The sequence below is a fragment of the Corvus kubaryi genome, unplaced genomic scaffold (assembly GCF_017639235.1).
Source record: "Corvus kubaryi isolate FWS band 111438036 unplaced genomic scaffold, C.kubaryi_AGA036_p1.0 split3-37344, whole genome shotgun sequence".
Taxonomy (NCBI): Eukaryota; Metazoa; Chordata; class Aves; order Passeriformes; family Corvidae; genus Corvus; species Corvus kubaryi.
Genome location: NW_024582088.1, coordinates 710,561 through 781,211, shown reverse-complemented (window position 1 = coordinate 781,211; position 70,651 = coordinate 710,561). Strand labels below are relative to the sequence as shown.

Genomic DNA, 70,651 nt, shown 5'->3' with positions numbered 1-70,651 from the left:
TCAAAAAGCGTGGGAAATTGGGTAAAACACAGTTTTGGTAGGATAAGAGAAAGAAACACCACTAGAGGAGAGGGAAAAAGTTCAGCTGGGCAGTGGTTAGAAAGGATTTTGCTCCTTGGACTCATGAGCACAAGGTAGCTGTGCTGTGCATGGAATCATGGAATTGCTGAGGTTGGAAAAGACCTCTCAGATCACCGAGTCCAACCATTAATGCAGCACCACTGAGAGAACAGAGGAACAAGCGATCACGAAACAAGCAGGAGATGAAACCAGTGACAGCAGTATGGCCCTCGGTGCTGAAATGGCATTTTTGTGTGGTACTTTGGGCAGGCACAAACTCACTCGCCAGCCTGGGCCGGCTTGAGTTGGAGTAGAGAAGATCAAATCAATCTATTCTGCTTCCCAGAAAAGTGACTTAGCTCAGGGTCTCTGTCTTGCTCAGCGCGTTCTGGAGATTTTTGCTCTGCTTCATGCACAGGGAGCTCCTGTCTGCAAGTGCACATCGAGGGAACTGGTGTGGAGAGACACCAGGAGGCGGAAGAACCCCTTCCATTCCTGAGGAGATGGCTTGAAAATGAAAGGGAATAGGGTTATATTGGATATTGGGAAGAAATTGTTCCCTGGGAGGGTGCTGAGGCCTTGGCACAGGGTGCCCAGAGAAGCTGTGGCTGCCCCTGGATCCCTGGAAGTGTCCAAGGCCAGGCTGGACGGGGCTTGGAGCAACCTGGGACAGTGAAAGGTGTCCCTGCCCATGGCAGGGGTGGGACTGGATGGGTTTTAGGATCCCTTCCAGCCCAAACTGTTCTGGGATTCCATGACCCCTGCACTCTCTAGGGATACAAATGTCATCTGATCCAGGGACAACTGATGAACAAACCCATGAAGCAAGGAGATATTTCTACTGATCTGTTGACTGATGACACTGTGGGCCAGATAGAAGATGAAAGCTTTAGAGTAAGCAAGGCTGAGGAAACATCCAAGCCTGCTGATTTTTAAAGAAACATAACTAGGAAATGATGTCAGCAAGGTGGTGCAGCCCTGGGATATATTAACGGAGCAGAGGTGAACTGGTGGGCTTGGAATTTTTCCAAGATGGGCCAAGGCAAAACTATGATTTTCCTTGTCCAGTGTTGCCCATCGTCCTCCCCCAAGTGCGAGGCTGGACCTGAGACTTCAGAGGTCCCTTCCTATGAGTGGCAGCAATTCTGCAAAAGGATTCAAGAAACAGCTCATCATCCTGGAACAGAGAAGGCCAAGGGGTCTGGGAAAGAGGCAGGAAAAGTGCTGAGCAGTTTGGGAAGGTTGATGGGATGTGATGTCTCAATGTCACTTCTAACACAAGAACGGGAGAGCACCACCCAGAACTATGGGGTTGCAGGTTCAGAACACACCAAAGAATTTGTCTCTTCCCACAATGGACAATTGGCTGTGGATCTGTCGTGTGCAGGGTCAGATGGCAGATATTTACAGGGGTTTAAAAAAGGAATGCAAAAGCTCATGGAAGAACAGTCCATAGAAGGCCACTGAGGAAAATGCACATTCCATGGTCAGAACAATCACAGGATCAACTCCATACATTTGTCCTGTTCTTTATCTTTTCTTGATGCATCAGATGGTTTTCCAAATGTCCTGACTAAACCCAGCCCCACCTCAATAATGTTTTTCAACATTATTGGACCCTCACAAACCATATTTCTACCAGCTGAGACATCGGCCACCATCATTCCAAAGGCACTGGGTGGGGACTGATACCAGGGAGTAGGGCACAGCAAAGCAGAATCAGAAAAATAGCTCATCCTGCAGAGTGCAGGGCCCAAGGATGGGAGTTTCTGCCCATAAATGAAGAGGTTGAGAGGAAGTTACAAGAGAATAACTTTATAAACATATATATACACACATACACATATTTTTTATATATTTATGAGTACACTGAAAGCAAAGCAAAAGTTTTAGATCCATAAGTGATTCAGGCACATAAAAACCCCTTCCACAAAACAAAACCTGCAACAACAATAAAAAACCAAAACCAAAACCCCAAACCAAAAAGTTCCAACCCCCAAAAACCCTAAAAGGGCAAAAAAGACAAAACCCCCACACTAAAAGCTCACCCACACAACCAAAAACACCCTAGGGACTAAACTGATACCCAAAAATCACCATCTAATGACCTAGATCAGAAGACTTCCCCCTGGAGTTTTGCGCAGAGTAAACTAAACCCACAAGGGCCGAGGATGAACCAACTTCTAAGAAGAATCTTTTAAAATATTTTGAAAATATTTTAGTCTTAACTGGGTGTTGGGGTTTTAAGAGTTCTCCTGTTTTTTTTTCTGTTAAAGGAATTTTCCCCATACGTGCTGCTAGGGGGACAAATTGCTGGGTATTTAAGAAAAACAAAAGAGTAGCCATTGGGGGTGGGGTGCATGAGGCTACTCTTTTGTTTCACCTGGGTGTGTGGGCAGTCAGTTCCCGGCGTTTGGATGGAGAGGGAGGCTGCTTCTTCAGCTGTTTTTCCTTCTACTGGAGAAGCCCCGGGATCCCAAGCCCATCTTTCCTGCCCTGCTGGGAGCTGGGCCATGGCTGCCCTGCCCCGCTTTTGCTTCGAGCCTTCGCTGCATTGTAGCTGTGCTCGCCCTGCCTGGCTAGACCTCCGGGGGTTCCCACTGCAGCTCCGCAGTTTGGATACATCTCGTCTGCCACCCGGGATTTGTGCTCGTCCCTGCCGTTCCAGCCTGCCGTTCCAGCCTGCTGTTCCAGCCTGCTGTTCCTGAGAGTCCGGGATCGGCTGCCCAGGGGTTTGTGAAGCCTTTGTCCCATCCCTTCCCGGGATCCCAGGGCACCGGTGCCGCGTGCTCCCCGAGCTCGCTCCGGAGCGCCCCCTGCAGCCGCGGGGGAACCATCGCACCTGCCCTGCTCACCGGGAGCCGCCAGCGCCCCTGCTGGCTGCGAGCAGAACTGCACCCGAGGGGAAAGGGCCCGACAGCCGAGAAGGCTGGGACTGGGTTTGTGATTGTTTGCTGTTACTGCCAGAGTTATTGTTGTTGTTTGACTGGTTATATACATATATATATATATATATATATATATATAGTAAAGAACTGTTATTCCTATTTCCCACATCTTTGCCTGAAAGCCCCCTTGATTTCAAAATTATAATAACTCGAAGGGGGGGTCTCATCTGCCATTCCAAGGGAGGATCCTGCCTTCCTTAGCAGACACCTGTCTTTCAAACCAAGACACTGGGCAAAGACTAAAGAGCAGAACACCCCCCTGTAAATACCTGACAGTTTTCCTGACAAGTCAGGGAAGAAGCCTCAGGAGCAAAGGTGTGTGGTGGGAGTAGGGCTTCACAGTGCTCTGTCCATGCTGGAGAATGCTTTGTGTCCAAGGAATGTCTCTTTATATGCCTGAATATCTTAGGAAAAGTTCCTGTTTCAATTCAAGAGATGGCTGAGTCAGTACAAACCCAAGGACGTCGCACAACGTTGTGGGAAAGGGAACAGAAGCTGCCGTGGGTGTTGGGAAACACAAACCTTATGCTATAAGGTTTTTTTAACTCCACCAGGATTTTCCCTTGTGAGAGCAGGGAATGTTGTAAAAATCTTCCTCTAAACTGGGCTGCTCTGACAGGTATTTGTTCGACCCATTGTCTTTCTCTCATTTGGCTGGAAGGAAACTATTGATAGAAAAAGCCCTTTGGGATGATCAGCTGTGTACTGAAGTCATCAATATTTCCCAATCCCTTCAGATGACATCTCTGGAGTGCCAGGCTGACTTCCCTGCAGGCAGAGGACGTGTTTTAGCAGGGCAGGGCTCCGCCTGTGCCATGTCAGGGCCATCTGGGCTGCACCAGCTTCACTGGGATTCGCTCCTTTTCTGCTCGAGCTGAGCCAGCTCCAGTTGCTGCCTTTCCACCGGGAGTCCCAGAAGAGCTGCCTGAGATCCTTCAGCTGGGGACGTTTTTGCTGTCACGGCAAGGGAACAGGGGACAATCACTACAGCTGAGTTCCAGCTTCTCACACTCTGCCCTGATTTCAGCTGGGCTAGCGTTTCAATCCTCTCCCAAGCAGCTGGTACAGGGCAGTGTTCTGGGATTGGGAGCAGTGTCCCTGCATTTGGCAGGGGGTTAGACCAGGAGATCTTTAAGGTTCCTTCAGACCCAGTCTGGGACTCTCTAATAATGTTGGTCACACCCAGATGTGTCAGTGGATGCTGAGTTGTGCTCCCTAAAATCAAGGATTTTTCAGTGTCCCGTGCTCTGAACAAGAAGCTGAGAGGGGGCATGGCCAGGACAGCTGACCTGAACAGCCAAAGGGATATTCCAGACCCCAGAATGTCATGTCCAGTATATAAACTGGGAAGAGTTGAGTGGAATCCCCTGATTGTTGCTTGGGGACGAGCTGGGCAATGGTGGGTGGTGAGCAACTTTATTGGGCTGAGATTACATTTAATTTGGGGTTTATTTATCTGTCTCTTTTTGTTGTTGCTGTTATTATTATTATTATTATTACTATTATTATTATTATTTCTTCCAGTTATTAAACTGCTCTCATCTCAACCCATGATACTTACCCTTCTTTTTCCTGATTCTCCTCCCCATCTCACCAGGGAGAGGAGTGAGTGAATGTCTGTGTGGTGCTTGGCTGTCACCTGGGGTTATTCCACGCCCCTTCAGCTGTCACTCTACAGCCATCTGAGTGTGATGGGTGCAGGGGTGGCGTGGCCAGGGTTTTGTACCAGGGGGGTTACAGGGGTGGCTGCTGTAAGCAGCTGCCAGAAGCTCCCCCGAGTCCGGCAGAGCCAATTCCAGGTGTCTCCAGGACGGAGCCACCACTGGCCGAGGCTGAGGCCAGCACAGATGGTGGGGACACCTCTGGGATAACAGAGTGAAGAAGAAAAAACCTCAGGTTATTGCACAGAGTGGGGTAAGACCATGGGAGAGGAACAGCTCTGCAGACACCCAGGGCAGGGCAGGAGGGGCAGGAGCTTCTCCAGGTGCTGGAGCAGAGACTGCCCTGAGATTCTGTGGCAAAGCCCATGGGGAGGCAGCTGTGCCCCTGCAGCCCATGGAGGGCCCGGGAGGGCAGAGATGCACCTGCAGCCCCTGGAGGAGCCCAGACCTGAGCAGGGGGATGCTGGAGAGGGGCTGTGAGCCTGTGGGAAGGCTGTGCTGGAGCTGGGTCCTGGCAGGAACCTGCAGACCCATGGAGAGAGGAACCCACACTGGAGCAGGGTCCTGGTAGTACTTGTGACCCCATGGGGGACTCACAATGGAGCAGTTCCTGAAGGAGTGGCCCTGTGGAGGAGTGATCCACGCTGCAGCAGTTTGTGGAGAGCTGTTGCCCATGGGATTGATCAGGTTGGAGAAGTTCATGGAGAGCTGTCTCCCGTGGGAGGGACCCTGCGGTGGAGCAGCAGCAGGAATAACGTGTGATGAACTGAATATAACCTCCACTCCCATCCCCCTGTGCTGACAGAGGGAGGAGACAGAACTGGGAAGGAGGAAGGGTGGGAGAAAGGTGTTTTTAAGGTCTGCTTTTGCTTCTCATTATCCTGCTCTGATTTTGTTAGATATACAATTATTATCTCTAATTCCAGCCTGGTTTGCCTGTGAGGGTGTTTGTTGAGGGATCTCTCCCAGCCCGTATCTCAACCTATGAATCCTCAGCCCTATATTCTCCCCTCTGTCCAGCTGTGGAGAGCAGTGATGGAGAGGCTTTGGTGGGTGCCTGGAATGCAGCTGGAGTCACCCCACTACAGCTGGGCACAGAGAAATAACATTAATTTAACTCTTTTTGTCCTACCTGAGGAGAAGGTTCCCATTCCACCCAGCCACTCTTGTCATGGGGACACTGGGGGAGCTGGGGAGCTGGACAATGGTGTCCACTCTGCTTACCCAGTCCAGAACTGCCGGTTCTGGAGGCAGAGCTTGTTGTTATTCACATGATAAAATAATTTTAAACATCTCTTGTTGCTCACTGTTTTTTGACTTCCATGACATCATTATCATCCCCAGTAGACTCTTCTTCTTTAAAAAAAAAAAAAAAAAAAAGACATCTGTGTACATTTTCAGAAATGCTGAGAACTCAGAATCTGTTCTCACCTTCAGGGACCTTGACAAATGGTTTGTCATAAAATCAGTGGGTTGAATATGCACAACCTGGCGATGGGCTGCTGATGAACCCATTACCAGGGCTCGGAGTAACTCTTAATTTGGGGGGAGCTGCCACTCCAAACTGTCAGGTTACACTTACGTGGAGCAGATGTGCTGCACATTGATTTATTCATGTGCCCAGAGTGGAGCATCTTTCTAAATAAAAGTGAAATGTAATTTTAGCCCAAGGTCATTATTAGTATTCCTTATCTTGTGCTTGTTATAAAAAGCCCATCAACTGCATCTCAGTGATCCCAAAACCTGCTTTGGGATTGTCTAACCTCGTCCACACCTTAAATTTCTTTGCCTTATGCCAATTGTTAAATTTCTATTTTTTTTTCCTTCTGTTTCATGAAATGAAGAATTTTTTTAGGGTTCATAGCACAGTGATCCATCCTGTTACAGAGGATTTTAATATTCTGACTGGATATCCTTTTCTTTCCCCTGGCTTGTGAGGGTAATGGGCACCTCAGTGGATTTTTGTTGACATGTCCCTCAAAGGATTTCTGTAAACTTTCAGTGTAAACTGAGGTTTGGACTGAGCAAACTTAAACCCAGGCATCTCCCTCATCCTTTGGGATGAGGAGTTGGGGTTAGGGTTAGGAGTAGAGTTAGGGTTAGGGTTGGGCTTAGGATCAAGGTCAGGGTCAGGGTTAGGGTTAAGGGTAGGATTAGGGTCAGTGTTGGGGTTGTGCTCAGGCTGAGGTCTGTGTTAATTTTAGGATGAGGTTCATGGTTCGTGTTGCGTTAAGGTTTGGTTTCTGGTTAGGGTCAAGATTATGTTTAGATTTAGGGTTTCTTTAGCGTTAATGTTAGGGTGACGGAAAGCTCAGAGTTTTCTGCAGGTGCATTCATGTTGATCTCCATCTACCTAGGTGATTTGGCATCTCAAATCCCTACAAAGCTCTCTCATTCTTGTTCATCTCTGGGGTCAGTTTTCACATTTAGCCGGGATTCTTGAATTTGCCTTTTATTTTTTTACATTTAGGTGAGTCTTTCCTAGGTCTCCTCCAGCCTGATTTCTTCCCCAAGCTGCTGCCTCACATTCAAAGCTTTTCTGTTCCTTTTCAGCATTTGGGATCAGCTCCCCTGCATTTCAATAAACTCTTGGCGGAGCGTTTGAACCTTCTATGTATCCTGTCGAGTTCTGGCTGCCTTGGAAGAACGGGAGAGACACCTTTCCCTTCCCCTCACCAGTGGTGGGACCTTTGTGCCCTGGTGGGCTGCAGCAATTACAGTTACTCTCCCAGAGGGTTTGAGCTCCCTGCTATGGCACTTCCTTGTCTTCTCTTCGCTTTTGCAGTGGCCTTTTCCTTGCTGGGCGCATTTGTCCTCTCCAGCCATGTCCTGGACGTTCTGTGCAGCCTGTCCAGAGGAGTGGCCCTTGCCATGGACAACCACTGCCATCCAGTCACTTGACTGATGATGGACAGGGAGCGGCCAGGGCAGGATGGCATCCTTCCTGCCTTGGGGATGAAGGATGGTGAGGAGGAGCAAGTCCATGGCTGTAGCTGGCAAAGAAGAACTGTGGCACTGGGGGTGGAGGAGCCGTGCCTGGAGAGATGGCTCCCAGGACAGGGGATGCTGCTGGGAATATGGCAAACAAAAGCTGATGGCTGGGCTGGGCCTGCGGGGGATGATCCATGTGGCTTCCCTGGGCATGGGGATGGGCCAGCAGCAGGTCCATGCCAGAGCCAGGCAGTGTTTCTATCTCTGGGAAGAGAAAGGTGGGGAATTCACCTTCCGTTGTTTGTACCCTCTCACCAACCAGGTTAAACCACAGAAGTGTGCTTATCACAGAAGCATGGAATCATTTAGGTTGGAAAACCTCTCAGACCATGAAGTGCAACCATCAACCAGCACCACCATGTTCACCCTAACCCATGTCCCCAGGTGCCACATCCACATGTTTTATGAACATCCCCAGGGATGGGGACTCCACTGCTGCCCTGGGCAGCCTGTGCCAGTGCCTGACCAGCCGTTCTGTGAAGGAATCTTCCCAATACCCAACCTAAACCTCCCCTGCCACAGCTTGAGGCTGTTCCCTCTCATCCCCCTTGTTTCCTGCGAGCAGAGCCTGTCATCGAGTTGTGGAGTTATTATTTAATAAACCATTAAAACATCTTATCTGGGCCCAGGGTAAAGATTTCCTATCACAACGCAAATGAATGCCAAACAACCCCTGAAATGTTATTTTAGCCCATTTTTAACAACATTCCCCAGACAGCCCCGTGGCTGTGCCAGAATGGGGTCCTGTGACCTTGTTCAGAGCTTTCCAGATGCTGCCTTGAGCTCTGGATTAATCATTTCCCTTTCCCCCACTAATTTGACTCGATTTTTCTGCTTCTGTTCAATGCAACTGTAGCATCCAGGAGTGGGACTTGATCCATGTGGGCCCCTTCAACTCAGGATATTCCATGAATCTGTGATTCCATAAATGGGTGCTCACACCTGACTCCTCCCCTGCAAGCTCAGCTGCCCCAGAATTCCTTCGGAGACCCTCTGGCATTCAATAATATTTAGCAATGGATCATATAGAAGGTGTTTAATGATTAATGGTATTTGGAAAAATATCATATACCCCGAGAAGTTTTACACTCTCTCTATTCCCATGCCAGCAAGTGAAGATTTGCAGAGTGAGGTAATTTTATTAAACCAACTGATAAAACTGGAAAAAAGAAGAGAAATGCTTTGGAAATTCAACATCTTCTTTGAGTCTTAACCAGAAACTGCAAATTTCTTGCCAAGTTCTGGCCGAAAATAGCTGTGCTGAGTTTCACTTAATTTTTTAAATCAGTTTGGAACTAAAGGATGGTTGGTGAAAATGTGGAGTGTGATAATTATTGTGGAATAAAAGATATTGCTGGAGCCAGGAGCAAATAGTGGGAATCCAGAGCTGGTCTCTGAATTAGCTCCAGGCTGACCTTGGGGATCCAATGCCCATCAGCAGCTTCCACGCTTCCTTTCACTTCCATCCCAAGGGAATTTTCCATGCTTTGAAAGGAGCATCTCTGCTGCATCTATCCTGGGCTCCAGAGGATTTTCTGGAGCTTGGAGAAGCACTGGGAGTGCTACATGATGGTTCACTGCCTGTGAATCCATGAACAAACTCCCTTTCCACACGTTAATTAGAGGTTTTGCTGAAGAAAGTCTAAGGAAAGACAGAAGCAGATGGGAAGAGATATTTAGACATTTTAACGATCTCTTCCTGTGCCTAATGGAAGAGGGTTAAATGTTGAATTCCATAACTCTTCAAAACCTTTGGGTAAGCACTGACCGGGGCAGTTACAAGTTGCTGCATTAACTGTGAAATTGTCCAGTCCCTGCTGGAAAGTCCTGACTTTGCCAGGGTTGGAAATTCCCAGGGTGATGCTCCTTTGGCAATGTGCAGGTGGTTGAAACACCTCTGGATAATGACACCCCCTGGCCAAGCCGGTTTTTATCTGTGGGATCCACAGAGAGCACAGTCACCCCAGATGGATATGAGGGTACAGCTGGGCAGAAGTCAGATTAATAAAGCAAATACAATTTACAGCTGTTAAAAGTTAACAGCGCTGTGCTCAGGATGTCCCGGACATTCCCGATATGTGTCCCTGCTATCTTAGGAATATTTGCACCTCTGTTTGCATATGGGATTGTCTGAAGTTTGGGGACTAGGTATGATGGAGTTTTCTTTGCTGTGGCAGCCCCTGAGCTCACAAACTCCCAGACTGGGATGCCTCTGATCAAAGCCGTTTGGCTTAAATAAACTCCACTTCCATCAGCCTTTTTGTTTCCCTTCTGCACTTTATAGACATGGAAACACATCCCAAAATCCTTGGTGTGCAAGTGCTGCTCTGCCATGATCAGCACATCTTTATCCTGTGGACTGCAGATACGTGGATATATAGTCCCTGTTTGGAAAACAGGGAAGGGGCCAATCAGATGGACACCAAGCCAAGGAAGTCCTGGGAATGCAGAGTCATCCCTGGAGAATACCCTAGCTGAGCAGGACCTGCCTTTAACTTGCTGGATCAGGCATCTTTTCATCACCTTTCCTTGCCTGAAGTAGGAGATGGGAAGTGAGGCATCTGTTCCTGCAGGAAGATACTTTTGGGCATCACAGAGCTAATGAAGGTCCAGGAAAAGAGGTGTCAGTTGCTGATCTTCACCTGGCATCACTGAATGGTTTGGGTTGGGAGGGACCCTAAAGATCAGCAGGTGGGGTTTGCTCACTGCTGCGTTGGCCAGAAAGGCAGAAGCAACAAAGGATTTATGACTGGAAGTGTCCAAGGCCAGGTTGGACGGGCTTGGAGCAACCTGATCTAGTGGAAGGTGTCCCTGCCCATGGCAGGGAGTGGGATGGGATGGGCTTTAAGGTCCCTCCCAACCCAAACTGCTCTATAATTCTCTGATGTGATTCTACAGCACGAGTGTGAATTTCCATCTCAGCAACAAATTTCTCAAAGTGCCTGAGCAAGAACTGGAGGAGCTGCCTAGGAACAAACACTTATTTCTGTTTAATAGCTTTGCAAACCTTCCTCCTCATTGGGCCGGGCTGGGAGAGGCCAGGCTGGGAACCTGGAGGTGAGAGCCCAAATAATCCCTGTGATTGCAGACGAGATTGATTCAAATGTAAGAAACTCACTCATTCGTAAGAAATTCACTCATTTTCTTAAAGACATCCTGGCAGTCATTGCACCAGTGATGGGCAGTTTGTTACCACAGGGCTGGGGTAAAGAAAAACCACAATATTTCCTGCATATTTTACTTCCTTGTCATGCTGAGTGGCTCACACGTTTGGACTGGGCTTGATGCACATTAATAATTGAGCATTAATTTTGGTTTAAAAGTAACATAACCTAACGAACTCCTTGAGCCCAAGAAGCACAAATAAATAATTTAAGTATTAGAACCCCGTTGAAGAGAGACTGAGGAGCACTTTACCTGTTTTGTTGTTGTCGGTTTTGTAGGTCTATTTATGTATTTATTTTAAGAAAAGGGCAGAAATAAACATTCAAATTCCCTTCTGTAACTTCGGGCTCACTAATGTAAAAATCCAGCTCTCCCAGGAGATGGCAGAAGAGTCCCAATGATGGTCACTGCTGGGTGATGGATGTTTAAGCACTGGGAAAAGTCTGGGAGCTGTTGAGCTCCGATCCAAATGATCAAAATCTTACAGATTTACAGCCAAGGCCTTTCCTGCTGTCTGTAAATTCTCCTGCTCTGCACACAGGGATGTGTCAGGGCTGGGTTTCGTGTCACAACGTCCCTGTGGCTGGAGCAAAGGGAAAAAGCATCTGGGAGCAGAGGAGGGTGGAAAGGGCTGCATTATCTGCTGGGAAGATGTTGGGTGAGGAGTGATGGGATCATAGTGTCAGGTTTGAGGTTAGGACTTGGACTGGAGGATTGAGTTCCTCAAAATGAGATCACCATAATCACATTTTTCAAGTCTGTGGGTGGGAGAGGGTGGAAACGGCGACTGAGGGAGCCGCAAAGCTCCTGCACCTGGCTGTGTGTAGAGCGGGGCTGTGGAACAGGGGTTTTAGGAGCAGCACGGGCACGGAGTGTGTTAGACTGGCTGAGGGCGAGTTGGATCTGCTCCAGCTCAGGACTGACACCTGGAATGTGGTGTGGAGGTACCTTGCAGGCATCAGGCTGCCTGGTCATAGAATCCCAGAATGTTTGTGTTGGAAGAGACCTTAAAGCTCATCCCAATCCACCCCCTGCCATGGGCAGGGGCTCCTTCCACTGTTCCAGGGTGCTCCAAGCCCCATCCAACCTGGCCTTGGGCACTGCCAGGGATCCAGGGGCAGCCATGGCTTCTCTGGGCACCCTGTGCCAGGGCCTCCCCACCCTCCCAGGGAACAAACAATTCCTTCCCAAGATCCCATCTAGCCCTGCCCTCTTTCATCCACCAAGGAACTGTGGCAGCGCACTGTGCCCAGCTCATGGAGCTGTGGGGGTAGCAGACGTGACACAGCCAACAACCCAACGGGGTTTTAGATGGCCAACACCAAGGGCAGGGACATCCCCCTTTTCTGGGGTGCTTTTTTGCAGCTTTTCTGCTGCAAGAGACTCGTTCAATCCCCTCTGTGTCCTCAGCCAGCTGTCCCACCTCCTGCTCACACACACTCTGCAACTTAAAGGCTGTTTTCCAGCAAGTTGCTCTTGATCTACCAGCCTGAGCAGTCTTTAGCTCCATGAATATTTAACTACTTCATAGGAAGCTGAATATCTTTAAGAGGCAGGAGAGGAAAAGCCTCATGGTAAGAGGTCTTAGATCTGCTGTTCAAGGGGTTTCGTGCAGGGGAGCAAAGACTGAATCTGAACAACTTAATTGTCTTCTGCAGTTTCCAAAGCGAGTTCAGACCGCTATTACAGATCTTACAGATATTTCAGATGTCCCCAACAAAAATAAGGAACCTAAATACCAAGGCAAGTGCAGAGTTCATCAGGCACCAGTGACCTTAACCCTGTCCTCCAATGGGGCTGCGATGGAGGAAGAGCCAGCCCAACCTTCTTTATCCCAAACTATAAAATCTGCACTCACAGAAGTTGCTCTGTGGTTTCTTTGTTGAAAAAGTCAATGTTTAACCAGGTTACCTTATCGGCTGCATTATATATTTTTTAAAGGGTTTCTTTTGTTTTATCCCTGAGGTCTTTGCACACCTTACTCTGCTTGGAGTCTAAATTTAATGAAGTCAAGAGTTTTCCAGAGCATCGGAGGCAAAAGGCACATACTGAATGATACAAAAATCTTCTTTTCTTTCAAGGTATATAAACAGCTGCCCTTTCATTTTAACAAAGACCTTCCATCTCATTTGTCATAGAGAAGTACACCACCATTGCAAATAAAGATCATGTGTGGAAAAAGATCTCATTTGCCAGATCAAGAATCTGAACTATGTAACTGTTTCCAAGATTACCGTGGAAACCAAATTACTACTAAAAGGACATTAATCTGTCTCTGACCCTGAAATGCTGTAGTGAAGGATTTTTGTTGTTACCCATTCGCTCTGCCCAGGAATTTCTTCAAGCATTTAGGAATTCAACATTAATTGCCTGTGAGGGTGAATAAGCCATGAAGTTACCTCCACAAACCCTCTCCCAGATCAAAGCAACACCCGAAACTAACAGAAGAAAGAGATTTTCGGTATTTTCAAGCTGCAATTTGCATGATTCAGGTGCAATTGAGTGTGGCTTTTTCGTGGGAATATTTCTGCCAGAACATGATTGGCATCCACAGGCACCACGTCCAGAATTTAGCAATGACTGGATCGATCTCTGCTAAAAAAGTCCTTAATTTTAAAGAAATTTAAAATAAAATTGTGTTCATCTGGCTCAGCCTCCCCACTGAGAAATAATCAACCAAGGAGCTCAGTGAAGAGCATCTTTGAGTGGGGAACAAGGACAACTGAAATATAAACTGCTTGATATATAAAAAATAATAGTTTTCTCTTAAACCTGAAAACCCCCTTTCTGTATGTACTTATAGACCCTTTAAAAACATGTTTTGATTAATTTTTTCTATTTTTTTCCTGGCTGCTGTCCCAGTCAGGGGAGATTTTCCCTGGAAACAGCTCAGTGGGGAGCAGAAAGGGTAGTTCAGAAACCAGAATCGAAGTATTTTGTCAGATCTTTCCCCTGTGAGCCCAGCTCTGTCCCTTGCTGCCACCGGTCACTTGGGTTTTCTGCTTAGAAAAAATACATTTCTAGATTTAATTTGGAGATTTGCTTTTTAGTTTTAACTTAAAATTCTTCCCATTTTCTTGGAGTAAGGGGTCAAAGCTGTGTCCAGTGGGGAGATATGGCCTGGGATGCTTTGAGGCTTCATGTAATTCCTCTGGACTGGAAGAGTGTCCTCCCTCCAGGAGGTGATAAAATGTGCATTGGAGGAGTCTGAGCTCAGCTGATGATGTTGTGGAGGGGAAATATGTAGAACAAAGGTCAGAAAAAAGGTCGGACAGGACAATTGGCAGCTGGAATGGCAGGAACTGGTTCTCTCTTCGGCAGGAATTGGTCTCTGCTGGAGCTGAGGTTAATGACCTTCTCCCCTCAGCAGGAATCTGGGATACAACCTGTCCAGGATCCCAGGGAACCACCTGGACAAGCAGCTCATTTATCACACTGTGCTAAACCCCCTCATTTTGTCATAATGCAGAATCCTTAATTCCAATGTCACTACTTTTCTTTTTTTCTTTCTTTTTTTTTTTTTTTCTGGGAATGACTAAAGACCTTTGTCCTGACTCACTTGGAATTAGTTATTGGGAAAAACCCACGGAGTGAAAATGGTTCCAGTGTCTGTGTGTCTGTGCATGTGTGCACACCAGGTTAGCCATGGTGGCTCCACTCTGGATATAAACTGTTCTTCAAGCGATCGAAATCCCAGGAAATTTATACTTACCATCACCACTACCAGGAAAGTGACTTTCAGGAATTTCATACTTGATTTAACAGAGTAAATCAATTTATATTTGGGGATTCAAAACATAAATACACCTGTATAAACACACACCATGTGGTTCACTGGATGGTTTTGGTTATCCATTGATTATTCATTGGTTATTGAAAGAATTATTATTTTTATTGGGCAACTCTCAAATAAATGAAAAAATGGCACAAAGATTGTGAGTGTGTTCTTGTACCATACACATGAGTACAATTATAGGTGTTTGTCACAGGTGGAGTGGTTGTGGGTGGACCAGAAGGGAGAATTTGATGTGAAAACTCTCAAACGGTCCAGGACAAAATGAGATCCAACCCCCCTGTGCAATGCAATGCAACTGAAAATGGGGTAAGAAAAAATAATTTCAGCTTCCTGAAATAGCAGAGAGGAGCTTCAGGCTCTCTTCGTGGACGCACGAGTGAAAGCAGAATTATTTGTTCTACCTGTCCCACAAATGTTGAAAATTACTTTGTTAAAGGGAAAAACTAATCTATATTTAATTTTCACTGGGACCACTTAAAATTAAATGGTGTTGAAAACAAGACATTTTGTTCTTGCTCTGTCTTTGGGAAAATGAGAGTTTTAGCTCCACTGTGGATTTTTCGTTATTCCACATCAAAATCTTGCAGAACACAAACACACAAACGGCGCCTCTTTATGCCCCTCTGGGATTATGTGTCTGCTTTTCAGCCGACCCTTGCCAAAGGCATCCTGGCACCTGCTGGAAGCACAACAAATGAACAGAAACCTTTCTGCAGTTCGTGGTCACTTCTCATCAGGGAAAGGAATGTCAAGACAACATTTCCAGGCATGTCCTGCAGGAGCTCTGAAATAATGACCCACCAAACTCAAATAGCAGCCGAGTCCTCCCATGATCTGGCTAATGGAATCCTTTCCTCATGGATCTCACTCATCTTCTTCATTAGTCTGCCAATGAAGACCTTGCCCTCCACATTTCCAACCTAAATAGAATCAAGGAATCACTGAGGCTGGAAAAGACCTCAAAGATCATCAATGCAATCATTAACTCAAGCAATACCAGGCCCACCCTTACTCCACGTTCCCAAGTGCCACACCCACGTGTTTTTTGAACCCTTCCAGGGATGGTGACTCCATCACTGCCCTGGGCAGCCTGTGCCAGTGCCTGAGCAACCCCTTCTGTGAAGAACCTTTCCCTAATGTCCAACCTAGTCTTCCCCTGGCCCAGCCTGAGGCCGTTCCCTCTCCTCCTGTCCCTGTTCCCTGGGAGCAGAGCCCGACCCCCCCAGCTGCCCCCTCCTGTCCCCCTGAGCCTCCTTTTCTCCAGGCTGAGCCCCTTTCCCAGCTCCCTCAGCCGCTTCTGATCCTCCAGTCCCTTCCCAGCTCTGTTCCCTTCTCTGGACATGCTCCACGTCTTCCTTGTCCTGAGGAGCCCAGAACTGCTCCAGGATTCGAGGTGCAGCCACATCCCAGCTCTCTGGTGCAAAGCTGCCCAACCTCAGCTGCTGCTCCCTCCCACAGCCTGGACAGCACAGACATGGAGCTGCTGCTCCTCTTCAGACTCCTGAGTGCTCTGGGAGCCTTCAGGCAGCCATTCATGGAGCAAGAGGACATGGAGAGGTGAGATGCTGACTCTGCATCACTGCCCAGCACACCCTGACTCCAGATCTGTGCCCTTGTGTGCAGCAGAGGATCCCCACTTGGGGAATCCCAGAGGACACAGCCTTAAGCTGCTGCAGAGGGGGTTTAGGCTGGGCATTAGGGAGAAATTCTTCACAGAAAGAGTGATTTGGGCTTCCCAGGGAGGTGGTGGAGTCACTGTCCCCTGCGGGATTTAAGGAAAGCCTGGATGGGGCACTCAGTGCCATGGTCTGGTTGATATGATGGTGTTGGGTCATAGGTTGGACTCAACGGTCTCAGAGGTCTTTTCCAACATAATTGATTCTGGGATTCTGGGATTCTGGGATGCTCTGCCCACCGGCTTAGCCCTCACACAGACCAGCTCCTCTTTGGCCTCGCTGTTGGGGGCAGGAGCTGAGGAATTCTGGGTCACCTTTTTACAAAGGTAAATGGAGTATTGGATCCAACTGTCCGAGCACCTTCCAGAAGGCAGAACCTGGCACTCCCTGCTTGGCCCCACACGTCTGTGGGTCGCTCACGACGGGACCAGCAGGTCTGCAAAACAAATATGTGGAAAATCAACCAGCACCGTCAGCCCCTTTCAGCACAGATGACTCTCCACTGCAAATGAAGATGACGTCTGGGGTTTGGGATTTGTCTTCCCCACCCTCCTCTCTCCCCTCCTCCAGGTGATGGACTTTGCCAGTTCTATTACTCCTAATGGAGATTGATTTATGCAAAATAGCTCATCAGTGCTCACTGCTGACCACACCTTCCATGTCTTCATCTTGGCAAGACCATCCAGGCTGGGAATGGCAAACCCAGGACCTGCTCATCAGCAAGGTTGGGGTTTTATTTTTCTATTAAAGTTCCAAACTGAGATTTCACCTGTGCTTCTGTCTACTGAGATAATGAATATCATTACATCTCCTTACCAGGTCCCTGAAATGACCTCCTGAAAGACAAAGACCTTGTATAAAAAAATATATCTATTTAAAAGAGGCCAACAAATATTGGAGATTTAACTGTTTTCATTCTTTTTATTTCACTAAAGGTAAAAAATCGAAGGGAAATTGGGAAGAGCATCCCAGGGAGCTTTGGCTCAGGCCTGTGGTGGGGCTTGCAGAAAATTGTTCCAGATGACTACATTATTATTTACACCTCTGTGGTGGGGTTGTTTAAATGTGGGGCTATTAAGGAATAGAAAGAGGGGACAGAAAGTGCATTTTTTTTGAAGAAGAGTGACATAAAATAGAGATGGGAAAGGGAATGTGACTTTTTTGTGAAGAAGGGAGACAAAAGATGGGGATGGAAAGGGCAAGCAGCCATTCCAGGTTCAGGCTTCAAGCTCCTGCCTCCACAGCTTCTCCCAGGACCATGAGCCTTTCTGAAAGGGGAATCTTAAATAATTAAATTCTGAAATCTGCTCATTGAGAGAAAGAATGAGCAGCTCTTGCAAAAGATTGCATTAAACCTGTATTAAAGCAGAGTTCAGACGGAAGGAAAAGACCAGTTGGGGAGGGTTAAAAACCACCACAGGGATATTGTTGTGTGTGACAAATTCAAGAAATTCCAAGGGAATACTACACATCAAAGTAATCCCCTCATAGTTAGGGATGGAAAGATGTTCAAGCTCTTCAGATTGCCCTAAATTGTACCAAAAGTGATGAGAAGTGTTTTTGTGGCTCTGCTGCCAACTCGTGCTATCTTTAAAAACAAACCCACATGTTCTGCAATATTTTGAGCCTAAAAAAGTAACTCAGCTGTGAAAAAAGCCAGATCTGGCTGTGTGGATTGCGTACTTCCCACTTATCCATATTTGAATGTCTTTCAAGTGTAACCTTAACTGAATAATTTGAGTTTATTGTGCTTGTTTTGAGAAAATTATCTCATCACAGAGCAATCACAACATCCTTGTAAGGCTGATTGGAGAAAGCCACGTTCAGAGAGGAGTTAGGAATTGTTCCCTGTCAAACCAGGGTGTTGCATCAAGTGTGATTCTGCAGGAATCCGTGTGAGCCAGCACGATCCAATATTTCCATTTAACACCTTGTATTGAACAGACTTTGCTGACATTTGCAGATGAAACCGGGCTGTGAGGGATGACTTGTACAGGGAGATGTTTCAGAGGAAGAGTCTGTTCTGGAGCCTGGAAGTGCAGTCCTGTATTTTTTAAAGAATAAACACGAGCAGGTTCATGCCAGGTAATCCAGCAGGAGTTCAGCAGGAGTGGAGCAGCTTTGCAAAAACCTGGGGATTATTATGGATTACAAACTTGATGTGGGATGTGAAATTGGAAAAAAAAAAGGGCAGGGACACCTTCCACTGTCCCAGGTTGCTCCAAGCCCCATCCAGCCTGGCCTTGGACACCTCCAGGGATCCAGGGGCAGCCACAGCTGCTCTGGGCACCCTGTGCCAGGGCCTCCCCACCCTCACAGGGAAGGATTTCTTCCCAGTATCCCATCTAACCCTGCCCTGTGGCAGATTTGCAGCACAAAAGTGATACAGCTCCCTAGACTTCATGGGAATTACCTGCAGGAATATTTGGAGAAGGTACTCAGATAGCTCATAACAAACGCACGGATTCAGACCTTCATTCAAAGCAGAAAAAAGCTCCTTGTACTTGGGGGACCACTTTTTGTGCCTTCAAAATTATAAATAATGTTGACCCAGCAGCAGATAACATTTGCCACAAACCTGAAGTGAAAGGAGGAAGATTCCTGGATTCTCTCCTCTGTGCTCTTTGCTGTTCCCCGTGGATCCACCTGCAGTACACAGCACTGCTCCCAGGATGAGCACAGTGCTTGCACTGGGGTTGTCTGTGAAAATCCCTGGGATTAATGGGGACAGCACTCCAAATCCAGCTCCACCCAGTGATTTGTGTAACCTTCTGTCATCCTGTGGGAAGCTGCTGCTGCTCTGCTGATTCCCAGAGAAATACGGACTCACAAATGTTCTGATATAAATATAATCCTCAGAGAGAGACGCTTGGGATAACATCCCCCTCCCACAAATCCTAATCCTGGGAGTTGAGATTCCTTAACATCATCTGCAATGCTCCCTTGTGTGACCCTCTGAAGTGGAATAGCACTCAGCAGTTTTGGCCTTCAAACTTTGATTTTATGTTGGTTTTTTCCCCCCAAAATCCCTGTGAGATATGGTCACCATGATCTGCTTCAGGTGCAGAGTCTGTAAAGCTCTTCCTCTGTGAGGGCTGGGCTGAATTCCTAATTTAATCCTTTGAGAGGTTACATAAGGAATGGTGCTCAGGAGAAGCATTCATCCCTTTTTGAGGCCAGGAGGAATGTGAGGGACAGATCCCATGCAGGTTCTTGCCTCTCCACTGTGATGAGGCACAGAAGACCAGAAAAGTGACCTTTGGGAGAAGGAAGGTCACCTGCAGAGCCCTGGGGCTGCCACAGCCTCAGTTCAGGGTGGGGCTGGGCCAGGGTGGGTCACTGCACACCCTGAAGGAGGAATCAGAGGATCACAGAATGGTTTGGTTGGAAAGGACCTTAAAGATCATCTCCTTCCCACCCCCTGCCCTCAGGTATATCAGCACCTTCCGTATGGAACCACAGAATGTCCTGAGCTGGAAAGGGCCCACAAGGATCATCCAAATCCAGCTCCTGGCCCTGCACAGACACCCCAACAGCCCCACCCTGGGCATCCCTGGCAGTGCTGTCCAAATGCTCCTGGAGCTCTGGGAGCCTCGGGGCCGTGCCCATTCCTTGGGGAGCCTGGGCAGTGCCCAGCACCCTCTGGGGAATGTCTGGGTGAAATCCCCAGATCATCTGCAGCCAGAGGAGTATTTTCCATAGTTAGTTCATAAAGGTTTCTGAAACGGTCATTGTGAGACCAGGAGTGAAATCACAAGCGGGAAATGGTGGGAATTTCCGACCACAACCTGCTGTTGTTTTATCTCTGTGGTGAACCACATAAACAACAGCAAAGAGGTGCTCATGCCGTATTCATCCAAACCACCCAAACACCTGAAATGGCATTTTCTTTGTCTTCAAGAGACTATATTTGCATATATTTACATGAATTTACAGTTTTTACATGGATTTATCTCCACAAACAAAATATTTAAAAAATATATTCACTACAGTATCTCACAGTGTAGGGAAAAAATTGAGTTTGTTATCAGCTTCCAAATGAAAAATAAGGATCAGAAAATGCTTTCCAGTTGTTCAAATAAAATGAGCATTAGCAAAATACAGTCAAAACAAAAGAAGAAAAACACATCCTTTCCTCAATGTAATTGATATTTCCCATTTTACTAAGTTTGGCTCTGTTGCCTCAGTACCTGCTCTTTTCTAATATTACAAAAAAATCGGCACAGATGGCACCTGAATTTCCATTGTAATAAATCAGGAGAAAAGACATCACTGTAAACCCTTCTGTGGTGGATTTTTCCATGTGCAAAACAGGAAAATCCAGCCTTGCTGGACACACAAAGGACTCCTCACAAGAAACCCACCTCCTGTAATTTGTTTGGGGTTACACCATCCAAATGGTCCCTCTGAGGAGCAGAGGAGCTGTGGCTGCCCCATCCCTGGCAGTGTCCAAGGCCAGGGTGGACAGGGCTTGGAGCAACCTGGGACAGTGGAAGGCCTCCCTGCCTATGGAAACCTCTAGAACAGATGGAAAAGTGAGTTTGTTAAGGTTTGTCAGGTTATAAAAAAATAAAAAGCCAATAGGGAATCCCTTCCCAGGTGCTGAGCTGTTATAAATCTTCCGATAGACGTGAGTCAAAACTGCAAAAAAAATCTGTGTGGAAGACAACTGGCAGTGGGAGCTGTTGGAGCTCTGTGATCATGGACACAGCTCCCAAACCACAATGTCCCAAAGTGGGCTGAGAAACCCCCAGTGCTGCTGTGCCCATGGGGACAGCACAGTCCCTTGGACAAAAATCGGAGCTGTAGGAATTGCTTTGCCAGTATTTTGGGTACAGGGAGTGATAACAAATCTATTTTGCTACTCAGGAATCCTGTATTTTTCCTGCACACTTCTCCGGTTAAGAACTTTTAGGGAAATGCATGCCTTTGTCAGAAATGTCAACATTTATCTTGGCTCCATGATGAATAATAGGGAAAATAAACAGAATTTCACAGAACCCCAGAATGATTTGGGTTGGAAGGGACCTTTAAGCCCATCCAGTTCCATCCCCTGCCATGGGCAGGGACACCTTCCACTATCCCAGATTGCTCCAAGTCCCGTCCAACCTGGCCTTGGACACTTCCAGGGATGGGGCAGCCACAGCTGCTCTGGGCTGATAGTGAGGAGGTGGTAAAATTGCCTCAGATACAATGGAACCAACTTGTTCTTTATCAAACCCCTTCATATAAAATGAATCTCATAAAGCTGCTGATTTTGCAAGGTGGGCCCATTGCGGTTCCGTTCCTGTGGAATTACTGACTGACATTTCACATCCCATGAGTTAGAAAGAGAAGAGGAAGGGGAAGAGGGTACCTGGGAATGGGGTACTTGGGAATGGGTACCTGGGAATGGGGTACCTGGGAATGGGTACCTGGGAATGAGTACCTGACAAAGCACAACCGCACCAATTAGGAAGGAAAGTGCTCCCAGCAAAGTCAGGTGAAAGCTCTTCCTTCTCCAGCTTTGTTTTCCAGCCTGCACCAGTGACCTTGATTCCCAGTGCAAAGACACAGGAACAGTGAGATCTCCCTCAACACTGCCTCAAACACAGAGCTGGACCTTCAGCCAAGAAAGCTGGAGGGCCTCCAACCCCTCACCCCAGATGTGTCTGGGTTTTTATGTAAAGAGGCTGAACATGACTTGCAGCAGGAAGACACACGGGCAGGGTTTGTCGTGGTTCTGGGAAGGTTTGTCAGAATGTCCTGAGCACTGCCAAAATGCCAAGCACCAAAACGGGGATTGGCCCCTAATTTTCCATATTGGTGTGAGGGGAACAGCATTAATCAGATGTACTCCATGACTCTCCTTCCCACAGAGGGAAATACTTGGATAAATTCTGCAAAGCCAAAGCCCAGGTTTAGAACCTCAAGAAGAGCCAAGCAGAGGATCCTTATGTCCTTGTACCACCTTGCTCATCATGAAGGTCCAAGAAACAATGCTTTAGAAACGCTCCTACCCTTTCCTTCAATTCTAAGTTGGGCTGATCCAACCTGGCTACAGGAACCTCCCACTCCCAGCAGGGTTCCTGCTAGATCAGGGTGGCCGAGCCTTTACCAATCCAAATGTTGGATGGAATATCTGAGAGGGTGGAGGTCCTTCACCTCTTTGGTGACCTGTGCAAGGGCTGCAGAAAAATTTGGGGGAGAGAGCTTTTCCTGAAAGCCACCAGGCTGCAATTTGTGACTACTGCCCCTTGTTGGACCATCTGGTACCACTTAGTTCTCTTCTGTCCTCTTCGTCGTTGTCCTCCAAGTAGATGTAGCTGCTGGTAAATCCATCCTTCAGCCTTCATCTGACTAACCCAGCTCAGATCCCACCACCTCTCCTTGTACTCCCTGTGATCCAGGCATGACCATGGAGTGCCTCATCCCTGGAAGAGCTCAAGACCAGGTTGGACAGGGCTTGGAGTAACCTGGGATGGTGGAAGGTGTCCCTGGCCAGGGCAGGGGTGGAATGAGATGGGCTTTATAGTCCCTTCCAGCCCAAACCATTCCATGATTCCATGGTTGTCTAGGTCACCCTCCAGTTGTTCAGCATCTCAGGATCCTCCTGGGTAGTGGGAAAGAAGCCAGGGAGGGCACATGGTGAGGCAGGGAATTGGAGAGGTTTCTCATGGAGCTGAGAAGTTATGTCTGTGTTCTCCTGGAACACCTGGCCCGAGTGCCCCTCAGTCCTGAGCAGGAGGCTGAATCCAGATCAGGTCTTGTGGCCTTGATCTCTCAAGATCTCAGCTGCTCTGCACTGGGCACACTTTGGGTGTTACTGACAGAAAGTGATTTGCATTTCTCTGAAATAAAATTTATAGGAGATTTATGGTCCCTTTCAGAAAACATCTGATATTTTTCAGTCAAGGCAAACCAGCAATTAAATGGGGTGGACACTTTTATTCAGCACTCCTGGATATTTTGATGCTTTGCAGAGGTCACACTGCTCCCACTAATCTTCCTTTGTGGATGGAAGGAGGCCAGTTCTGGTTCATTTACTGCGCTGGGTATTTTTTAAAGCTGAATTGTTTATCGTGCATCAGATTTTAATTTGCTTAGTGGTTTCCTGGGATTGTGAGTTACATTATTTGTCGGGAAAAGGGCTTTGTAAAATTATAACTACTGGGCCCAGTGGATTCCCTGATGTAGCACTTCAGTGCTGATATGCAGAGATTACAGAATAATCAGTCAATGCTCAAACAGAGTGTTGTGAGGTGTGAGGGTTTCCTCACAGTAGTTGGAATAGGAAGGAATTTCTTAGGGAAAAACTGCAGACAGCTGTGGAGAACAGAAATCCACATCCCAGTTTTCAAGTGTTGTGTGAGAAAAGCAATATTGTGCCTCTCTAGATGACCTCAGTGTCTGCACCAAAGCTGGGCAGAGAAATCCTCCCAACAAGCAGCAGGTCAGGAGTTACTGTGGTCTCTTACCTCAGAAAATACATCCTAGAGGGGGAATATAGCCCTGGACAATTTTCAAGGACAGGATGGAAATGGGAAAGAGTCCGAGAAAAAATCAGTCTTCAGTGATTTGTTGGGTGAAGAGAGTCTGTGGGGCTGAGTGGAGACTTGGCCTAGGGACTGTGTCACACAGTTGTGATGTTGAGGCATTTCAAAGATTGCTGGTGACTTCTGAGGTCACCACTCCACTTCTGAGTGTGCTGGGGGACCAGCGGAAACACTGCCATCTCGAAAGAGCATTCCCTGCGAGCTTCCCCCAAGTCTAACCACACTGCTAATTTTATTTTTTTTAATAACCAAAGCCCCTTCAGCAGAGCACCAACAATGTCACAGAAGAGCGCTGGTGTGGCCATGAGCACTTTGCACACCCCGATTCTCCCTGTGAGGGTCTCCAGGGTCGTTGCTGCCCTTACAGGCAGCTCTGTGCTCCCCACTCAGCCCCTGCTCCTCTCAGGCCTGCTGGCACTGCCATCCCCTCTCCCAGACCTTCTGTTCAAATATTCCTCTCTTTTTTCTTTCTCCTCCCTTTCACCCTCCATTGATGGAAGCCGCAATTTTTATTGGATTAGTGTGCTTGTTTTAAGCATTCCTTTGTTCTGAGACGACTCCAGGGGCCATCCTTGCAGATGGTCATGATGTCACAGCAACACCTCAGCACACAGTGACTCAGTCCCTTCACAGGAACTGTCGGATGTGCCCTGCCCTTGCGTGAGGGGCAATTGCTGATTGCACCCATGACTATCTCGAGCATTTGTTTTCTGCACCAGGGAGCCCTGGGTGGCTTCCAGGACATGCAGCGTGGCCTGGCTTGCTTCCATCCTGCTCATGTTCCAGGCTATTGGAGCGACATATTAAATCCCAGCTGCACTTCAGCAGGAGCACTCCGTGGTACCCCGGCTCCCCCTGTGCCTGTGAATCTCCACCACAGGCGTTGGTTCCCATTCATTCTCTTCCCAGTTCCTCAGGGGCTTCTGCACTCTCTGAAGCTGCTTGTACTCCATGAGCCCTGAGCTCACATCCCACACAAACTCTTGGTCTCTGCCAGCAGTACCACAGCTCCCACGGCAGGGCATCACTCTGGGAAACATCCCAATCACCTTACAGGGACCCCACTCTTTGTCTCAGGCATGAGTGGGGGTGTCAGGACAGCTGGATATCACCTGAGCTTCCTTCAAGCACATGCAAGAAAAGAATAAGGACAATAATCCTGATGCTGAAACCACTGACTCCTGGATGAATTAAATCCTCTTCCATGCATAGGACAAGGGGGAATGGCTTCCCACTGACAGGGGGAAGGGTTAGGTGGGATATTGGGAAGGAATTCCTGGCTGTGAGGGTGGGGAGGCCCTGGCACAGGGTGCCCAGAGTGGCTGTGGCTGCTCCTGGATCCTTGGCAGTGTCCAAGGCCAGGCTGGACACTGGGGCTTGGAGCAGCCTGGGATAGTGGAAAGTATCCCTGCCCATGGCAGAGGGTGGGATGAGATGAACTTCAAGGTCCCTTCCCACCAAAAATATTCCATATGTTGTGTGATTCTGTAGATCAGTCAGTGTTGGCTGTGAATATCCAGGAAGGTTGCCATCCTGGGAGCCATCCCAAAGTTTGCACACACCCTTTTTGGGGATATTTTGGATTCACTGTCACACCAAAGAGTGGCCATTACCCTGTTGGGGTGAACCATGGCCAAAGCCAGGTTCAGCCGGAGCAGGGGACTGAAAGGTCCAGTGCTTTGATGCTTCTACAGCCCAAGAGCCTTAAGAGAGCACCCAAGAGGCTGTGATCCTGCCTTACCTTTTAGCCGCCTCCCCTTCCCCACATTTCTCATATCCGGCTGCTCTTCCAGAGTGATCCAGGTTCTTTGGCAGCTGATTGGTCTCTGTTACCCCTCCCCGCCTGCCCCTTCTCCATTTGCTGTAACCCCCTCTCCCTGCCCCTGTAACAGCCCCTGGCTGATGTATCATTGGTTACTGTGTGTTTTCCACGCCTGCTTGTCGGGGTACAAAACCGTCCCGCCAGGCACATGGCTTGGTATCTCTCCGTGGATTTTTACGCTGGAGTAAACCCCTTCCCCACAAAGGAGTCCCTCCCCTTTATCCTGCCTCCTTCGCGTGCACTAGCCATCGGGGTGCGAGGCGAGCCCTAGCTGGGGATTCGCCCATTCCCCAGCGTGCCGCCACCGGTCTCCATCCAGCTCCCGCCCGGGGCAGGCAGAAATTTGCCCAGTGCCAGGACAGAGAGCTAGCCCGAACGGCACTGTAGCATTACCCCAGCGAAGTCCAGCCCCTCCTGACTCTCACAAGTCAGCCAAGACATCTCAGCAGACACAGGACTTCATGTGGTATCAGATGGCACAAGGAAGGGCCAGACTGAGAGCTGACATCTTCCAGCTTGGACAAGTGAAAGGGAAGCTGGAGGCTCCTTTCATTCCCTTATCTCTTTATTTTCTCATGTTTGTTGCTCTCCAAAGCCCCTTGATTGCTCTTTTCCCCACCTTCCCAGATAAGTCATTGTAGACTTGTGCAATCCTCAAATGCTCTTCCCCTGTGTCCCACAACATGTCCCACCCTCCAGCCCGTAACTCCCGTCAGTCTGTGAGGTGTTCCAGAGACAGTTTATGTCCCAGTTTGTCCCAGTTTTCCTGGCATGGGAAGCATGGATGGTGCATGGGAGCATGGATGGTGTTAAGAGGCTTTTCTGCATCCTCCCAAGAAAGGAGCACAGAGGTGCAGCGGCAGGTGGGGACCCAGAGTGACACCCCTGAGGGGGTTCATCTCTTACGATAAGCACAATGTCAACAGGCCTTTGGGAGTGAGGGGGCTGAACCCAAACCAACAGCAGCCAAATGCTCTGTCCAGGACAATTTGCACTGGAATGGTGAAGGGTTTTACCAGTTCCCCAGAAGGAGCTGTGGCAGCTTTCTCACACGAGTTGTGGGGAGCAGCCTATCTGTCACCCTGGAATTGACCCGCTCTTCCCAGCAGAGCTCGTTTCTCCCGCAGTTTGGGGGCTGCAGGGCACGATGTTTTCCAATTGCCTCTTTGGGAGCACTTTGCTCCCACCTTTCAGGTTTTCTATTTAACCTACTGCTTTTCTTACATCTGCATCAGTATGTCCAATAATTAGCTGAAAGTGATTGGAAGTTTTGGCTGGACATTTTTATATTCGGCTCCCTCTTGTGCTCATTCCATCCTCCTGCTGACTCCTCTCTTCCCATGTTTTTCCACAACCCTTTGCCAGCAGGATGCTCTCACATCTCACCCACGGTACTCAGGTGGAGCTGAAATTAAACGAAATGTGCCTGCCCATCCCTAGCAGAAATATCACTCCTTGGAGGAATAAATTGGGAGCTAAACAAGAGCTGCTGCCAGGCAGAGCTGGCACCAACCCACGATCCCGATAACTGGGTTTGAATCGGGAACGGCTGCCAGGGGAGGCTCAGCATCTGCCCGGAGCACTTACAGCCAGACCATGAGTGGGAAGGATGGGGACATTCCCTTCCTTATTTACCCTGCACTGTGGCACTGGGCAGCATCTGGGCTGAAGAGAACAGAGTGGGGATGAGGGAGAAGTGCAGGAACTGTGAGAGACAGACACTCCAAGAATCCCAGAATCAATTAGGTTAGAAAAGACCTTTGAGATCATTGAGTCCAACCTATGACCTGACACCACCTTGTCACCCAGACCACGGCACTGGGAAGGACTGTGTGACATCCCTGTGAGAGGTTACACGGCACAGGTCACTCCAGACTTGCAGGCTCCACCCAAATTCCTTCCAAGAGTTTTGGAGGAGCAGCAGGACTGTCCTGACGTGTAAGTGCTCTGTCTTGTGATAATCTTTGTGTTTTGGCTTGGGGTGAATGCCCAGAGCTCTCAAAATGCCGTGAAACCAGGAACCTTTGTGTGTGCAACGGGCAGGTCTGGGAGGTCCCCAAGTGTCCGTGGTAAATAATGAGACCCTTAATTACAGGTTGCACACATCATCTCAGTGATGCTTCAGCTATGCTGTGTTCCTGAAATTCCTGTCTGCCAAAGGGCCTTGAATCCTGCCCACGGGAGAAAGCAATTTTTTTTTTCTTTCTGTTTTTGTGTCTTTGAGTGTTTCTGGGTGTCCTGGGTTGCAGTGTATTTTATTACCATCCTCATGAGCTGTTGAAACCAGGTGGGGCAGTGTTTCCTTGCCTCCTCCCTCTGGACTATCTTCTGTTAATGAGCCCATCAGCGCCTGGCCTCATGACTCATCATCCCATTGTGAGATGCTCCACCCAGAAGGAGGAACCAAGCATTCCATCCCAGATATAATCTGAGATTCCCAACACCACAGACACCCTTTCCACTGGGTTCCCTGAGGACAGGAGCACATAGCCACCACTGGACCTTCCGAGGAAGAGCAGCCCCTTCTACAGGATCACCGCTCCGACAGAACCACATCCACCACTTCAGGAGGACTGCAGCCACCATCTTATGGGACTGCTACCACCACCCTGACTAACAGGGTGTCAGGTTTTATCCTGACTCTGTCACTTTAACCCAGTGTTTTCTTCTTTATTTTTCCTTTTCCTTAATTTCTCTATTAAATTGTTATTCTGACTTGGTACCTCCCACTGGTTTGTTTTCAAACTAGTACACTGGGCATGAAACATCTATTTGTTTTTATTTCTTTTTAATAATTTTTTTCAACTTGGTTAGTGCTGGAGGCTGTAATATAACTATATTTTAGCTCTGGCTGCGCAGTAATTCCGCCTGTACCATTAAAACCCTGTGTGCTCATCAGCCATGAGGGGCTGGGCTGGGTGTGCCAGAGCACAGCATGTTGGTGAAAAAGCACTTTTCAGGACGATGGTGTCAATTTAGGGGATAGGCTCCACTTCAAGCTCTGAGAGGAAAGGGATGAAAGGTGAGGGCTCCATGGGCTGGAGAGACCAGAGACAGGGAGCTTGGAGCAGTGAGGGCTGGGGATAAATGGGACACAACAGCAGAAGAGAATGGGAGAAAAGTCATTATAAATGAGGTGTAGCTGCAAGAGACAGTGGGAGCAAAGCCAACCCTTTATGCAGATATCAGTGTGATCCTCACCTGAGCTGATATCCCTGAAGGCAGAGTCCTTCCAAAGGGGAAGAAGTTATCGTAACTGATGTCATTTTAGAATGGGGCACAACAAGCACCACCCTGTTCTGTTTTGAGCTGTTAATCTGTGAACCTCAGGTCTTCAGGGCAATGGTGATGCAGCAAGTTGAGAACTTGTCCTTACCTGACAGCAGATTCTGGAAGCGTTCCCCTTCCAACTGAAGAGATGCTGGTGACAGCACGGCCTGGGTCCATCCCAGCTGGCCGGGGGCTGGGGATTTGTAGAGTGTGATTCATCAACTTGTTCCAAATATTCCCTTTAATGTGAGATGAATTCACTCCACTGACTGGAGTAGTTAAAACTCACTGAGAAAGGAGTTCGAAGGGTTCAAAGTTCTGAGATGTAGGTGTTTATATTTTGCCAGATTATTCTCATTGTTAGTGGTCCAGAGTCGTAACTTGTAGAGTAACTACAGTTTCAGGGACACTATTACAATATTATGTGGTTTCATTAGTGCTCCTTAGGGCAGAATTTGGTCTCTTAAACCAATAAAACAAGTTTTGTTCTTGTCTGTTTTTGATGCTGGGAATGTTAATGAAGCATTTTCTATTTGTTTGGTTCCCTGATGAGTAATTCTAAAAACATTTTTAAGCACTCTGTTTCTATATGCTGTTGCAGACACATTGAGTCACTTTTTAAAGCACAGATTCAGTGAAAAGTGAGCAGATGGGCAGATTTTGCATGTTTGTTGTATGGATTGTGGAGCCAGTCTCTGACATGGGTGAAATAACAGTGGGATACTTTTAAATTCAGCAGCAAGTGTACACAAAAGCTTAAACACTATTCATAGTGGTAGCTTAGATTCTGTATAAAAACGGAAAGTTCACAAAGAGCTGTTAAAGCTGGTGTAAAACACCTGCTAATTGAGTCGGGTCACCCCTGGTCACAGAGCTGGTTCTGCTCTTCTCAGGATGCTGTTTAGGCACAAAGCGACAGAAAGAAGTTTGGACTCAGGATTGTGACTGGCTGCTCTCCATGAGTGACTGGACCACCCAGAACTCCACCTTGTCCTGTCTGCCACGCATGGCCTCTCCCAAATCCTCTGTACAGATCTTCCAAGGTCCCCTTTTCCCCCTCTGTATCAGGGAAGGGTTCACCTTCCCAGGGTGAGCTGGGCTTTGGGGAGATAAGCTTTGCTGCAGCTCAGGAAATTAACTTGACTCAGGAGTGGCAAAGAGCACAATTTGCTGTTAATGAGAATGAATTAGAGCCCCCAAAATGTTGGTGAACAGGTGTGAGGGTGACTCACTAGAAAAGACTTGTTGGTGTCTGCATTTCTGACGGAAAACTAAAACATCTCCAACTCTCCATCACACAGATGGAGGTTGTCCAGTCTGGGGTTTCCTCCCAGCCAGCGAGTGACATGGGATATAAATCCTAATTTTTCTTGGAAGCTTTTGAGGGTAAACAATCAATTCTTTTGTGTCAAAGCAAGAAGAACAGCCCCACACTGGCTCGTAGTCCTCATTCAAAAGAACCAGAATTAGAGAACTCCAGGATCTTGCAATCAGACATCCCATCCCATGGGCTTGGCTGTGTCAGGAACGTCACGGCAGTGATACTGTCCCCAGGAAATCAGCACCAAATGTGCCTGCACTCATCCCTCTGGGCATGACCACACAGGACAGGGCATTTCCATAGGTTTTATTGCTGTTTCTATAGCCCAGACTAAATACTTGAGCATATGGGGTTGTGCAAGGTATGGGATGTGATCATCTACAAAGTCCAAGAGGAAACCGACACAGAAGCAACTCTGTAAGGCAAGGTTTGCATGGTTCCATGTGCTGATCAGGGAACTGAAATTATCTGAGAAAAGGCAGGGAATTTCTGGGCTTTCAGTCTCTCTACTCAGAACTGAAGCCAAAGAACAGCCCGCAGAGTGAAAACACTGAGAGAACCAGCAAGAAGGAAGCAGAGAGGGGGTTTTTCTCATCCTCTCTGAGACATGTCCACATCCAAGAATCTGTGTGGACAAGCAGCAGAAGGATGTTGCTCTGCAAGAGCATCCACCTCATACCAGAACATGCACTTGGAAGGGTCTTTGATTGTGCAAGGTTTCTATAACCCCTTGTGCAGTGCCCCTGTCACACTTCCCTCTGGATTTCCATGCTGTGCAGCCTCTGCCATGCCCTGCAGTTTGGGTATTCACTTTAAGGTCAGAACTATCCTGTCCTGCCTTTCTGCTTGCTTTTGTTTCATCTCCAGCCAGGGCTGCAAACACAATATCCCCTAATTTTGAAGAGGCATTGAGGAGCCAGGACTGTGCAGTTGTGATGGTCCTGTCTGCCCTTGTCTCTGACACTGTCCCCATCACAGTGAGGTGGTGTTGGCCATTGGCAGCACAGAGTCATTGATTCACTGAGGCTGGAACAGACCTTCAAGGTCATCAAGTCAAACTGCTCTCCCAGCACTGCCAGGGCCACCACTAGACATGTCCCCAAGTGCCACATTCACACATCTTTTGAACACCTCCAGAGATGATGACTCCACCACTGCCCCATTCCAATGCCTGAACACCCTTTCTGAGAAAAAAATTTCCCAATATCCGACTTAAACTTCCCTTGGTGCAACTTGAGGCCATTACCTCTTGTCCTGTCCCTGTTCCCTGGGAGCAGAGCCTGACCCTCGCCTGGCTGCCCCCTCCTCTCAGGGAGTTGTGCAGAGCCACAAGGTCCCCCCTGAGCCTCCTTTTCTCCAGGCTGAGCCCCTTTCCCAGCTCCCTCAGCCGCTCCTGGTGCTCCAGCCCCTTCCCCAGCTCTGTTCCCTTCTCTAGACATGCTCCAGCCCCTCCATGTCTTTCTTGTTGTGAGGAGCCCAGAACTGCCCCAGGATTCAAGGTGGGGACTCACCAGTGCCCAGCACAGGGAGGCAGTCACTGCCCTGGTCCTGTGGTCACACCATGGCTGGGAGAGGCCAGGTGCTATTGGCCTTCTTGGCCACCTGGGCACATCTGGGCTCACTGCCACCAACACCTCCAGGGCCTTTTCCTCCCGGGCAGGTTTCCAGTCACTCTGCCCCACACCTGGAGCACTGCCTGGGGTTGGTGTGACCCATATGCCCTGTCCTGCCTGCCTTGGCAGGGAGTGGGCACAGGAAGGGATAACAACATGTGTCAGTGGCTCTGTAGGTGCAGGGGCACTGTCCCCAAAGTGGTGCTCCCCAGGCTGAGGCACTTTCCCTCAGCATCTGCACTCCCAGCTGCAGAAACACAGTGGGTGTGTTTGCATCCAAAACACACACAAAGGTTCCCATCCATTCCTGAACTTCCACACCATGCTCACACTTTCCTGGATACTGAGACAGTCACAGAGCTGAATCCTGCTGGAACATCTCAGCTTATGTTCCTGTGCCCCTGTTCACAGAAGTGAGCTTCGGCTTCTACACTGCTCCAACATCCTTTGAAGGAACACCACTTCTGCAGAAATCTAAGGAGCCAAGACAGAACCACATTGCTCTGCACTTTTAAAGTTTATGACCCAGGAAAGAAACAGACCCTCACATCCCAGGAGTCCCAAGCAGAGCCTGGTGTCAGACTGGTGCCGTTTTTCAGCACATAATGCTTTTGGCAAACCCAGGTAAAGGATCTTGTTTGTGATAGGCAGGCTCCTGAAAAGCCCTGGAAAAATCCTTGTGCTGATGAAGAGAAATTTTCTGAGAGCCCCAGGGAATTGTCAACCCTTTGATGATAGCAGTTTGTCACCACAGTGGTCATCAAACAGACAATGTAAGAGTGGACTCTTCAGTGCTTGCTTTTTTTTATGCCCTCCAAACACATCTATCCAGCACATTCCCACCTCTTTTTCCTGCAGGCATCTCCAGGTGCCAGCTGGCCTGTTGTGCACTGCTGGGGGCCAATGACAAGTCATTAAAGTTGTCCTAGAAGAGGGAAGGATTTGTTTGGCAAAAGAGTCATTTGCCACCATCCTTCCCTTTTGAATGGCATCCACAAAGCCTCACGGCCAGGAGAGTCTGGTAAGACACAGATTTGGAGCCAGCTCCCAGGAGCGGTGGGAAGGGCAGGGAATGTTTAGCTGTAGAACACGGGCTTGCGCAGGACACGCACCACGTTGTAGGTGTTCAGGCCCGGGGCATCAAAGCCAGGGGACAAACCCTTGCGGTCAAAGGGGTAGAAGTTAAAGAGCTGCCCATTCTGGGTCTCCAGCGAGATGGAGGCAGAGCCCAGGTGCAGAACACATGGGAACTCCTTGTCAAAAACGACTTGGAAAACACGATCTTCCAGGTGGTGGAGCTTGATTGTCCTATACTTTTCAGGGATCAGCTCTTCCACATGAGGCCCAAACTGCTGCATGACCAGCACCCCACCAATTCCAACTTTGATCTCATAGAAAGTCAGGTTGGAATAGGTGTAGTAGCCAACATAAGGGATTGGGTTTGGAGGAGGAACCAAGCTTTTTTCGGCCTCTCTGAATGCCGTCTCCATGGCAGGGATGAGATACTCGTATGTCTGAGTCACAATGTCCCCACCCTGAGGTCTGGGCCCTGCCATCAGCACGATGAAGCTCAGGCGGAGCTTGGGGATGAGAGAGAAGGTTGCTGAATAACCATCGAGGTCCCCGTCTTTCCTGATGACATCGTATCCCAACTGCTCGTTAATCTCCCAGGGTGTGCCCGTCTTGTTAGCAAAGTATTCAACGGAGCACTTGAACAGGGGCGTCAGCATTGTCTTCACCGTGTCGGGCTCGAGCAGCCGGCGGTGGTAGGTGCCCAAGAAGACCATGGCCAGCTTGGCCAGGTCAGCAGCTGTGGAGTACATCTGGCCAGAGGGCCGGTACCAGCCCAGGTCGTAAAGCGGGGCCGGCTGCTGGCTGCCGTAGAAGCCCACGGCCATCTGGGAGCGGATGGGCGCCGTGATGTCGAAGCCGGTGTCCTCCATGCCCAGGCGGTCCAGGATGTTCTCCGAGATCCAGCGCTGGTACTGCCCGTTGGCTGCATGGTCAGCCAGCACATGGGCCATCAGGGAGAAGGCCAGGTTGCTGTAGTGGCATCTGGGAAGGAAGAGGAATATATTGGGATCAGCTGTTCATCAGTGATAAGCAAAACCAGTGGCTGGGTCTCTCTTCTTTAGGGAAAAATTCACATTTTATAGAATGACAGATGAAGGAGAGACAGAGAAAAGCTGCACATAGTTGCCAGGATTTGTTGTTAAATCAAGAAAGAGAAATGTTTTATGGGAACATCAGCAGAGCTGTTTAACCCTGATGTACAGAGAGAGCTGGAGATGGAAAAGAAAAAACCCCTCTGTATTTGCATAACCTGACTTGCTGTTTATAATTGTTCACCATCCATTCTTTCTAAGAGCAGTGTGGAGAGTTCCAGGTGCTCGCCCTAAAGGTCTCAAAATCCCAGGTAAACCTCTTTAACCTCTTTGGGGATTTGCCTTGGGATAATCACTTAGATACCTAAGCTACCTTAAGATGGTAAAAGCACTTAAAGAGCACATAAAAGCCCACAAAGCAGCATCTAGCAACGTGGAGTCATTAAAGAAACCTGAGTGCTCCAGTCTTTAATATCCATCAAGTGATTGAAGTCTTTACACTTGAATGAAGTTTAATGGCATGAAGACATGAAGGGGCATTTTTTTAAAACACATTTTCAAAATTCATTTTATTTTCAACCCTGTTGGTTTTTTTTTAATTGTGTGAAGCCACACATCTCATTAAGGCCTATTTAGATCACAAATTTGCACCACTTCAACCTTTTCCAACACATTTGGTTGAATAAAAGCATGATGAGCATATATATTCTTACCCTAAGAATAAATACATTCTGTATGTAAAACCTTGTGTCTGAAATGGAGCTGAATTTCAACACAGAAAAATACGTTAAAACATCTATATCAGTGGATGGGAACTTCCTTTGGGAAGAATGATCTGTTAGCTGGGAAGTATAACAAAGAACAAGGACAGAGACTGAAAACTATCAACGTATCAATTAATAAGACACTGGGAGACTATGAGGGTATGTCCCTATTTATCTTCGTGGGGATCATAAAGATACCAACAGAGATAAGTTTCAATAAAGATATAAAAATACCAGAGAAGATGATGATATTGAAATCTTAAAATCCTTTAAGGAATATCTGTTGTAGCCTCCTACATGATGTGGGACAGAACAACCACAAGTGACCGTGGTAGATCCTTGGCCATCCTGGGTAAATTATTTCAGACCGTAATTAATTCCCAGACAATTCTTAGAAAGTTTTTTCCCAGTTAGTCTGAATCATTTCCCTCATCTGCTGTCCACTGGATCCTGTGGGGAAGTGTCCAAGTCCAGGTTGGACAGGGCTTGGAGCAACCTTGGATAGTGGAAGGTGTCCCTATCCTTGGCAGAGGGGTGGAAAAAGATGATCTTTGATGTCCCTTCCAACCCAAATCAGTCTGGGATTCTATGATTCCATGGTATTTTTGAGTGTTTGCAACCCAGGTAAGAGACTTTTAACAGGCTACAGGAATTGTAACAAGCACTCATAGACCTTTTAGATAATTTAGAGACACACAACTCACTGCAGACATGATTTTAACTGAAATCTGTGATGATTTAAACTGTTTAAAGTGCCTTCCCACTTTTGAAAACCTGCATCATTTAAGGCTCATGAAATGAACTATAGCAGTTTGACTTGGCTCATCTGGGCTTAAAAAATTAAACCCAACCCTGACACCTCCAACAGTCACTTTTTTCTGCCTCTGACAGGCATGTGGGGAGATGGCTGAAGCTCCCTTTGGGAATGGCTGCCTTTTAGCCACTGGCCATGGAGGCTGGGAATGAGGCTGAGAGTGGAGAACACATCCAGACCAAAAGCTCCTAGATGAAGGTATCTGACCTGGTTCCTGGGTCGGCCACCAAGACGTCGTCTTTGAGCAGCGTGAGGGCATCCTGTGTGTTGCCCTTCCAGAGCAGGCTGGTGGATCGCAGCCTCCTGGGCAGACCTGTGCCGTGGGAAAGGGAGAGAAATAATGGAAATGATGGCTCTGGTGAAGAGAGAACAAAGGCAAGATTCAATGGCAGAGTGGAAGCACCAGTGGTGGACACGAGAGCTCTGGAGACACAGCAAGGGCCTGCTCCTGCCGAGCTGCAGGACACAGCATCAAGTAATGGGCTCCTGACTCTGGGTTACACAGGTCCTACCCCAGCATTACCTCTGGGCTGCTGCATCTCCGTGAAAATGCCTCGATGAATGATGGAAAATATCCTGGATCTCCAAGTGTGGTTTGGAAGAGAGGGGCAGAAGGGGTGTTGGGGAATCCCTGTCTGTATTTCCACGTGACTGCATTCCCTTGACTACAAATGTGTTTAACAGTCCCTTTTAACAGGATTTTATTCTTTACACTTCACCACAGAAGGCCTAAACTTCTCTGGACAACTCCAGGCTTGGCCTAAATTATTTTTATCTTCCCCCTCGTCTATATCAACATTTATTTAGGGTTTCAAGATATAGAAAAAACCAAGGTTCTTTCCACTTTTAATTATTCAGGGTTTCTAAATGTAGAAAATAATCAAGTTCTTTTCACTTTTAATTCCTCACTGAACATGGATTCCCTAAAATCTTTTGGTCAGTACTTTTTAAATCACCCCAGCTCCTCTGCACAGGATCGATGGCTTGTCTCGGCCAGAACTTGGACTACTTTTGGAATGGAATCCTTGCTGCTTGCTTTGATGTGGAGGTTTGGGAGGAAATTGGGAAACGCGTGTTTTTGACAGAAAAACGACTCACAGTTGTGTGCTCAGTGACCATGTCTTTATCATGGGTTCACTAAGGTTGGGAAGCCCTCCAAGATCATGGAGTCCAACCATTAACCCAGCACTGTCATGTCCACCACTAGTCCATGTCCCCAAGTGTCCACATCCCGTGTTTTTTGAACAACTCCAGGGATAGTGACTCCACCACTGCCCTGGGCAGCCTGTGCCAATACTTCACAACCCTCCCTGTGAAATTTTTTTCATAATATCTGATCTAAACCTCTCTTGGTGCAACTTGAGGCCTTTTCCTCTTGTCCTGTGTCCTGGCAAAGCTGAATGAGGCCCCATTCTTCTGTGGCAGCAACACTTGGTTTTCTCAGCTGGCCTGAGCTTGGTGTTTGAGCTGGAGTGAGAGCACTGCTTCTGCCCCTGCTCTGGGGCTATTTGTGCAGCTGTGTGACCAGATAAGAGAAGCACTGACGTCTTCCAGTGGACAGTGGGCTCCTTCATTACGAACTTGCCCCAATGGCAGTGAAGAAAATGTTGGAGCAGTGGGAGAATTCACCAGCTCCATGACAGCAGTGCAGTGTCTCCTTGAGGTTCATTGGAAATGATAAACCAGAGCATAATATAATCCAGAGTCATTGATTTCTACCTCATGGGCTGCTAATTGTTGTGACAAGCACGTTGTTAAGAATTTACAATCGCATCCCATCCTGTCATTCGTGTGGATTTGAAAATCGCAGTCTTGACAAGCTGGAGCTTCCCTCCAGCAATGGGCCTGTCGAGTGCTGAGGAGAAAAACCTTTGGAGTTACTTTTGTAATATGAAATGGAGAGACCAGATAATGAGGATCTATTACAGATCAGTTTCCACTGGAAGAATTCAGATGAAACCCACTTTATAATGTGTCATGCGGTGGCTTTGATCCTGGTGCTAAGCAGAACTTATTCCTTTTTGGGGTTTGACACACAGCAAAGGGAAAGTGGAACCGGAACATTCCTTTGATTTGTGGTTGGGATTTTGAAACCGTGCATTTCCTTCTCCTGAATTGTTAGGGTCCGAGGGTTGGTGTGGTCCTGTTGGGGTGGTCTGGGAAATTTGGGCCACATTCTAAAATCCAAAAATACATTGGAGCATAAAAGGAGCTGAGCAGGGGCACAAATCCAGCACAGTGATGGAAGCAATGGAAGGGCTGCACAGTACCAGGAATTATGCCATGACCAGGTACCCTTTTGACTTATGCTCCTTACAACATTTCTGAGGTGCACTTCACACCTCCCTGGGTGACAGGAGCAGTTAGAGCAGCTTCAGGTGCTCATGTGTCAGAGGGGACCAGGCACAGATGGTTCCCCTGAAGACAATGTCAGGCTGGATAGAGCCACACCTTGTCTGCAGGGAGAGCATCTGGGCAGGGATGTGGCCGCTGGCCACTTTGGGTTGTTTATCTGCTTCTTTCCAGGTTTCAGTATCATTCAGTTTTGGGGAGCCCTCATTTTCATATTCACTTGCTTCAGCTGATGCTGTACCCCATCCTGAGGTCCTGCAAGTTGCAGACATGCTATTTTGATTTTAGGTCCTAATTTTAGGGCATTTATTCCCATCTGGAATAATGCAAGGGTTACAGAGATTAACCAAAATACCACGTGTGATATCAGCACACTCTTTTTGCCCATTACATTTTATAATTCCTCAGTCAAGTATTAGCAGCTTTGTTTCTGAGAAAGGTTAAAGTTCTTAGTCCTGCGAGTTCCTTCTCCCTTAACATACGAATTCCTCAATTCTGAAGGTAGCAGCAGATTAACACTCCTCTGACAGCAAGTGCCAAGCTATTAATAGCCCAGGAATCCCGGATCAGGAACCACACTGACAGCTAAATTTAGTTCAGCAATCAAGGTCTTTCTATTCAAAGCAAAGAGATTTGACCCTCAACTCTACATCTCAGAAAAATGAGAGCACTTGGGACTGGAGTACAAAACAGTGTTGTGCAATTGGAGCCTGATTTCATGGTACCGAGGAGAAAGGAGTCTGTGTTCACCTGAAAGGAATCTGTGTTCACCTGAAAGGAATCTCTGGTCACCTGAAAGGAATCTCTGGTCACCTTGCAGGGGAATAAAACCTCCTCATCTCAGCCCCTGTCCTGGCAGGTGTCCTGGACAAGAGTTCCCTTTGAGCACTCCATGAAGTTGCTGACACCCTGCTTCCAAAGGCCCTGCCTGATCCCTGTGAAGTGCACGGTGCGGGGTCCAGACTGGGAAGCAGCATCCCAGCAGCCTTGTTTTATTCCTGGAATATGGTCTGCTCTCTCTGTGGGGTCTTTCCAGGGGCACAGAGGCCCAGGGACATGCAGGGAGCTGCCTCACCTGAGAGCTGACTGGCCATTCTGCGCAGGGTGACCGGGGATGGCTTCAGTGGCATCGAGCCTTTTTCCAAAAAAACCAGCCCGTCTGCTGTGTATCTCTGCTCTGAGTCCTTGAGCCTCCCCAGAGGGTTCTTAATAACAAAGTTCTGGGCATAACGCTCCAATGGGTCATCAAGGGACGTGACTTTTCCTTCCTCCCACATCCTGTACAACATAATGGTGGGGAAGATCTTGGAGACGCTGGCAATTCTGTTGGGGAAGAAACATTTGGAGAAATTTAGCATTAAGAAGCCCATGAATCAAGGGGAAAGAAGGTCAGCACATGAGATCACCGTGGTTTTATGTACGACACCTTTGTTTGTTCCAGAGGGAATGCCTAAAATACAGGTAGGAAGTTTGAATTAATATCCTTAAATCTGAATCTTTATAGACTGCAGCATAACCTCTGTCTGTCCCCAGCAGTGCAGTGGGCTGCAGATCTCTTTCTATTCACTTGGCATTCATAAAATGGCGTAAATTGTAAATTACTGCTTAGTAAATACCATAAAAACTCTCAAGTAGTTTATTGGAATTTTAAAGGTTAAAATCACAGAATCATTTAGGTTGGAAAAGACCTTTAAGATCATCGAGTTGGACCATTTACCCAGCACTGCCAGGCCCACACCAGACTGTCCCTAAATGCCAGATAGCCACAGTTTTTGGGTCTATCCAGGCTGTCCCTGTGGCGCAATCGGTCAGCGCGTTCGGCTGTTAACCGAAAGGTTGGTGGTTCGAGCCCACCCAGGGACGTGGACCTGACTCCTGGCCCATGGCAGGGGGTTGGAACCAGACCTTGAATGTCCCTTCCAACCCAAATCATTCAATGATTCTGGAAGGAAAATAGCAGGAGGTCATTTTACCATTATACAGATGGGGAAGAACAGATAATCACAGCTGCCGAAACTTTCCAAAATTGTTCATTATGAGGACACAATTTTATAGTCAGAGTGCAGCCCGTGTTTCTTAGATAACACAGTTACAGTTCACTGAAAATTGGTCTTTAGAGGAAGGAAGCATTCCCTTCATCTCTTTTTTTTTTTGTTTTTACCTCACATTAAGAGCTTGATTCTGTCTTAACCTAAAATATAACAGCCAATATGACTTTGACTTCACTGGGACGATGAATAAGCTTGTGGGTCTACTTTATGTGTTCAGTAGATATCCACCCCAAACATCAGTTTTTCCTAAACTGACATTTATTATTATTTTTGTAAATCTGGTAGCACTGTCTCCTCTCTGTTCTCCAAATCTGTGCCATCTCTTGGTCTTCAGGTTTGTGCCCTGGACGTGAAGCCATTCCCATGTAAGGAGCAGTATGTTTCAGGTTCTTTAGGGTCATTGCCATTCCAATTAAAAATATTGTCAGAATTAAATGAAAAAATACATAAATAAATCCAAAGTCTCTCAGTAAGCCACCAGCATGTAATAATCTGGGAACTTGCTGTAGCATTGTCTCACAAAGTTCCAGCAAAAGCCAGCAGAGGTTCCTGCATGGACCAGCAGTTTGTGACGACATCTCTGTTCCCAGATACCAGCTCTCCATAGGGGTATCCGCCCTTTCCTGGCTCTCACACCCGTGCCAGGTGTCTCACCTGTAGATGGTGTATTCGTTGGGCAGCCCTGAGGTGGGGTCGGAGCCGTTCTTCTTCCCGAAGTTGCCCGTCCAGAGCACGGTGTCGTTGTAGATGACAATGGCCGACATGGCTGGCAGGCCGGAGTTGTGCATCTTCTGCCGCAGCATCAGATCCACCTGGGGAAGGAAGGGAGATCATGAGCATCCAAAAGAAGAGTCTTATAATGCTTCCAGTCTGTACCAGGCAGTAGAAGGCCCAGACCATCAGCCCTTGTTACACCCAAGCACTCGAGAGGGATCCTGTGAGTGGTGTTTTGGCAAAAAGAAGTATTTTAAATGTTTATCTGTTTCTTAGAATTGCTTCTGTTGAGTTATCCTGTGTCCTTTTTCAGTCTACATGTCCACTGTGTGCTCACGCTTGTAATATTTATGATTAAAACCAAACACCAACACGTAATAATTGTAATTTCTTCTTTTTTAATTTGTATTCTGCACATCTGTTCTTTGCACTGGTATTTTAGGGCCAAAGATGTATGAGAGAAAGACTTTTCAGATATCCCACGACACTCCTCATGCCATGAAACACCCTGGAGCTTGGGCTCCTGTTTAAACCACAACCTGAGGAGCAGCTCTGAGCAACTGAAGGGCTGTGATTGCTCCTGGCTCCCTGCTGTGCCAGGGCTGTGCAGAACCCCTCATCCAGCTGTGCCCCACCCACCTCTGCAAGCAGAATGAATCGATTTTGCCCTTTTGGGCCTTTTTCAAAGCTCTGTCCTCATCTTGCACATATCATTTGCATTTTCAGGCACCCATTTTGTTTTGCACACTGTGGTTAAGACATAGGAAATGCCCTTCCAGACCCAGCACTCGAGACAAGAAAAGCCAAACTGAGCCATGTCCTTGGAATCTCTTCACTGGATGGCCAGGGGAAGGGCACTGAGAGCCACAAGTGGAAACATCCAGCTTGTCCAGCCCTTCTGTTGGGGTCCTTTGCCCTCCCTCGCCATGGACCAGTGGCCCATCTGGTACATCTGTAGATGTGTACATCTGGTGCACCAGCACCTCCTGAGAAGGGTCTGGGCTCACAGAGACCATGGAAAAGGACTTTGGACAAGAGCCTGGAGTGGCAGGACAAGAAGGAATGGCTTCCCACTGCCAGAGAGCAGGATTAGATGGGATATTGGAAAGAAATTCTCCCCTGTGAGGGTGGGGAGGCCCTGGCACAGGGTGCCCAGAGCAGCTGTGGCTGCCCCTGGATCCCTGGCAGTGTTCAAGGCCAGGCTGAACAGGGCTTGGAGCAATCTGGGCTAGTGGAAGGTGTCCCTGCCCATGGCAAGGGATGGGACTGGATGAGTTTTAACATTCTTTTCCAACCCATGTGGCTCTAAGATTCTTTCCAACAATCATGATCCTCCTTTTCTCAGAGAGAGTCTGACCTTTAGACCTGCCTGCACCTGCAGGAAGTTGACAGAAATAAGAGATGCTCTTCAAGATTCCAGGGACAGGCAGAAACTTTGTAAAAGTGGATGTGAAGTGATGGGAATTGAAATTCAGTGTGGATAAAGCCATGTGTGTGCAGGGAAACTGCCCAAAGCTGGGCCTGAGCTCTCAGGAAGAAGACCCCAGGGCTGAGGTGGATGTTCCTATGGAAACATTTGCTCAGTGCCTTAAGGCAGGAAAAAAAGGCAAATAAAATAGGAGGGATTATTAGAGAAGTAACATAAAATATATTTTTTTCACTGTATGAATCCCTGATGCACTTGCATGTTGAATATTGTTCACAGTGCTGATTGCCTTCTACTTGTGAGAAGGAGACAAGTGAGAGAGAGAGCAGGTGATAGGGGCCTAAAAATCGGGAATGTCCTGTCAGAGAATGACTGTCCTTATGGTCCAGACAGTCAGGGCAACACTGCAGTATTTCCTTAGAGCACATGGAGCCTGCCAGAAGTTCAGGCAGTGCTAAGATGTCAGATCCACCTCATACTGAGGATATACTGACAGTGAATTGCACCCTCTTTCATCCAACTGCCGGTCTTCTTCCCCTTCCCCTTCCCCTCCACTCCCTTCTCAGGAGTTACGTACAAGCATCTTTTTAATTTTTAAACTGAGGCTTGGGGAAAGCCAGCAAAGCATGAAAATAAGGAATTGGCACTGGCTGATGAATTGGAACCAGGGAGAACCTGAGCCAGGTACTCTTCAGGACATGAAGGCTGCCACATAATGCACCAGGTGCCAAGAGCCACCATTTCATGCTGGTGGAGACTCTCCAGGCCTTCTGATGGGCAAGTGATGATGTTTATCCATCCCAGCTCACCCTCTGGGCAAGAGAGCTGCTCACTGACCTGTTCACTGAAGGAGTTTTACACATCCATTTCTAGGTTCACACGTTCTCCCCCTCCTCAGTTCCCCACCTCCTTCCCCAGGGATGTTCAGTGGCAAAATCCACCATCTCCCCTGTACCCCTGGAGAAAAGCAGCCAAGAGCTGTGTGTCCCTCTGGTCCCTCCTCCCCACAGACCTTCTCCAACGCTTCCTTCAGGATGGGGAGGGGGTGGTCCAGTGGGACTGGCTCAGGATAGCGGGGACACATCTGCACAGCTTCTGACCTCACCTCCATCACAGAAGGACCTGGAAAACAGTTTAGGGTGACAGGACTGACAACAGACACGTGGACAAGCTTTAACCTCGCCCAGCAGCCACCACAAACTTTCTTGCTTGCGTTGGCCTAAGGGATGCTTCTGCACAGGGAAGGGACAACCCTGAATTATTTCTGTCTCGTGTGAAACAGCGGCACTGTGCCCTGTTATTGCTTATTCCAACGTGGGATGGACACAGGATGGACACGGGATGTACTTCAACTAACTCTGCTGATGCCTTTTCCTGGTCTCAAAATCAAGAGTCAGACATGGTTAGAAGGGAAAAAGGGATTTTATCTTGGTATTTATTTTAAGGATCCTTAGGTGCACACATCCAGGTCGAATGCACTGAGATGCACCCCACAATGCCCACCCCCAAAACATCTGGTATAACATTATAGGTTTTACTAATTAGCACATCTATCAAAGATTCCCCAGTGAGAGGCTCAAGTGAGCCCCCCTCCCCAAGGAACCTTCCCCTGGATGGTTCTATCTTAGTTTACAGAACGTGTTCTGGAGAGGACCTTGGGGTCTGGGGGCACACTGATCCCTAACTATGAAGCTTCTAAAATGTTGAGTCTCCCAGCTGAACAAACAAGTCCAAGAATGTAGGCGAAAAGCACTGAGAATACAGAAGTTATAGAAAGGTATAACAGGGGTATAAAAGAAAAGGCAAAAAATCATCATGGCATCACTGCAACCTGGGAGAGTAAAGAACTGGGGCTGCAGAAGACTCTGGGGTGCCTGGCAGTGGGTTTAGCCCCCCTGGAAGGGCCTGCCCATGTCTAGAGGAAAGTCTGAGCTGGAGTTCAGGAGAACAGTGAGCAAGAGTCATCCCTTGTGTATCATCACCTCAGAAATGGGGGCAGGAGTGACCTGTGAGTGCCACCTGAAATCCAGCACCAACAACACTTGGTAGGCCCCACACCTACTCTATTAGTTGCCTCCTGAATCAGCTGCATCCTGCATATCCCACAGACAGCTTCAATTTTTGTGGCCAGAAAAGGTCTTTAAACTCAGGGAGAGACAGGAACTCCCTTACTTGGAGGCACTATTTTCCCAGCTGATCCCAAGGTGTTCATACATACAGCTACCCTGTACAGCTGGGAACAAAATGCCATCTTCTTGCTTACCAGGGGAACATGAAGCATCAGGCATGAGGAGGGAAATGGCACTAGGAAGTCATGGAGGTGGACAGAGCCTACAGGCAGCCTGGTACTCTGTGATAAAAATGTGTGGTTTGAAACCTTTTCAGATCTTGGTCTCTGAAATACCTCTGGAACCTTCATCGTAGATTTTATGCCACCTTTCAGCTACTTAAAGCTCTGATGCATTGACACCGTGGATATTTAATCCTTGCGCATTCAGTGCCTTGAGTGGATTGGTTGAGTTTCCTATAATCAACAGAGGAGGCCACGGAGCTGCTCCAAGGGCGGGAGCCCCTCTGCTCTGGAGCCAGGCTGGGAGAGCTGGGAGTGCTCACCTGCACAAGAGAAGGCTCCAGGGAGAGCTCCGAGCCCCTTGCAGGGCCTAAAGGGGCTCCAGGAGAGCTGGAGAGGGACTGGGGACAAGGCATGGAGGGACAGGACCCAGGGAATGGCTTCCCACTGCCAGAGGGCAGGGCTGGATGGGAGATTGGGAAGGAATTCCTCCCTGTGAGGGTGGGCAGGCCCTGGCACAGGGTGCCCAGAGCAGCTGTGGCTGCCCCTGGATCCCTGGCAGTGCCCAAGGCCAGGCTGGACACTGGGGCTTGGAGCAGCCTGGGATAGTGGAAGGTGTCCCTGCCCATGGCAGGGGTGGGATGAGATGGGCTTTAAGGCCCCTCCAGCACAAACCATTCTGTGATTATGTGGTTCCATGAATGCTAATGTGAATTGGCTTAAGCCAATGCAAAGATTTGGGGAATAGGAAAGGGAGCAAACCCTGAAGCTGAAACACATGGTAAGGTATGAAACAAAGCCAGTTCTGAACTGGAGTAACTTTTACAACAGAAAAAACCAAGATAAAGAATCTAAAATAAAATGCCGCCTTAGTAGTTAACCACGGCTCGGCCAGGATTGATGGAGCTTCTCTGGACACCAGCAGAGTGACATGGTACCTCCATCAACCCAGCCTTCACCTCCTCTGTGGCCTTGAACCAGAAAGGAGGACAAAACTTTATTGCTCTCTGGGCGAATCTGTGTTTGGGGAAGTGCTCTTTGGGAGAAATGGGAAGAAAGCTTTTCCTAGTCTTCCAAATCCCTGTGCCACACCATGACCAAGGTTAAAACCTACTACTCACTGGGCTCCACTTTGGGGAGGCTGTACTGCCACAGGAAGCAGCCGGTCATGGCCACAGACAGCAGGAAGAGGAAGATGACCAAGACGTGGATCCACTTCACCTCCATGGCAGCGAGTTTGAGGAAGCTCTGGCTGCTGGGTGCCTGCTGGGAATGGAAAAGAAATGGGCTCTGAGAGAGAAAACACCTGTGTGTGTCAGCTGTGAGAGAGGCCCCTGTGCTGGAGAATAAAGCTGCTGCAGGGACAGGACTCACCTGCTCTGGTGGAAGTGTCCCTGCCCATGGCAGGGGTGGAATGGGATGGGCTTTAAGGTCTCTTTGACCCAAACTATTCTGGGATTCTGGGATAATTTCAGTACCATTGCTGCACCAGGGCAGGGCAGACCAGCCCATGTTGGGGTAACTGGAACCAGAAATGCCTTCCTGGCTTTCAATGAGCTCTGTGAGCCATAACTCTCCTCTCCTTGGTGTTTCTTGTGGAACATCAACCACTCCTTTTGCCTTCTCCCCTCCCTGCAGGTGAAGCTCATCATCCCAGCCTGGCAGGAGTCTCAGTTACAGCTCTCACTTCCTCCCTTCTCAACCACCATGACTTATTCCTGGATATCTTTCCAGCCCCTTTTTCCAGAGTCCAGCATCTGTTCATGGCAGCCACCAGCCAGACCATCTGAGCAGATCCAGCTTTTCTAGATGAATGATGGAATTATTCACTCTGTGCTGCCCTTACCCTTCTCTGTTGTGCCTGCAAATCCCATTCTATCACGTACCATCTGTAAGCTTGGCATTTACAGATGCCATGTTTTGGGAAACTGGCTGATATTTGAGTGTGTGCAGCTCTCACAACACTGGAGACCATCCAGGTTGGTGAGAGAACCAGATCAATGTTGAAGAAAAACAAGGAACAGATGACAAATGAGGAGGTGCCTGAGCCTGAGCTGTGCTCCTTCACTGCCTGCAGGAGGTCAGGAGGGTGCTTTTGAAAGTTTGGCAATTAATGTTATAAAACATATGGCCTGCCATTTGCATCCAATATGCTCCACATTCCTAAGCTGTTTCAGGTTGTCTGGACTCACTTGTAGGATAGACAGATTGAAATATTCCCTTTAGATTTCCACACAGCCCTTTCCCCCCCTGCTTTTGAGATATGGGATAGTTCATGCAAAAGCTTCTGCAAATCAACTGAGCCTTGTCACTCACAGCCAGGGAATCTGCAGAGCCTCTCCCAGACTTGCACATGACTCTGTGGATCCAGCTGGGTTTCCCAGCCTTCACTGGAACTCTGGGTTGCAGTTCCACTTTCTGCGTAATAGCAGAAATATATCACAATTTTTCCTGAAGCCCTTCAGCCTGGTCGGGCATTCCTACAGGAATTTCTGAAAGCAGCTTATATCAGGTTCTTCCATAACAATTAAAATTCAAGGATGGCTTTAGACTGGGCAGGTGCCCGCAGATCCACTTGCAGCTGAGCCTGCCCGAGCACTCCAGGTCCATATTCCTGCCTGTGATGTGTTTCTAAATAGGGGAATGCCATCCTGACAGCAATCCCATTTTTGTTTGGCTATACCAACCTCCCGCAGGGCCTTAGCAGGCAGGAGATCCCATCACTCAAAGAGAAGCCTGTGCTGAGATCTCTTTAATCCCCTTATGCTGGCAGGGCTCGGTGTGTGCTCAAGGATGTCACCTGGGGCTGTTTTCCTGCAGCGAGGAGTGGGACAGGGCCCTCTGCCCTGGAGTGGTCATGGCATGACTTTCTTGGATCTAGTCCCATCTTAACAACATTGACTCCTCCACCAATTTTCAGTTCCTCTGACCCTCCTTCTGCCTCTTTCCTTGCTTCACTGAGAAGCCCTGATTTGCGAGTCCTGAAGAACAAGGTGAGAGGACAAGTATTTTCTGGTGTATTCCTCATCTCATGGACTCCACACTCCCTGGGCCACTAACTGAGCACACAAAGATACGAACTTTGAGCTCATCTTTTAGTCCAAACTCATCCTTCAGTCCAAACTCCCCTTTATTTCTTGTGAATCATGAGTGCTCTGAATGGCTCTTTTTCGTTCTCTGCCCTGTGATGCAGTGGGAATGCAAAGAAACCCTGGCAATACTATGGACTAGAGACATGGATCTCTCCTTTATTGATGGGACACCAGACACCCAAAAGTATGAGAAATATTCATCCACCTGAGGAGATGCTCTACCCTCCAAACTACCTTCCAGGGAAATACCGCTTTCCCCCTCTACTGGGGAGGCTGTCAGGCAAGCAGATGGATAGATCCCTATAAACACTCACACAATTCCCACTCCAGGACCTGTCTGGTCTCACCTTCCTCTGGTTTCCCCTTCACTCTGTGTCTTTGTGACCGTCACTGCTCACAGCACAGACACAGCAAGGCAGGGGGAGGGGGATGCTGAGCACTTAAACACATGCAAATGAATGCAAACACATGCAGGAATGAGTGCACACAGCTTCCCATGGGGAGAGCTTAGCAGTAGGATACATTTTTTCCCCCTGAGCTTTGCAAAATTAGGATGGGGAGAGAAACTGGGGATTCCCCATGGACCACCCAGGTCACTGTCCTGCCCCACCAGGGTCGTTTGGTCAAGGCGCAGCTCAGCACGGATTAGGGAGAGCCAGAAAGACCCCCAGCCCCTCACGTACCATCTCCAGGAGCTGCCTCAGTCCCAAAGGCTGTTGTCCCTCCTCCAGGCGTGTGGGCACCTCAACAGCCCCATCCTGGCCGGCCTCAGCCCTGGGCAGGGGGGAGCAGGAGCCCTTGGCATCTTCCAAAGGCAGCTCCGTGTCACGGGCAGGTGCTGCTCTGTCACCGGCTGGAGCGGCCGGGTTTATCTCCCCAAAAGTCCTTCTCCAGCTTTATCTCCCCAGGAGTCCTGCTCTGGGTTTCCCCATCCATTTGGCCCATCCAGGCCCTCCACAGAGTGCTGCTGATCTCCCCCAGGAAAGGAGCTTAGAGTGACAGGGACAGGATGGCATTTGCACAGGAAAGTGCCTGAGAGATTGGATGTTAATTCTTCCTAAAGCTTCTGTGCCATGTGTGTGAATCACAGCTGAAACCAGTAGGGCTTCACCATCTATTTATAGCAGCTTCATCTCCTCCTGACATCTGAACAGGAGGCGATTAAGCAGGAGAGGGCCAGTCCCTGAGTGCCTCCAGCCAGCCCCGGAGCTACTCGAGGGGAGGGGATGTGGGGAGATAAGCTGGGAGCTCAGGCACTCTCTGGGCTTAATCCTGAACAGCCTCCTGGAGTTCCCTCCCAGTGACAGACAAGGGAGTCATTCCCAGCTCCCAGGCTCACAGGACAGAGGTGGAGCTGGGATTTCTTCCCCCTTATCTGCCGCGCACTCTGAAGTGGGAGGTGAAGGAGGGGATCCTTACCCGCAGCTGTAACCCCTCCATGGCTGCTCAGGTGGCTCTTCTCATCCCCTGAGCTGCTGGTCCCCACAAATAAAGGGCTCATGAACCCCTGTGATGAAGAGGAACAAGCAGTTGGTGCAGGCAAAAAGCAGAGAGCAAGGAGGTAACAAAAGCCCAAGTAACGAAGCCCAGCTCAGGTAAGCAGAGCAGCAGGGAGAGACTGGCTTTGGATAGGGAGATGGGGGTTGGAATGAGGTGATCTTTAAGGTCCTTTCCAACCCAAACTATTCCATGAGATAAAGCACAGTAATCACACAAGGTAAGTCCTCAGCAACACCTTCCCTCTCTCTGCCTCTGGTCTGGCAGCATCTTGGGTTCACCCCCAAGCTCTGGGACTTCCCATTTCCCTTGACCATCCTCACCTCATCTCCAAACACAAGAAATTGGAGCTTTGAGACCTTCAAGGCTGGCACATTTTCACTGTGGCTCCTCCAAAGGGTCCTTCCAGCCCCCTGCAAGCCTCCTTTGCCTTGTTCCCTCTACACAGCCAACAACACGCCCTTAGCCTTGGGAATCACAGCCACAGCCAAGGGACTGCGTGACAGGATTGGAAGTGCCAAGATAATGCCACCACCACCATCTTTCCCAGAAAATCTCCCATAAAATCTCCCTCATTCCTCTACCTGGCAGAGGCGATTCAATCCCCAACCCCCCAAAAAGAGCTCTTACCAGCCTTGCTGCTACCTCCGGCTTCCAGCTGAGGAATTTGGGGCTGTCCTGCAGCTGCATATGTTAAGAGCTTCTGAAGCACTAATCCAGCTGCCAGCCTCTCTGAGCATGGATTAACGGGTCAGGCCTCACTCCTCCACAAGCAGCACAGCATCTGTCCAGGGATGCAGCCAGAGGGAGGATTGCTGGTGATTTCCTGGCTCCAGCAGTACTGCAGAGTGGAAAATGGCGAGCTGGGGTGTGAGTATCCGTAACATGCTGTGAGCTGGACATGCTGATAATGAACGGATGTAATGTAATATAATATAATATAATATAATATAATATAATATAATATAATATATAAAGTACATCCTGAATGCTCTCCCAAAGAGGAGGCCATGGTTATGCACCCAGTCACGTTCCAGATCCAGGGGGGTTATGCAATTCAGGGCACCGGCCATCCTATTCCTTCTTCAGATCTTCACAGGTAGTGAGGCCATGAAGATTTTTTTTGCCTTTTCTTTTATACCTTTCTATAACTTCTGTATTCTCAGTGCTTTTTGCCTACATTCTTGGCCTTGTTTGTTCAGCTGGGAGACTCAACGTTTTAGAAGCTTCATAGTTAGGGATCAGTGTGCCCCAGACCCCAAGGTCCTCTCCAGAACACGTTCTGTAAACTAAGATAGAACCATCCAGGGGAAGGTTCCTTGGGGAGGGGGGGCTCACTTGAGCCTCTCATTGGGGAATCTTTGATAGATGTGCTAATTAGTAGCACCTATAATGTTATACCAGATGTTTTGGGGGTGGGCATTGCGGGGTGCATCTCAGTGCATATGACCTGGACATGTGCACCTAAGGATCCTTAAAATAAATACCAAAGTAAAATCCCTTTTTCCCTTCTAACCATGTCTGACTCTTGATTTTAAGACCAGGAAAAGGCATTAGTAGGGGCATTCTCCCCAGTACCACCCCTTCATTCCAGTACCTCCAGTAGCAGTCCAGAATCTGACAGTGCCCAAAATATCCAGTGGAGCCTGTGCAGCCCCGTGTCTGTGCCCCAGAGCTGTGCCCAGCTTTTGGTGAATGTGGCTGCTGATGACGTCCTCGTTAATTACAGTAGATCAGGCTCCTCATGGTTTTGTCACTCCCCATTTCTGGGAACTCTGATTTCCTCCTGTCCCTGCTACCAGCGTTCTTTATGGTGGTCTCATGCCCAGTTATCCCACACATACCAACAATCCCTCTGTCCTGGGAACCAAGTTGATGCCTCAGAAAGGTGAGTTTGTGCTGTCAAAGGTCCCCTGTGGTGGCAACTGCTCTGCTGGGGCTCTATCTCTGGTTATAAAATGTCTGGGTGCTTTTTTGATACACCTGCTGTGCCAAAGATTCTTTCACAGTTTTGTAGTACTGCAGTCAAAGGTGTCCCTTTCCCAGTGCTGGGTCTATTTTCCCATCATTTTCAGGAACTAAGAGGGATTTAAATCCTATTCTATGTGTGCTTTATGCAGCAGGAGCGGGGTTCAAACCCTCCCTGACAGAGAAACTCACTCCAGTATTTTCACCAAATCTAATGGAATTTTAACACTCATCCTTTGGCGCCTCGGTCCTGGTTCTGACCAGGACAGGGTTAATTTTTGCACTGGCTGGGAAGAGGCATGGCCAGGACCTGGAGGTTGTTCTGTGCCACCTCATGGAATTGCTGGGAGCAGGGAAAGGGACTCTTCTGGGAGAAGGGTGAAAAGGGGTCCCTTCCAGTCAAGGAAGTGGTCGGGTATTGTCTATTATCAGTTGGTTTTTTCCATGTGAATAGTTTCTTACACCCTCTGTATTGTTGCTGTTACCGTTCATTTTCTTATCTCATCGTTGTTTCCAGTAAATCGTTCTTATTTCAACCCACGATCTTTATCTTATGTGCCTCCAGTCCCCTTCAGCCACCCACAGGTGGAGGGGGAGAGGTGAGCGAGGGGCAGCGTGGGAGCACTAAATTGGAGAATTCCATTCTTAAACCGCCACAGCCTCCCACGTCAAAGGTCCCAGGGGAGCTCACACATTGCTGGTAATGGATGTTTGGAGATGAAAGGATCCAAGGCTGTGGTCTTGGGTCCCACCTGGGTCATGAAACTGTTAAAAAAAGGTTTCTTTGTCCTTGGCTTCCTGCAGCAGAGTCTCAGACATACTATTCCAGAAAAAAATCCCAATATTTGAGTGCTACAGCAATAGGAACAGCTTGAGCTGGGTGTCTCTGCAGAGGGACTCTGAACAAAGAGATCCCTGGGCTTTTCTACCTCACAGTTCGTGCATGTGCTCTTCATGCCTCCAGTGGTGATTTTTGTTATGGGGTCTGCTAACACCTTACTGGACTCCTCCTGTCTCCACACAGACTGGCCATTGACTTCTCTTATCTTGTGGAGTTGCAGCTTCCACTGATAGCTGGAGCCTCCTCATCTCCTGCTCTGTGCTTCCTAGCACTCGCTGAGCCAGCAGAGCTTGAGAGCCCAAAATATTCCTGATTTAGGGAAAGCACTGCCCAGAAACAGCTCAAACATCAGTGTGTTATCAGCAGTGTTCTCCTACTGCATTCAGACACAGCTCTGTACCAGCTACGAGGAAAGTTACTGAGAAGATGAACTCCATTTCACCCAAATGCACATCTGGGTGAGAGTTCAGAGCTTGTGACTTGAGGCTTCTGCAAATCCAGCTACTCAGACTGAGAAAGGAAAGCTAAGCAAGCAGCTAAACCACACAGTATTATAACTCCAAGTGGCCTATTGTGATTTAAAACTTACTTATTAAGCCAAACTACTGATATTTCTCAACCCCGTCCTTGGCAGGGGGGCTGAGAGTGGCCTCCACTGAATGGTTTTCCACTGGGCCCCAGCTTAGAGAAACCTCAGAAGGGGCATAAGAAGACGTTGTGTTTTCCAGGGCAGCTTCTCCCTCCTGCTCCCAGAGCATCCCTGTGACCCAGGGAGCCACAGCCAGGAGCGAGCATCGAACGGGCACTGCAGGATTTTGTGTTTCATAACACCGGCTACAGCCTGGGGCTGCAAAGGTCAATCCGTGGAATAGTTCTGACCAGGAGTCAGTGGGAGAGGGAATGACCAAAACAAACAGCTGGCTGGGGGCTGTTTAGGCTTCTCCCCCCACTCAGCTGCACGTCAACACAAAGACCTGCCCAGGTCCCAAGCTGCCCGGTCTGGCTGCACCTGTCTCCATTTCCAGCCAAGGAATGCTGCATTCCCAGGTATTTTACACAGGTTGTCCTGGAGCAGAGAGCCAGAATTCCCACCAGGCTCTCTCCAGCTGAGTTATTTTTCCATCCCTGCCCAGAAACAACCATTGGCACTAACGTGACTGATGCAGAGCCTTTGGAAATCAGCAGGGTGAGAAATTCCCCCCACACTGAGCCCCTTCCCTCCTGCAGCACCTGCTGGGGCCCCCACACCTCTCCTGCTTCCAGAAACTCCTCCCTCTTCTTGAGTTCCTCTCCCACCCCATTTCCGTAGCTGAATTTGGGGATGCAGCTTGCCATCCTGCCTGGGCTTTGATAGGAAAGATTTGGTGGGCTGGGGGTGTGCAGTGGTCTCAGGGGGCTGGTCCCAGTCAGCTCCGTGGCCAAGGCTGAGCCCACCAGTGAAGCTGATGGTGCCTCTGTGAAAACATTTCAGAAAGGGAAGAAAATACCAGGTGGGAGGAGAAGGAAAGAGCAAAGAGAGAAGCGAGAGAGGAGCAGCAAGGTGGAGCAGGAGGGGCTCCATGGGGGTGTAGATTTTCCCTGCAGCCCAAGGAGGACTCAGACCAGGACGGATGTTCCCTGCTCTGTGGAGGGGACCATGCCATGGCAGATACTCACACAGCGTCCCGTGGGGAACTGCTCCAGGGCAAATGGATATTCCTGAAGAAAACACAGCCCATGAAGGACCACACTGCGGGAGGTTTTCCTGAAGGACTGCAGCCTCTGGGGTTCCCATGCTGGAGCACAGGAAAGGGGAGGAGGAAGGAGCAAGAGGAAGAATCCTCTTTGTGCTGACCTTGACCTGCTGCCCTCAATCTCCCCTACACCACGTTTTTTGGGGGGGAGGAGCTATTAGGGGAGTTTGGAGTGAAGAAGCAAAACTGAATCTGAGAAAGGAGTGGGGAGTGGTGAGGAAATATGTTGGTTTAATGTTTGTCTTTTTGTTTCCCACTCCCCAGATTTTAGGGCAATAAATTAAATTACCTTTCCCCAAACTGTGTCTGTTTTAACCTGTGACAGTAATTAGTGACTTCCCCATCTCATCCCAGCCCAGGAGTTTTCTTGCTCCTTTTCTCCCCCAATTTTTTCCCCCACTCCTGCTGAGGGAGTGAGCAGCTGGGTGGGAGTTCTGCTGTCAGCCAAGGTTCTCTCATCACCACAACCATGACAAGGGGTTGAAATGAGATCATCTTAAGGTCCTTTCCACCCCAAGCCATTCTGGGGTTCCATGGTTCCACTGCATAAGGAAAAGCTCTCCCCTTTGGCTTTCCCCAGCACTGTTCTTCAATCTCTCTGCCCTGAAGGATATTCCTGCAATTTTCCTGGAATTTTCCTGCCAAAAGATGCACCTACAGGTCTTCAGGAAGGCCCCAGCTGCTGCCCAGCCCCTGGTTCAGAGCAGATCCCCATGCAGGGAACATGGCAAGGTGTGGTTTTGCTGGCTGGAGGGGACTGATGGGGATATTTTGTGATCAGATTTTTTTCCTGGCTGGAAGAAAAAGCCCCTCAAATGAAACAGTCTGAGCAGACAAATCAGGCCCAGGTGTTTGAGCAGTTAAAGAAGGAATAAGAAAATGAACAAGGGAGGCTCTCAGATGCACGGTCCAGGCACTGCCTGATGCTGGGAGAGCAGTGACACGTCCCAGGGACAGGGGCTCGGCTGCACTGTCCCCTCCTCCCTGGGCTGTCAGTCTCTCACAGGGGGGCTGCTGGGGGAAGGCAATTGCCAGCTCTAATTGCCCTTCTCTCCTCGCAGCCCTTTGAACCAGGAGGGGGGTGAGGGGGGTTCTCCCCCTCCCACGGCCCCACATTGCAGAGCCCAGCCAGGACTTTGTTGTCCCACTGGGTGTGCTTTGTGTCCTACCAGGCACCATTGTCAGCCTTTGCGTCCCGTTACCAGCTGGTTCATTTTATTGATGGTTTTGTACGGTTGAAGTGAGCTTTGAAAGTCAAAAGATGGAGCAGAGTTCCAGAGGGGCTCCGGCTGCACGTTCCAGTATCCAGGATTAGCAGCGATGGCGTGGCTCGGGTGGCAGTGGAGGGGGTGGCCAGCAGTGCCACGTGCTGTCACTGCCTCGCTCAGGGAATTGGGAAGCAAGAGTCAGAAGCCTGAGAGGAAATATTCCATATTGGAGACAGCCAGGACATGTTTTCAAATTTTCTTCAAAACAAGTAATACAGAGGCACAACGGTTTTACTCTTTTGTTTGATATGTCATGATCCCAAGACCTTGGGATTCGGGGATTTTTGAAAACAGATTTGTGATAAAGTCAAACGAAAGGGGGAACGCTGCTCGCTGCTAAGGATTGGATGCGCCTCATTTCCAGGAGGATTTGCCAAGGCCCTGGGAGCACCAAAGGTCTGGGCCGGCCTCACCTGGAGCCTCACCCTCCCTGCCGTGCTTGTTGGCCTGAAGGGCTGCGTTTAAGCTCCAAACCTGAGCCTTTGGCCCTTGCCTGGGGTTTGCTGTAACTCTGCTGGTCCCCAGTGCAGCCGTGTCCATTCCCTGGCCGTGGATTCCACTGATCCTGACCCTGGTGTGTGAATTGACACTGGATCTGCCTCACCATCCCCAGCCCCCCTGATGATGGAGACTCTTGATTGCCCCTCCCCATGAGGCTGGTGCTGCTCTGCTCCCCTCGCTCAGGTACCATGGGGCTGCTGGGATCCCTGACCCTCTGGCCACGGCATCATCCCTGGCTCACATCCCTGGCTCTGCCTGGGAAGCACAGAGCCTTCTGGCTCCTTCACAAGAGTAAACTCCTTTCTACAAATTTCATTTATTTAATGAATTTACAGAAAATGCATTTTTGTATCTTTCTCAACTTGCCCACATGTTGAGAAAAAAATTCCCCCTGCTCCTGGACCTGCACCCAGACAGCAGATGGGCCTGCCCTCGATGCCACAACCTCCCTAATTATCCACAGGTTGTTAACACACAGGAGAGAGTTCAGTCTTTGTGCCACTGCAAAACTCCAGGCTGCCTCTGGGCACTGTGAGCAGGGAGCTGCTCCAACAGCTGGAGCCCCTCTGGAGCCAGGCTGGGAGAGCTGGGGGTGTTCACCTGGAGAAGAGAAGGCTCCAGGGAGAGCTCCGAGCCCCTTGCAGGGTCTAAAGGGGCTCCAGGAGAGCTGCAGAGGGACTGGGGACAAGGCATGGAGGGACAGGACACAGGGAATGGCTTCAAATGGACAGAGGGCAGGGATGGATGGGATATTAGGAAGGAATTGTTTCCTGTGAGGGTGGGGAGGCCCTGGCACAGGGTGCCCAGAGCAGCTGTAGCTGCCCCTGGATCCCTGGCAGTGTCCAAGGCCAGGCTGGACAGGGCTTGGAGCAGCCTGGGACAGTGGAAGGTGTCCCTGCCCATGGCAGGGGATGGGACTGGATGAGCTTTAAGGTCCCTCCCAACTCAAACGATTCTGGAATTCTATAGTTCTGTGATCAATCTCTGCAGAAAATCTCCTGTGCTGGGTCCAACAGGGGCTTCCCTCAGTCTGTGCAGTGACAGCGAAGCCGCCACCACCCCACACTGGGGCTGTCACAGCTGGACCCAGCTTTGGCTCCCTCTCCTCTTTCATAGCTGCTCTGAAGCCTGCAGGGAGCTGGGTTTTCACTGAGCCGTTTCAAAGCTCTCTCATTAACTGCTTGCCAGCAGCCAGCTCTCCGATAATGGGGATCGCCTCTGGAAATTGCAGCCCCATAGCAACAAGGAGTTTAATGGCTATTATTCCTAAACGAAGGACACAGGTCTGGTAATCCACCTCGTGCCTCTGGCAAAGGGCCTTGGAAATGATGATTTCCCATTGCAGGTAAGGCAGGAAAACACACACAGTCACAAGAGTGTTAAAACAGCAAGGCCTGGCCTGGCTGAGCAGTTTTTGACATCTCAAAATACTGGAGTTTTAAATTCTTAAAATTTTTTTTTCATGGAGTCAGGTGAAGGCACAGGAAATCTTCACGTGTTTTAAAAATTGAAAGGTGTTAATCTTCCTTACAAGAAAAAATGGGAAACCTGTTTTCAAGGGCAGGACCCACTTTACGTGGTCTCCAGCAGAGACTTTTGGCACTCTGTGCTTGTGCTTGTCCACTTTGAAGCTGAAGTTTTCCTGTGTGTCCCACTGTAGAGTAATACAGAACCTCAGAATCCCAGACTGGTTGGAAGGGACCTTAAAGCTCATTTCATCTTCCCCTGCCATGGGCAGGGACTCCTTCCCCTATCCTGGGGTGCTCTAAGCCCCATCCAGCCTGGCCTTGGACACTGCCAGGGATCCAGGGGCAGCCACAGCTGCTCTGGACAGCCTTAGCCCATGGCCACTGTCCCTTCTCTGCACACCCAAATCTGGCTCCATCCTCTCTCCAGTCCTTTCAGGCAGTGGAAGGTGCAGTGAGTTCTCCCCTCACAGGTACAGTTCTCCAGGTCCATCCATCCCTGTGACCTTCCTCCGGATCCATCAGGGAGTCCTGGAGCAACTCCCCTCAGCCCTGTCCCCATGACCTTTGTGCCAGTGGCTCTCACCACTTCCTTCTCCATCAATTTAAGAAAATACACAACTTGTCACTGCAAAGGCCTTTTAGTGCAGTTTTGTTAACATTAGGGAGGGTGGAGCCAGGTGGGGCTCGGGCTCTGCTCTCAGGTAACAAGTGACAGGAATGGAAGAAATGGCCTCAAGTTGTGCCATGGGAGCTTGAGGTTGGATAGTGGGTAAAATTCCTTACAGAAAGTGTGCTCAGGCACTGGCACAGGCTGCCCAGAGCAGCGGTGGGGTCACCATCTCTGGAAGTGTTCAAAAACCATGTGAATGTGGCATTTGGGGATGCGGTTTTAGCACCTGGCAGTGCTGGGTTGATGGTTGAGCTTGGAGCTCTTAGAGAGTTTCCCAAACTTAATGATTGGAATTATTAATGAATTAGTTAATTAATTAATTAATTCCATGATTTCTACCCACCCAGCAGCTCCATCATCCCTGTCATGGCCAGCAGTGCCTTTCTTTGAGCTTCCTTGGACATGATCAGGCTGAGCTTGGTAAGACCCTGACCATCTCCAGCGGGGATGAGTTAACACTGGAAGTGGCCCCAGATGTCCCTGTGACAGGTGGTGGCCTCACCCTGCACGTGCCCACCCCGTTACTCCTTTTCCCTGCCTCCCCTGTGCTGCCTTCCCCAACCCTGTCACGAGTGTGGGGAGAAACCAGAGTAGTTTGGAGCTCTGGAGTGGCCTGGGAAAAGGGGAATATCAGTCTGCTTGGGTGGAGAGACAACAGTCAGAGAGGCTCCAGGGTGGGAGGGAGACGGGAGCCTGAGGGGAAGGTGTGCATGGGTTAGAGAGACCCTGGAGAGGGCTGAGGGCAACCAGCAGAAAAGGTACTGGTGGGTACACTCCTGGCCATGCCTGGCTCAGGGCCTTGAGGGTTTTAGGAGTGGTTCCCCCTGCAGCTGCCTTTTGAAGCCCTTGGGATCTCATCCACTGCTTTTTGCTGTGCCATTGGGGCTGCAAAAGCTTTCTGATTTTTTTGGATGAAAGCAGCATTTCTCCCACAGTCATCAAGGTACTCCAAGAGCTGAAAAAGACTGAATATTATAAGAGATGTAATAACCTTCTAATATCATTGTACATCCTCTGTAGAGTGGACAGGAGGCTTGAACTCTGTGTCCCCCTGAAGAGCCACCCAGCCTAGCCAGGCAATCCCTGCTGGGGACCAGTGTGAGCCCAAGGAGGGAGTTCAGCACAGCTGTGCTTCTTTTCAGCAGAGCCATATCCTCTGACGTATCCCAGGATGCTGGAGCTGCTGTCTGGGTGCCTCCCAGCCTGACTTCCAAGCCAAGGAGACACCAGCATGCAGTTCACCACTGCAGCCACCGCCGTGGCTGTGCAAACCAAGTCACCGCAAGAAAGAAGAGTTGACTCAAGTCTTAAAAACCCGGCTTGGAAAGCTGCGGCTCCAGGGGCAGTGAGTGCAGGGAAGCTTCCCCTTCCTCAGCCCACAGGGGAACGGCAGGATTTGGGCAGGGGCTGAGGAAGGAGACACAGGGCTCCCCAAAGCCTGTGCTGGGTTGTGACCCCTGGGCCAAGGTTCTGCTGGGTCTGTGCAGCCCCTTTCCTCCCCAGGCACCTCTGCCACCCCAGCCCAGAGCCCGCCCAGGGCTGTGCCAGCAGCACCAGCTGCCTGCTCACACTGCCCACACTGAGACGATACTGTGGGTGCCCCTGTGCCCCCAAAGAGGTGGCCCCAGGACGCGTCATCTGCAGCCTGACCCGGCTGCCGCGGGCTGAGGCAGCAGCGACCTGCTCTGCCCTGCTCCGGGTACTTAAAATAGGTCAGCAGCAGGTGACTGGATGAAATTACCCTTCATTTTATTGTAAGGGAGCTGCAGACGAGGCCCTTCCCCGTGGCTAACAGCAGGGATTGCCAGTGATAATGTAATGATTTTAATCCAGCAGTTTTCATTAACTCCTGACACGCCGCAGGCCTGCGCTGGTTCACCCTCTCCATGAGGCAGCACCAGCCGGGTCGGGAGGATGATGCCACTGCTCTGAACGTGCACAGGGACATGTCCCAGACACCACCGTGGACCACAGTGGTACAAACCCATCTCTGGGACTTGGTGTAAAGTCCAAAACCTCTCTCTGTGCTCCCCTGGGTCAGTGCAGGGCTCAGCAGCCAGTGGGGAGCTCTGTGACAGCAAAGTGCTAGTTTAGCCCAGGGATCAAAATCTCTCCATTTCTGGAGATAAACAGAACAACACAGCTCTCCATGTGTCACTGGGTGTAAGTGGACTTTTATTTGTCAGCCACTAAAAGGCATGACTTGAGCGTCAGGGTATGGACACAGGACACAGCAGGACAGCGGGGGAGGCAGGGGTGGGGATTGGGTGGTGGAGAAAATGATGTCACATTGTGGGTGAACATGAGGGCAGGGCTGTCCCACTGGGGAAAAAGCAGGCTGAGGGCTCAGAATGAACTCAGAGCTGGAGCTGGCTTGTGGCGTCAGGTGCTCAGTGAGCTGCATGGGGCGGAAGGAGAGTGAGTCACCACAGTGTGACTGAAGGAGGCTGACTCGTCTTTATGCCCCGAGTTCTGATGTTAAACCCACCTGCTCTTTCCCCCAGTCCCCAGCAGGCCCTCTGGGAGAAGCAGGGCTGACACAGGCAGGTGCTTTTTCATCTCTGCTGTTGAGAACAAGTAAGGTCCACAGTGAGTGTGCAGGGCCAGTGCAGGGCAGTCCAGTTCCGACTGGAAGCAGGGCCAGAGGAGTGATGATGTTTGAGGTGGTTCCAGTGCCAGAACAGACCACGAGAGCAGCTGTGCTGGGGTGATCCACCGGCTCTGGAACTGGGACACTCCAGGTCCCAGTAGCTGACCCCTGAAGCAGAGAGGAAAAAGGATGAAACAAGGGCAATTCAGCCAGTGGAGCAGCTCCTGCCACTGACAAGGGGTGGCATCCTCTCTTCTTGCTCCTCTTCCCACCTTTCCCAGTCTTCCTTGACCCCAGTCCCTGTCCCCCCAGTATCTCTTGTGCTTTTCCACTTTTCTGCAAGGGGTTGCAGCTCCCAGACCAGCTCCAGGAGATCCCAGCACCTCCGAGGTGTGTGCTGAGCACCTCTGGAGCAATGGAAGGTAAGACAAGACCTCCCCCTTGTGCTGAGCTGTCACAGCAGATTTACAGCTGCAGCTCTGGACAAATGCTGCAGGTGTGAGATTATTAAAGGAATGGGCTTTTAAGCCCAGAGAAGAAAATTCCTTTTGCTTCAAAAGGTAGGATGAACTTACTCATGTCCTGGAACAGCATGGGGGAGACACTGCCCCTCCATGAGCTGTGCTTGGGCTTTTTCATTTATTTTTTCCTAGGATGTCCTTCCGAATGGAAGGATGTCTTGAGGTCAGGAAGTGATTTAGTCCAACCTACGACTCAAACCAGGGTCAGCTCTGAGGTCACAACAGGCTACCTATGGCTCTTTCCTAGGTAAGGTCTTGGAAACCCACAAAGTCTTCTGGTCTTCTGACAGCATGGTGAGATTCTTGGGATTGTCCCATAGGGCAGGAGTTGGACTCAATGGTCCTTGTGGATCCTTCCAGCTCAGAGCATTCAGTGAACTGGTTTGGTGCCACTTTGGCCCGTTGGAAGGTTCCTTAAGGAAGATGAATTGCTGAACGAGAGAGCCACTGACTGCTGTGTCCCATTGGTCTGGCCTTCAGGGAGATGTCTTAAAATCCTCTTGTCTTGTCCAGGTGGTGGCCTGAGTGTGCTAATGAAGCACTGCAAGCAGTGGCCTCCTCTGGCTCCCAGCCCAGGAAGAGGGGGAACACCGTTGTTCCATGTCCATCCTGCTGGACATGGGTGAAGCCGAGGCACGGGGGAGGGAGGTCTCCCTGCTCCCACTGTGGCACGGATGGGGCTCCACAGCCCAGCGACAAGGACTTGCTTCCTTGACATGACGCCTTCCACGGGACAGGGCCAGGCAGGAGCAGGCTGTGTGCCAAGAGGTCCCCGCGCTGCCTGATGCGGGTGGCACAAACATCAAAAATGGGGAAAACCTCTGGACAGCAGTTCCACTGCAGGCTGGTCAAGCAGCATGACTGAGACCCTGAAATACTTCCCACAGCTCCTGAAATGTCTTGGGCAAGGAATACCAGCACTTATGAGCCAGCCTTGGCTCTGTTCGAGCAGTTCCCTAAGCTTCAGAGTAACCTTCACTATTAACAAATGTCCAGGGTCAGGCTGGAGAGGGCTTGGAGCAACCTGATCTAGTGGAAGAGGGGTGGAGCAAGATGGGCTTTAAGATTCCTTCCAACCCAAACCATTCTGGAATTCCATGATTAATGGAATTATCCTGATTTATGGTAAATATGGCCCTTTCCACATTTTTCTTTTAATCATTTCTCTCGCATTTGCTCTCCTCATTTATGGTAAATATGGTCCTTTCAATTTCTTTCTTTTATCATTTCTCTTGAGTTTGCTCTGCCTGTGGCACATGGGAAGGAAACAAGCCATGGACTCAGGGGGGCTGAGTGCTGAGATATGAAGATCAATTCCTGAGGTCCCAGAGCAGTGCTGGGCTCCTCTGCAGCCTGTCACAAGGTGCCACTGACCACACTGGGCTGTCCTGGCACTCACAGCCTCATCAGGGTTATCCCCTCTCTCCTAAGCCAGTAAAGGTGTTGACACCACATCCAAACCCTCAGGAACAGCATATGGAGTGTTTGTGAGACTCCCACTGAATCCTCGTGCTTCACCTGTCTAACAGGGAAAGTGTAACTCCAGCCTGTCCACACCAAGCTGTTCATTGTTGGCACGGGTTATTAAACGCCAGAAATACAGAAATACAGAAAACTGGTGCAGAGGAAAGAGGAGCCCAGTCACGGGCTAATCCTCAGCCATGGAGGACAGACCTTCCCAGGTGTCTGCAGACCTCAGAGCTGGGGCTTCCACAGAGTCTGGCTGGGGGTCATTGAACCACAGGCTGGCTTGGGAGGTAATTTAAATATCATCAAATCTTAAAGTCCGAGTGGTTTGGGTTGGGAGGGACCTTAAAGCTCATCCCATTCCACCCCCTGCCCAGGGCAGGGACACCTGCCATTATCCCAGGCTGCTCTAAGACCTGGCCTTGGACACTTCCAGGGTTTGGAAGTAATATCCCAGGAACTACCAGATGGAAGAAGTTGAACAACGGGTTTAAATGGAAGCTGTGGGGTTCTGAACAAAAGCAATACAGGGGAAGGGGAGGTGAAGGAATAGCACCCTTTAATTTTAAAATTGCTGATACATTTGTGACCCTCCATCATCTAAAAATAGCTGTATCTGGATCATACACCTGGGCAACCTGATCTAGTGGCTGGCATCCCAGCCTGTCAGTGGGGTTGGAAGCAGGGGTTCTTCCAGGCCCAGAGCAGTCTGTGATTCCATTCCATGATATCCAATGCAGTGGGGCTGGATTTGGACTCCACTTCCAGGCACATAGAGGCTGTAGGTCGGTATCTCGGGGAAGGGCAGGAATAGGGGAGCTTGTGGCTCTTGATTTGGGAACTCACAGGCATTTCTGAAGATGGGGCAGACTTAAAAATATCTTGGTCCAAGCTGCGTGTGAGCCACCAGCAGAGCCTGGCTGACACCTTCCCTTGGCACCCACGAGCAGCCTCGTGTGCCAGGTGACACAGGACTGGGGCTCATGCCTGTGCTGTCCAAAGCACAGTGTCCCCAGTAACATTTGGGGAGGATTGGGATTTTTGTCCAGTAACTTGAGACAGAGGAAGGGCGTTGGGTTAAAGCTTTGAGACTCGGGAAACACACCTTCAAATCCGACATTCCACCAGCTCAAGTACATCTTGTCTGGGGAAATGCTCCAATCCACAAATTTATAGGGTCATTTGTTGGAGGGGACCTCAAGAGGTCTCCGCTCCACCCTCCAGCTCAAAGCAGGGACAGATAGGAGGTCAGATGGGGCTTCTCAGGGCTTTTTCCAGTTCTGCCTCAAAAACCTCCAAGGACAGACTCCACAACCTCTCTGGACAACCTCTTCTAACATTTGATTCTACATATAAACCCAGCTGCACATTATTCCTTTATTTGTGGAACTCCTAAATGTGTGACAGCATATTTAATGAAAATGTAGCCCTAAAAATACAAAACACATATATTAAATATATATATATGGGGCTATATAAAAATATAGCCCTAAAAATGTGCTTATTATTTTACAGAATCACAGAATTATTAAGTTTTGAAAAGGCCTCCAAGATCATCGAGTCCAACATTTGACTGCCACTATAAATCCTGGTTTCTGCCCTGTGCTACTTCCAGTCCCTTTTCCTGTCCTAACAGACAAAATTCTGCAGGTGAGGAGTGCAACAGGTAAGGGTGGGATGGTGGAAAGAATTGGGAAGATGTTGAGATGACCTTCATAGCTGGGTATTGCTACTGACAGACACTCCCCAAAAAAAAAGTGTCTTGGTGGATTTGATTTGTTGCTAAATGATGAGTAACCTAATCCATTTTAATACTTTCCTTTCCCAGAACAAATCATACAAAGCTGTTTCAACAAAGCAGAAGGAAGAAAAGAATCCCCTACAAAACACCCCAAAAGCTTGCAATAAATTTCTGTTTTCCTTTGGAGGAAAGAGAAATAATTTAGCTGTACTGTTTGGATGTCAGCAAGGACCAGTGGTGTCAGGAGATAGGACAAAGCCCATAATGAAGAACACTCATAAATGTTTCATTCTGAGAGAATATTTAAAAATAAGTGATCTGGAAAGCAAAGCAAAGACTAAACAACTATGAGCATTTCTTTATGTGGGTGTGAGGAACAATGCTGGCAAACAGAAGAGGTGAATCCTTAAATACAGAGAAGCCTAAAATTCAAGGAAACATGAGTGTGAGAATACTAACACAGATTCTTCTGAGCAGGGCTTGGAGAAGCCAAAATACAGAACATTTCTGTTCACTCAGTGGTAAAATTATTGGAGGAAGAAGGATGATGGCCAGCAAATTGAATTGCAGGTGTCAGTCCCTGCCATGGTCCTGTGCTCCAGCTTTCCCGTGTGTCCCTGGACACAGGGAGGAGATGCTGGTAGCGCACGAGGGAGGAAAGGGCAGCAGGAAAACAGCCCCAGTGCAGCCAGCCCCATGCCAGGGCTGTGGGTCCTGCTGGGAGGGACCACAACACTTCCACTGCCCCTCATCCTACTCAGTCCCTCCTCAGTCCCTCTGACACAGAGACGCTGGGAATGTGCCAAGAGACTGATGGTATGTGCTGATTTGCAGATGAATTTGCATGAATTTGCATACATCTCCCTCTCAGTTTGCATTCATTCCCTGCGATGCCTTTAAGAACAAGTAAAACATTGTCTGCTCTGAATGAGTCAAATTTCCTACTTTAGTTTTCTTTTTTGCTGATACACAAATGTGGTTAATTTATTTTCTTCCTTTTCTATTGCTTTTCCCACCTCCCTTCCACCCTCAGCTACCAGAGCAATCTATTCTTTTTTTACATTATATGAAAATTGTTATCCTAAATCATTCCCTCAGTTGTGCACAAAGCAGGCAATATCCCAAACTGTGGCAGGGACTGTCCAATTTGCACAACACTGATGGTTCACAGACTGATCTTAATATTGCTCCACTTCTCATTTCCTTTCCTGGAGGAACAGGTCTCCATACTGACATCTGCTTGGTGAGAAGTTTTAGGTAAATAGAATTCCACACAATTAAATGTTGAGGAACAATTATCCTGACAGCTCTTTGCTGTGCAGATGAGGGAATTGTGTGGAAGATCACAGACTGGGAATGCTCGTTCTGCAGGGAGCACTGTGGCTCTGGGGAACAGCAGATATTTTGGGAAATGTGGTCACTATGGGACCTGATGGAGTGAGAGCTAATGCTTTGCTGGCATTTTTCCTAATATCCCACCTGGAGCCTTGTTGTCTCTTTGGTGTTGTTCTCTAAGTGCCCTGCCAGTGTTTGTGGGCTGTGATCTCCAGCCCCTCAGCATCGTCTTTGCGTGACAGCACAAACCAACCCCTTCCACCTGTCCTGGGGCCACGTGTCAGAGCCCTGACACCTCAGCCATCCCCTGGCACCTCAGCCACCCCCTGCCACATCTCCTGTGTGTATTTTTGTCACACCCTCTTGTTCTGGCTGGACAAGGGGGTTTGGGGGATGGACAAGAACAGGGGATCCCAGCAACGAGTGGAGGGAACTGGTAACTCCTCCCTTCTGGTCCCAGTCCTCGTGAAGCCCAGTTTGTGGTTTCCTTGATTTGCCATGAGAGTGCACTGTTGACTCATGTTCCATCTGTCCTCCTGGTCCTTCCCAGCAGGCTGATCCATCCCTTCCCAGGCTGCACTGGTGACTGGGGTTACCCTGCCCTGGCCCGGAGCAGTTTGGCCCAGATCTGAAGTTTGTTGAGGTCTTTCTGGACTAAAACTCTGCTATTCCTGTGCCAGCAGCTTCCTTGTCCCTGGTGTTGCCTACAAACATGGTGAGGCTGCACCTGAATTGTCACCCAGAGAGCACATGGAGATATTGAACTACCCCAGGCCACTGCTGGGCCCTGGGATACTCTGATTGTCACCTGAAGTCAATCGAACTCTAGTCCGACTGTACCCACTGCCCTTCCTTAGGGATGGTCCATTGCCACAGTCTTTAACCCAAGGGTTTTCACTGTATTAACTCAGTAGTGTCCAGACAGTGTCAGGGGGGTTTAGGTTGGATCTCAGGAAAGGTTCTTCCCCCAGAGGGTGCTGGGCACTGCCCAGGCTCCCCAGGGAATGGGCACGGCCCCGAGGCTGCCAGAGCTCCAGGAGTGTTTGGACAGCGCTGCCAGGGGTGCCCAGGGTGGGATTGTTGGGGTGTCTGTGCAGGGCCAGGAGCTGGGCTGGATGATCCTTGTGGGTGCCTTCCAGCTCAGGACATTCCATGAATATATATTCCATGATTCCATGTCTTTCCTGAAATTAGTCTTCTGTTCTACCACCTTCAAGTTACCTCCAGCATCTCCTATTGCACTGCTTCCCTTCCACTTCAGCTGAGCTCCCACCTGCTGGATGCACCTCCTGGCTTGAGGCTGACGCTTCCCATCCTGGGATCACTGGAACGTGGTCTGTGGCTCTGGCCTCCCTGCCTCTTCCAGTGCTTTGGGATTGTTTGTCCTGGCAGGAGATGGGTTTGCTGAGCACCGCCCAGGCCCTTCTGATGCCTTTTACTGGTCTTAAAATCAAGAGGCATACACGGTTAGAAGGGGAAAAGGGATTTTACCTTGGTATTTATTTTAAGGATCCTTAGGTGTACACGTCTAGGTCGTATGCATCGAGATGCACCCCGCCGAATCTATCTCTGTGTTCGTGTCTTTCTTCCCCGTCCCTGTGTCTCTGTGTCTCTGTGTCTCTCCCCAACATTGGGTAGAACATTATAGGTTTTACTAATTAGCACATCTATCAAAGATTCCCCAATGAGAGGCTCGAGTGAGCCCCCCCTCCCCATGGAACCTTCCCCTGGATGGTTCTATCTTGGTTTACAGAATGTGTTCTGGAGAGGACCTTGGGGTCTGGGGCACACTGAACCCTAACTACAAAGCTTCTAAAATGTTTAGTCTCTTAGCTTGACAAACAAGTCCAAGAATGTAGGCAAAAAGCACTGAGAATACAGAAGTTGTAAAAGGTATAACAGGGGTATAAAAGAAAAGGCAAAAAATCTTCATTGCATCACTTCCCCGCCTTGGGTATCCCCAGGCACGGTCAGGTTTTGGGGGGATGTTTGTTGCCCAGCCGTGGGCTGGCTGGGGTTTGGGAAGCTGGAATGCATCCCCATGTGGATCTGCTCTCTCTGGTGAGGCATTATCCTGGTTGTTTGTCATGTCAGTGCAGGGCAGGATGTCCTTACACTGATTTATGTGCAGCAGGGAACAGGCAGGAGCTTTTCCAAAGGTTCCTGTACCTGGCTTGTTCATGACAACCAGTGAGAGGGAAAATCTTCAGTGACCAGGAGAGGGTTGTTTAGAGTCAGTGGGACAGAGATGGGGATGTTCTCGTATTTCCCCCCTTACATAACATTGCTGCTGTGCCAAGAGATGCTCTTTGCTGGCTTTTTTAAGTCATAGGTGAAATACATCATTATTTGTGGCTGTGCTCACTATTAATTGTAAACCACAAATCTAATCAAGTACCTGAGTTGTGTAATCAAACTCCTGAGGAAAGCAGGAAGATTGCTCCAAACCTGGCATATAAAGAAATGCCAGCACGAAGAGGCGAGGCCCTCCGAGCCAGGGCTTCCTTCTGAGCCAGGGGACTTGGCACAGGGAGCTCTGTGCATGTGCTCACCTGGGGGGCTCAGGCTCTTGGAGCAGCTGAGTTATTCCATTGCCACACAGGGAGGATGGACTGGGGATTATCCTGAAGGATCAGTTAACTACTGATCCTATAGTTAACTACTCAAGTTTTAGCTACAAACAATATTTAACAGATGTTTAGAGTTAGTTTGTCAAGCTATAGCTTTCAATTAGCAATTTGCTCTGCTGTTTTTAAAACTGTAGGAGGGCAAACTGTGAATATGATCCCCATCCAAGAAAAAAAGCCCTACTCACTCCTCAAAATCCATTCCTCCTGTTCTCTGGAACCAGACTTTTTTGGATTTGGCCTTTTTTTCCCACTTCACCTGCAGATTTGCTCAGGTTCTCAGTAGTTTGCTGACTTTCCTTGTGCATCTCACAGCAGGCAGTGCAGCAAGAAGGGTTAAACAAGCCTGGGAGTGTGCAGGGGACGCGCTTGACTTTCATTACTGGTTATGGCACATAAGACAGAGAACCCAGCATGTCCTCTTTAAAGGAAAATTGTGTTCCTCTGCCTGCTTTGAGTGTGTCAGCAAAGCGGTTGTGAAGGATGCAATTTACTGAGTCTTTCAAAAGCCTTTGTCAAAGTTCCTCCCGAAAGTCACAGAGAACCAAAAACATCTCACGAAACTCCGGCGTACGGCAAAGTCCAGCCAGGCAGGGGCTGGACAGGGATTCCCCTGATGTGGTCTGGGGGCTCACAGGTGAGCCAAGAAAATCAGAGGCTGCTCTTCAAATGAAATGTTTCCTTCTGGGGTTGTTCAGCCCTGGGTGGGTTGCGCTCTGCTCCCAGGGAATAAGAGGAAGTGGCCTCGGGCTGTGCCAGGGGAGGTTTATATTGGATATTAGGGAAAATTTCTTCATGGAAAGGGCTGTCAGGCACTGGCACAGACTGCACAGGGCAGTGGTGGAGTCACCATCCCTGGAAGCGTTCAGAAGACCGGTAGACCAGCACTTTGTGCTGTGGTTTGGTGGCCATGGGGGTTAACTTGTGTGAAGGTTGGACTTGATGATCTTGGAGGTCTTTTCCAGCCCTAATAATGCCCTGATTCTATGAGATCCACCACCCTCCGTGGTGTTCCTCCTGCCTTGGCTCACAGAGCTGTGCAGGTTGTGTCCAGGTAAGCACAGGCAGTGAGTGACAGCAAAAGAGAAGAGTGTTACTTGTACAAAGCCCAAGGCCCAGGTGGCTTGGCAGCAGAACCCTGTCCCCCAGCAGCCCTGGCAGCCAAGCATCACAGCGTCTGTTCCATTTCTCATCCTGTTATCCCAACAAATACACCAGATCCACCGGAGGCCCCAAACAAGGAAACACCGGCAGCAGAAATCAATCTCACTTAAGACTTACTGAGGGTGAAGCAAGAAAAGTCTAAAGCAAAAGATCACCCTGCAATAAATGCTGACTTCTGGGTCAAAACTACTGCCCAAAACCCTCTTATCCTTGACAATCACGAGCATCCAGGGAGGGGTGGTAAGGGCCCAGCAGCTGACACCCTGTCTGTGCTGCGTTTGGAAAGGGTGTCAGCAGCCGTGTCCTTATGATCCCTCCCTGCATGCTCTGGAGCAGTGTGGAAAATGGATTTTGGGTAACAGTTTATTGCAGTGTGCCCCACCCGTGCACCACGTCCTGGTGTTGTTACATGTGCATGTGAGGATGTGGGGGGGCAGGATCAGCCTCCCTGGGAAGTTAAATCAAATCAAATCAAACCCTTTTCTGCTTCCTGACAGTTTCTCATGGAGTTTTGGTACCCTCACCACAGCCAGTCCGGACTCTTCCCTTGTGGGACAGAGCCTTTCTCCTGCATTCCTGCAAAAGCTCCTCGGGGCTGCTCTGCCTGGCTGAATGGAGAGATTTCCTGCATAAAGGACTCTGTCCCTCTTCCCTGAACCACGGGGTGCCTGTCCCGGCCTGCATGTGAATCTCAGGGAAGATGTATTTCTGCAGCTGTTTTCTGTGCAAAGTGAGGGGTGAGCAGCCCCGGAGCCTCCCAGGGGGTTGGGAAAAGGCCAGGCTGTCTGGTCTGCAGGTCCCTGGCAGCATGGGAGGAAGGACTCAGTCCCTAGGGAAAAAAAAATTTAAAAATCAGGAAAAAAATCCTGATTCCAAACTCCTATTTGCCTTTCTCTGCAGACAGCAAGTGTCTTATGGGAGAGATGTGAGACAAGGACTTGGGGAACAGGAAGAGAGACAGAGGGCTTGGGAAAGCGGGAAACACTGCCAAAAATCAGTGTCTGCAGGCAGCAGGAAGGGACAAGTTGAGACCTGAGAATGACACATCATTTTCTCTGATAAGCTGGCAGATTGGGAGGGGGCCAAAGGCTGTAAGTTACAGACCTGAAGGTGTTTAATTGCACTTCCCAAAGCTCCAGCAGGGCTCAGCTCTCTGGTAAGCTGGGTCTGCTCACCCCAGGTCAGCAGGGCTTTACGTACGCCTTCCCCAGAGTGTCCATCACTGGAGGAAACGTGCCTTGGCATTCCCTGATGACTAAGTGGGGCCATGGGGACCCATATAATCCTCCCTCTGCACCCCTGAGCACAGGTGTTTGGGCATCTGAACTCTGCTTCCTGCAAGATGCTGCACGCTCTGCTTTGGTTCACTCGTACAGAAAGGGCAGGGGAGCTGATGGCGGTAGGAGAAGTCACCAGCAGCAGCGCTGTGATTAAATTAGAGTCAAATCCAGCTTTGATTCCTGCTCTCCTGTGCCTTCCTCCCTCCCCTCAGGACCAGAGGGAACCAATGAGTGAATGGAGTTCAGCTACAGCGACAGACTGTGGCATCCCACCCAAATATCCTGTCCAGAGTCTCCAAGTGTGCCTTGTCTCCTCCAGAGAGCAAACTCCTGTGCCCCACGGATGGTCTGGGGCACAGAGCAATGTCCAACCAGCAGCCAAGGCCTCCTCCCTGCAGGGCATCACCCAGAGACATTCCTGGATGAACCCAGTGGCTCTGTGGCAAGAGGCAGCCCAGGAGGAGCTGATGTGGAAAACACCTTCACCAGAGCAGTGCTGCTGAAAGGTCCTCA

The 70,651-nt window shown here is 49.2% G+C and overlaps 1 protein-coding gene and 1 non-coding gene across 5 annotated transcripts; one reads left to right on the top strand and one right to left on the bottom strand.

Moving 5' to 3' along the window:
- Positions 1–32,360: 32,360 nt before the first annotated feature.
- LACTBL1 (lactamase beta like 1) lies at positions 32,361–49,689 on the bottom strand. Of its 4 annotated transcripts, none has more exons than XM_042015890.1 (8): positions 49,594–49,689; positions 48,886–48,973; positions 45,496–45,640; positions 43,097–43,206; positions 40,599–40,756; positions 38,969–39,216; positions 35,749–35,854; positions 32,361–33,913 (listed from the first exon to the last, which is right to left on the bottom strand). In XM_042015890.1, exons 2-8 carry the CDS (start codon positions 48,904–48,906, stop codon positions 32,935–32,937), a joined length of 1,767 nt encoding a protein of 588 aa, XP_041871824.1. In that variant the 5' UTR covers positions 48,907–48,973; positions 49,594–49,689; the 3' UTR covers positions 32,361–32,934. The 4 variants fall into 4 exon arrangements, with proteins under 4 accessions (XP_041871824.1, XP_041871825.1, XP_041871826.1 ...); XM_042015891.1 differs by having other exon boundaries at positions 45,496–45,637; XM_042015892.1 differs by lacking the exons at positions 48,886–48,973; positions 49,594–49,689 and adding an exon at positions 48,150–48,527.
- Positions 39,683–39,756, top strand: TRNAN-GUU. Its single transcript has one exon. It is a non-coding gene; the product is annotated as a tRNA-Asn (tRNA).
- Positions 49,690–70,651: the final 20,962 nt, after the last annotated feature.

Coding starts and splice junctions, on each gene's coding strand:
- LACTBL1 (XM_042015890.1), bottom strand. CDS start 48,906: ATGGAGGGGTTACAGCTGCGG. Junction 40,757..43,096: donor TGAAGGAAGCGTTGGAGAAG/GTCTGTGGGGAG, acceptor TTCCTTCCCCAG/GTGGATCTGATGCTGCGGCA. Junction 35,855..38,968: donor AATGGCCAGTCAGCTCTCAG/GTGAGGCAGCTC, acceptor CCCACGGCACAG/GTCTGCCCAGGAGGCTGCGA.